This window comes from Nicotiana tabacum, chromosome 9, assembly GCF_000715075.1.
Source record: "Nicotiana tabacum cultivar K326 chromosome 9, ASM71507v2, whole genome shotgun sequence".
Classification (NCBI taxonomy): domain Eukaryota; kingdom Viridiplantae; phylum Streptophyta; class Magnoliopsida; order Solanales; family Solanaceae; genus Nicotiana; species Nicotiana tabacum.
Genome location: NC_134088.1, coordinates 123,972,251 through 124,044,339, shown reverse-complemented (window position 1 = coordinate 124,044,339; position 72,089 = coordinate 123,972,251). Strand labels below are relative to the sequence as shown.

General features: G+C 37.8%; 1 non-coding gene and 2 pseudogenes across 1 annotated transcript; 1 reads left to right on the top strand and 2 right to left on the bottom strand.

Annotated features, from left to right (window-relative positions):
• The first annotated feature begins 29,921 nt into the window (after window positions 1-29,921).
• On the top strand, window positions 29,922-31,597 carry LOC107768684 (G-type lectin S-receptor-like serine/threonine-protein kinase LECRK2; annotated as a pseudogene).
• Window positions 31,598-32,001: 404 nt separating this feature from the next.
• On the bottom strand, window positions 32,002-41,461 carry LOC107768685 (linoleate 13S-lipoxygenase 2-1, chloroplastic-like; annotated as a pseudogene).
• A 15,399-nt stretch (window positions 41,462-56,860) lies between these two features.
• LOC142164549 (U6 spliceosomal RNA) lies at window positions 56,861-56,961 on the bottom strand. The gene has a single exon (XR_012695306.1). It is a non-coding gene; the product is annotated as a U6 spliceosomal RNA (small nuclear RNA).
• Window positions 56,962-72,089: the final 15,128 nt, after the last annotated feature.

Here is a 72,089-nt window from a genome sequence, read left to right as displayed (position 1 = left end):
AACCTTTTGGCCAGTGGATGGTGGCCTAGTGACCTCTCTCGTGATCAAAGAAAGAAGCTTCAAGGTAAGGTAAAAAGTTATTTTTGGAATGACCCTTTCTTGTTTAAACTGTGTGCGGATGGTGTGATTCGAAGGTGTGTGCCTGAAGGAGAGATGGCAAACATTCTGTCTCATTGCCATGATGGAGCAGCTGGAGGACACTATGATAGAAATCGCACTGAGCAAAGGTCATAGAAGCCGGTTTCTATTGGCCTACTTTGTACAAAGACGCACGGGCGTATGTAGCTGCATGTAACAAGTGTCAAAGGGAAAGTAATATTAGAAAGAGAGATGAGATGTCACTAAGCTCCATTCTAGTATGTAAAATGTTTGACGTTTGGGGCATTGACTTCATGGGTCTGTTCCCATCGTCTTATTTATATGAGTATATCTTAGTAGCCGTTGATTAAGTCTCTAAATGGGTCGAAGCAATCCCTACTAGGACCAATGATGCTTGGGTGGTGTGTGAGTTCCTATGGAAGAACATCTTTACCCGGTTTGGGACACCTCAAGTGATTATCAGTGACAATGGGTCACACTTTGTGAACAAGCAGTTTGCTGCACTACTGTCCAAGTATGGGGTCACACACAAAACAGGAACCACGTACCATGGCCAAACTGGCGGGCAAGTTGAAGTGGCTAAGCGTGAGCTTAAACGAATTCTTGAAAAGACGGTTAGTGCTTCTCATAAGGATTAGTCTGCAAAGTTGGATGAAGCTCTATGGGCGTATAAAATTGCGTTCAAAATAACCATAGGGACTTCACCATTCAAATTAGTGTATGGAAAATCGTGTCATTTACCTGTTGAGATAGAACATAAAGCTTGTTGGGTAATTAAGATGCTTAATCTTGATCTTAGTCTTGCAGGTAAACACAGGTTGGCGCAGATAAACGAATTGGAGGAGTTTAGACTGGACGCATATGAAAATGCGCAAATCTTTAAGGAAAAGACAAAGAGGTGGCATGATCGTTTGATTAAATGAAAGGAATTTCGTAAAAGGGACAAAGTCTTACTATACAATAGTAGACTTAGGTTGTTCCCTGGAAAATTTAAATCAAGATGGACATGTCCGTATGTGGTGAAACGCGTCTCACCGTATGGCGCCATTGAAATACAGGATGAAGAAGGGAATGAAAGTTTTAAGGTGAATGGGCAGGTTGAAACAATACCTTATTGGAGGATTTGACAAGCAATCCTCCAGCATCGTGATCAAATGAGCCTAAGTGACAGAGTCAAGCTGACGACTATAACTCAGAACTACTTATAACCCTCTTTATTGCTTTTGTAGACTAGTTAGATAATGACAGTTTAGGATTATTAGAGTTTAGGAGTTTTGATAATTATTTGAACAAGTATAAGCATGAATCGAACACAAAAAAAGTACAAAATAGAGTCGGGGTGCGACCCGTAGGCTAAAAAGTGAAAACAATCGGGATTCTAAGAAAAGTGGCCCACCGCACCGCATGAGGCGCCGCGTGGGTGCCATGCTAGGACAAACAGGCAAAAACCTGTCAGATATGACTCTCTGGAAATCCCCACTACCGCACCGCATGGGGCTCCGCACCCAGCGACACGGTTGTGTAAACATCTCGACCTTTAATTTGGAAAATAAAATATTTTTAAAAATAGATTTTGAAAAAACCTGGACAGACTATTGTCACGACCTAAAACTAACCCCTATCGTGATGGTGCCTATCGTGGAACTAGGCAAGCCGACTCATTTCCAAAACAAACCGATATTTTTATTTTTAAAGATAATTTCAAGATTATTTAACATAAAACCTCCATTTAAAGAGTTCCAATTAAAGAAAAACAGAAGTGCAGAAAAGATAAGAGGGAGAAGAGCAGGGGATGCGATCGCCAAACAACTACCTTGCTACCTCCAAAAAAATCTGCAACCAGAACACTCAATAACCGCTACCGTGTCCAGCTACACCTAAATCTGCACACAAGGTGCAGGGAATAACATGAGTACGCCAACTCAGTAAGTAACAACAATAAATAAAGACTGAGCAGTAGTGACGAGCAATAAAGCATATAACGCTCATATAAGGAAATCTCAGTAAAATACCATATGCTTTTAAAAATTAGGATTTGAATCAAACATTTCGTTTAAACCCAGTTCCAGTAAAAATCATTTAAAGACATTTTTCTAACAATTTTTCATACAAAGGCTCAATGCAAAGGTGAGCAAAAATAATGAAATCATAAACAACCCCTCGGGCAAAACATCACTCATATACATCCCCTCAGGCAAACCTCACAGTCACTCGTGCCACTCGGGCATACCTCACAATCACTCTTGCCACTCGGGCATACCTCACAATCGCTCATGCCTCCCAATCACTCAGTACTCGGCACTCGCACTCAGTAGGTACTTGCGCTCACTAGGGGTGTGTACAGATTCCGGAGGGCTCCTTCAGCCCAAGCGCTATAATCTGCACGGACAACTCACGTGCCAAAATAATAAAGTATGCTGCAGGCGGGCAGCCCCGATCCACACTCATCCTTATAATTCAAGCCCTCGGTCTCACTCAATCATAAATATGCTGCAGGCGGGCAGCCCCGATCCACACACATCCTCACAAATCAGGCCCTCGGCCTCACTGAGTCATAAACCTCTCAAGCCTCTTGACCATTTCAATAAAACAAGGCATTCGGCCCAAAACATTTTTGTATGCATCAAAATAGAGTCATAAAACTGAGTTATGCGGTAAACAAGTATAAACATGACTGAGTATAGATTTTCAATCGAAAACAATGAGAGGATGGTAAGAAACAACCCCTAAGGGTCCAAACAGCTTTGGCGCAAGGCCCAAACATGGCATTCAGCCCAATTTACAGAAATTCTTTCTAAAACATATAAGTATCATATGGTTTCAACAAAGTATGCAACTTTACAGTTGCTACGGGACGGACCAAATCCCAAATCCCCAATAGTGGACGCCCACACGCCCGTCACCTAGCATATGCATCACTTCAAAATAGTAGAATGATACGAAATCCGGGGTTTCATACCCTCAGAACTAGATTTACAATCGTTACTTACCTCAAAATATGAAACTTTTTACTCTGCTATGCCTTTGCCTCGCAATTCGGCCTCCGAATGCCTCGAATCTAGTCACAAATAATTCGTTTCAGTCAATAAAATTTGTTGGAATTAATTCCATAAGAAAATATTATTTTTTCATAAAAATCCGAAATTTAGCTCAAAACTCGCCTGTGGGGCCCACGTCTCGGAACACGACAAAAGTTACAAAATCCGAAAGCCCATTCAACCACGAGTCTACCCATACCAATTTTACCAAAATCCGACCTCAACTCGACCCTCAAATCTATAAATCTTATTTCCAAATTTCTAAGTTCCAATCTCCGATTTACACCTCAAAATCATGTATCTAGTCGGATTATTCGATGATAATTCAATATTATGGAGTAGAAATGATCACAAGGGACTTACCTCAAGTTTTTCTTGAAAATATATCAAAAATCGCCTCTCCTCAAGCTCCAATTTGTCAAAAATAGCAAATGGGACGAAGTCCCTATTTTTATAATTCTGCCCAGACAACCTCGGTTCTACCTCGATCTTGGCCTTCAATATTGGCCTTCGATCGAGGTCCTCGATCCTGGTCCTCGATCCTGGTTCTCGATCCTAGGCCTTTGATCATGTCTTCGACCCGGCCTTTGACCGTGGCCCTCGACTCTAGGCTCGATCATGGCTCTAATCGTGGCCCTCGACTCTGGGCTCGATCATGGCTTCGATCGTGGCCCTCAACTCTGGGCTCGATCATGGCTTCGATCGTGGCCCTCGACTCTAGGCTCAATCATTGATTCGATCGTGGCCCTAGACTCTGGGCTCGATCATGACTTCGATCGTGGCCCTCGACCCTGGGCTCGATCTGGGCTCGATTTCTGGGCTCGAATCTGGCAGAAGAATTTCCAACAGAAGGAAATTGCAGCAGCTATTGTAGTTCAATTTTTGATCCGTTAACCATCCGAAACTCACCCGAGGCCCTCGGGACCTCCATCAAATATACCAACAAGTCCTAAAATATCATACGAACTTAGTCGAATCCTCAAATCACCTCAAACAATGCTAAAACCATGAATTACGCCCCAATTCAAGCCTAATGAACTTTGAAATTTCTAATTTCTACAAACAACTTCGGAACCTATCAAATCACGTCTGATTGACCTCAAATTTTGCACACAACTCCTAAATGAAATAACATAGGTATTCCAATTTTTAGAATCGGATTCCGACCCCGATATCAAAAAGTCAACCCCCGGGTCAAACTTCTCAAAAATAAACTTTCGACATTTCAAGCCTAATTCCTCTACGGACTTCCGAATAATATTCCGGACACGCTCCTAAGCCCAAAATCACCATACGGAGCTATTGGAATCATTAAAATTCAAATCCGAAGTCGTTTACATATAGGTCCATATCCGGTCCACTTTTCTAACTTAAAATTTTTAATTATGAGACTAAGTGTCTCATTTCACTCCGAGTTCCTTCCGGACTCTAACCAACTAACCCGATATAACATAATATAGCTGAATAACACAAAAAGAAGTAGGAATAGGCAAAACGGGGTTATAACTCTTGAAACGACTGGCCGGGTCGTTACATCCTCCCCCTCTTAAACATTCATTCGTCCTCGAACGGGTCTAGAAACATACCTGGAGTCTCGAATAGGCGTGGATATCTGCTCCGCATCTCCCGCTCGGTCTCCCAGGTGGCCTCCTCTACAGGCTGACCTCTCTATTGCACCTTCACTGAAGCTATATCCTTCGACCTCAACCTTCGAACCTGCCGATCCAAAATAGCCACCGGTTCCACATCATAAGTCATATCACCCTCCAACTGAACCGTACTGAAATCCAAAACATGGGACAGATCTCCAATATACTTCCGGAGCATGGAAACATGAAACACTGGATGCACACTCGACAAGCTGGGTAGCAAGGCAAGCTTATAAGCCACCTCTCCTATCCTCTGAAGCACCTCAAAAGGCCCAATGAACTAGGGGCTCAACTTGCCCCTCTTCCCAAACCTCATAACACCCTTCACGGGTGATACCTTCAGCAAAACCTTCTCCCCAACCATAAAAGACACAACACAGACCTTCCTATCCATGTAGCTCTTCTGCCTGGACTGCGCCGTGCGAAGCCACTCCTGAATCAATTTCAGCTTATCTAATGCGTCCTGGACCAAGTCTACCTAAGAGCCTAGCCTCACCCGGCTCAAACCATCCAACCAGAGATCTACACCTCCTCCCATACAAAGCCTCGTACGGAGCCATCTGAATACTTGACTGATAACTGTTGTTATATGCAAACTCCGCGAGTGGTAGAAACTGGTCCCAAGAACCCCCAAAGTCAATGACCCAAGACGCAACATGTCCTCCAATATCTGAATAGTGCGCTCGGACTGCCCTTCTGTCTGAGGGTGAAAAGTTGTGCTTAACTAAACCTGAGTACCCAACTCTCGCTGCACGGCCCTCCAAAACTGCGATGTGAACTGAGTACCCCTATCTGAAATGATGGAAACTGGGACACCATGCAGGCGAACAATCTCTCGGATGTAAATTTCAGCCAACTGCTCTGAAGAGTAAGTAGTACCAACTGGAATGAAGTGCGCGAACTTGGTCAGCCGATCCACAATATCCCAATTAGCGTCAAACTTCCTCGAAGTCCGTGGGAGCCCAGCTACAAAGTCCATAGTGATCTTCTCCCACTTCCACTCTGGGATATCTAATCTCTGAAGCAAGCCATCCGGTCTTTGATGCTCATACTTAACCTGCTGATAGTTTAGACACCGAGCCACAAACCTAACTATATTCTTCTTCATCCGCCTCCACCAATAGTGCTGCCTCAAATCCTGGTACATCTTTGCGGCACCCGGATGGATGGAATACCGCAAGTTGTGGGCCTCCTCAAGAATCAACTCTCGAAGCCCTTCTACATTAGGCACACATATCCGGCCCTGCATTCTCAGCACCCCATCATCACCAATAGTCACATCCCTAGCATCACCTCTCCGAACCCTGTCCTGAAGAACGAGCAAGTGAGGGTCATCATACTGACGCTCCCTGATACAGTCATAAAGAGAAGACCTGGAGACCACACAAGCCAATACCCAATTAGGCTCCGAAATATCCAATCTGACAAGCTGGCCTGCTAAGGTCTGAACATCTAATGCCAAAGGTCTCTTTGCTGCTGGAAGATATGCTAAACTCCCCAAACTCTCTGTCCGGCGACTCAAAGCATCGGCCACCACATTGTCCTTCCTCGGATGGTACAAAATAGTGATATCATAGTCCTTAAGAAGCTCCAACCATTTCCGCTGACGCAAATTAAGATCCTTCTGCTTTAACAGATACTGCAAACTCCAGTGATCAGTATAAATCTCACAATGAACCCCATACAAATAATGACGCCAAATCTTCAAGGCGTGAACAATGGCTGCTAACTCAAGATCATGGACAGGATAGTTCTTCTCATGGGTCTTCAACTGGCGCGAGGCATAGGCAATCACCCTACCCTCTTGCATCAAAACACAACCAATGCTTATCCTCGAGGCATCACAATACACGGTGTAAGAACCTGAAGCTGATGGCAGAACTAACACTGGAGCTGTGGTCAAAGCAGTCTTGAGCTTTTAAAAGCTCTCCTCACATTCATCCGACCACCTGAATGGAGCACCCTTTTGGGTAAATTTGGTCAAGGGAGATGCAATAGATGAAAATCCCTCCACAAAGTGACGGTAGTAACCCGCCAAACCAAGAAAACTCCTAATCTCTGTGGCTGAGGACGGTCTGGGCCAACTCTGCACCGCCTCTATCTTCTTCGGGTCCACCTGAATACCCTCACTGACACCACGTGCCCCAAGAATGCTACTGAACTGAGCCAAAACTCACATTTGGAGAACTTCGCATAAAGCTTCTCCTCCCTCAATCTCTGTAATACAATCTTCAAATGCTGAGCGTGCTCCTCCTGGCTACGAGAGTACACCAGGATGTCATCAATGAATACAACGATGAATGAGTCCAAATAGGGCTGGAATACACTGTTCATCAAATGCATGAACGCTGCTGGGGCATTGGTCAGCCCAAAAGACATCACCAAGAACTCATAATGGCCATATCGGGTCCTGAAAGCTGTTTTAAGAATATCTGAATCCCGAATCTTCAGCTGGTGATAATCGAACCTCAAATCGATCTTGGAGAACACCCTCGCTCCCTGAAGTTGGTCGAATAAATCATCAATACGAGGAAAAGGATACTTGTTCTTTACTGCGACCTTGTTCAACTGCCTGTAATCAATACACATTCTCATGGAACCATCCTTCTTTTTCACAAATAGAACCGGTGCATCCCAAGGTGACATGCTAGGCCGAATAAACCCCTTATCAAGGAGTTCCTGAAGCTGTTCTTTCAATTCCTTCAACTCCGCCAGTTCCATACGATACGGTGGAATAGAAATGGGCTGAGTGCCCGGCACCAAATCAATACCAAAGTCAATATCCCTGTCAGGCGGCAAGCCCGGTAGGTCTGCAGGAAACACATCCGGAAAATCACGTACCACCGGAACAGAATAAATGACAGGAGTCTCTGCACTAACATCCCTCACAAAAGCCAAATAAGATAGGCAACCCTTCTCAACCATGCGCTGAGCCTTCAAATATGAAATCACCCTACTTGGTACATAATCTATAGAACCGCTCCACTCAACCCTCGGAATTCCCTGCAGAGCCAACGTCACCGTCTTCGCGTGACAATCTAGAACAGCATGACATGGAAATAACCAATCCATACCCAATATCACATCAAAGTCAACCATATTGAGCAATAATAGATCTACTCGGGTATCCAGACCCCTAATAGTAACCACACATGACTGATATACGCGGTACACAATAATAGTATCGCCCACAGGAGTAGATACATGTACAGATGAAACTAAGGACTCACGGGGCATAAACAGAAAATGGGTGAAATACGAGGAAACATATGAATACGTGGAACCAGGGTCAAATAATACTGAGGCATCTCTGTGGCAAACTGAGACAATACATGTAATCACAGTATCTGAAGCAATAGCATCTGGTCTGGCAGGGAGAGCATAGAAACGGGCCTGACCACCCCCTGATCTGCCTCCCCCTCTAGGGCGACCCCTAGCTGACTGACCTCCACCCCGAGCTGACTGGGCAGGTGGTGAGGTAGCTGGTGCTGTAGTCGGAGGCTGACTCCTCTGCTGAGATAGACCTCCATGACGACGAGGACACTGCCTCCACATATGCCCAAGCTCCCCACACTCAAAACAACTCCCTGGTGCTGGCGGCGGAAACTGAAGGGAACCCCTAGCACCGGGATGACTGGTAGAAGAACCTGGCATAGAAGAGCCCTGAACAGGTGGAGCACGGGACGAACTCTGAACTGGAAGGGCACTAAGTGATGAGTGGCCCTGATGAGAACTGTGAGAACCATGGCCAGATGATGCACCCCGATGAAATAGCCGAGCTGACTGAGCCTGTCTGAAATGACGACCTCTACCGTGCTGGAACTGACCCCCAAAAGGAGCACCGCTGAATCCACCCTGACCACAAGGCCTCTTGGCCTCCCGCTCAACCCTCTCCTGACCGCGAACCATCTCAATCTTCCGAGCAATGTCGACAACCTCATCAAAGGTAGCACCCGAAACCCGCTCCCTGGTCATGAGCTACTGTAGCTGATAAGTGAGGCCATCGATAAACCTCATGATCCTCTCTCTGTTCGTGGGAACCAACCAGATAGCATGACGGGCCAACTCGAAGAACCGCATCTCATACCGCATCACAGACATATCACCCTGGCGGAGCCGCTCAAACTGTCTACGCATCTCCTCTCTGCAGGATCGAGGCACGAACTTCTCCAAAAAGACCACGGAGAACTGCTGCCAAGTAAGGGGTGCTGCGCCAACAGGCCTACGCCTCTCGTAAGTCTCCCACCATCTGAGTGCAGCCCCAAAAAACTGAAAGGTAGTGAATGAGACCCCATAAGTCTCCAAAATACCAGCAGTATGGAGTATCCTCTGACACCTGTCCAAAAAGTCCTGAGCATCCCTATCTCTGTACCACTGAAAGGTGGTGGCTGAAATCTCCCAAACCTATCCAACCTACGCTGATCATCCTCAGGCATAGCATGAACCACATAATCTTGAGCAACAGCAACCGGCTGGGTTGGTGGTGCCTCCGGTGTCTGAAGTCCCTGAATAACCTGCTTGGGTGTGCAAGCGATGGGAGTTTGAGTGCCTCCCCTGGCCTGAGAAGTGGCTACGGCCGTCGAAATAGAGACCGCCTGAGCAAGGCCAGTACACACTGTTAGAATCTGAACTAGGGCCTCCTGAAGGCATGGAATCACGATAGGCACAAGTGGTGCCTGAGCTGGTGCATCAATAACTAGAACTTGGTACTGATCTGGGACAACCGGTGGATCTGTAGGTACTGCCCCAACTGTTGTACGGGCTGCACCTCTGCCCCTACCACGGCCTTTACCGCGGCCTCGGCCTCTCGCGGCCCTGGCTGGTGGTACTGGTAGCTGGCCCTCCTAAACGGTAGCACGAGTCCTCACCATCTGTGAGAGAATGAAACAACAGATGTTTAGTTACTAGAATCAACAGATTCGAACGACAATAATTCAAGAATGTGGAGTTTCCTAAAGGTTCTGCAGCCTCCTGAAGATAAGTACAGACGACTCTATACCGATCCGCAAGACTCTACTAAACCCGCTCATGACTCGTGAGACCTATGTAACCTAGGCTCTGATACCAATCTGTCATGACCCAAAACTAACCCCTGTCGTGATGGCGCCTATCGTGAAACTAGGCAAGCCGACTCATTTCCAAAACATACCGATATTTTCATTTTTAAAGATAATTTCAAGGTTATTTAACATAAAACCTCCATTTAAAGAGTTCCAATTAAAGAAAAACAGAAGTGCGGAAAAGAAAAGCCCGACATTGGGGTGTCACTAGTCATGAGCATATACTACAATCTGTCTAACAATATCAAGGCTAACTCAGCCCGAAAAATAGCTAAATACAACTAGAGGAAGATAAGAGGGAGAAGAGCAGGGGCTGCGATCGCCAAACAGCTACCTTGCTATCTCCAAGCAAATCTGCAACCAGAACACTCAATAACCGCTACCGTGTCCAGCTACACCTGGATCTGCACACAAGGTGCAGGGAGTAATGTGAGTACGCCAACTCAGTAAGTAACAACAATAAATAAAGACTGAGCAGTAGTGACGAGCAATAAAGCATATAATGCTCATATCAGGAAATCTCAGTAAAATACCACATGCTTTTAAAAATCAGGATTTGAATCAAACATCTTGTTTAAACCCAGTTCCTAGTAAAAATCATTTAAAGACATTTTTCCAATAATTTTTCAAACAAAGGCTCAATGCAAAGGTGAGCAAAAAAGATGAAATCATAAACAACCCCTCGGGCAAAACATCACTCATATACAACCCCATAGGCAAAACTCACAGTCACTCGTGCCACTCGGGCATACTTCACAATCACTCTTGCCACTCGGACATACCTCACAATCGCTCATGCCTCCCAATTACTCAGCACTCGGCACTCGCACTTAGTAGGTACCTGCGCTCACTGGGGGTGTGTACAGACTCCGGAGGGGCTCCTTCAGCCCAAGTGCTATAATCTGCACGGACAACTCACGTGCCAAAATAATAAAGTATGCTGTAGGCGGGCAGCCCCGATCCACACTCAGCCTCACAATTCAGGCCCTCGGTCTCACTCAATCATAAATATGCTGCAGGCGGGCAGCCCCGATCCACACTCATTCTCACAAATCAGGCCCTCGGCCTCACTCAGTCATAAACCTCTCAAGCCTCTCGGGCATTTCAATAAAACAGGGCATTCGGCCCAAAACATTTATATGCATCAAAATAGAGTCATAAAAACTGAGTTATGCGGTAAACAAGTATAAACATGACTGAGTATAGATTTTCAATCAAAAACAATGAGAGGATGGTAAGAAACAGCCCCTAAGGGTCCAAACAGCTTTGGCACAAGGCCCAAACATGGCATTCAACCCAATTTACAGAAATTCTTTCTAAAACATATAAGTATCATATGGTTTCAATAAAGTATGCAACTTTACAGTTGCTACGGGACGGACCAAGTCACAAATCCCCAACAGTGCATGCCCACACGCCCGTCGCCTAGCATGTGCGTCACTTCAAAATAGTAGAATGATACGAAATCCGGGGTTTCATACCCTCAGAACTAGATTTACAATCGTTACTTACCTCAAAATGTGAAACTTTTTACTCTGCTATGCCTTTGCCTCATAATTCGGCCTCCGAATGCCTCGAATCTAGTCACAAATAATTCATTTCAGTCAATAAAATTTATTGGAATTAATTCCATAAGAAAATACTAATTTTTTATAAAAATCCGAAATTTAGCTCGAAAATCGCCTGTGGGGCCCATGTCTCGGAACCCGACAAAAGTTACAAAATCCGAAAGCCCATTCAACCACGAGTCTACCCATACCAATTTTACCAAAATCCGACCTCTTCCAAATTTCTAAGTTCCAATCTTCGATTTACACCTCAAAATCATGTAATCTACTCCGATTATTCGATGATAATTCATTATTATGGAGTAGAAATGATCATAAGGGACTTACCTCAAGTTTTTCTTGAAAATATATCAAAAATCGCCTTTCCTGAAGCTCCAATTTGTCAAAAATAGTAAATGGGACGAAGTCCCTGTTTTTATAATTCTGCCTAGACAACCTCGGTTCTGCCTCGATCTTGGCCTTCGATCGAGGTCCTCGATCCTGGCCCTCGATCCTAGGACTTCGATCATGTCTTTGACCCGACCTTCGACCGTGGCCCTCGACTCTGGGCTCGATCATGGCTTCGATCGTGGCCCTCGACTCTGGGCTCGATCATGGCTTCGATGGTGGCCCTCGACTCTGGGCTCGATCATGGATTCGATCGTGGCCCTCGACTCTGGGTTCGATCATGACTTCGATCGTGGCCCTCGACCCTGGGCTCGATTTCTGGGCTCGAATCTGGCAGAAGAATTTCCAACATAAGGAAATTGCAGCAGCTGTTGTAGTTCAATTTTTGATCTGTTAACCATCCTAAACTCTCCTGAGGCCCTCGGGACCTCCACCAAATATACCAAAAAGTCCTAAAATATCATACAAACTTAGTCGAATCCTCAAATCACCTCAAACAACGCTAAAACCATGAATTACACCCCAATTCAAGCCTAATGAACTTTGAAATTTCTAATTTCTACAAACAACTCCGGAACCTATCAAATCACGTCCGATTGACCTAAAATTTTGCACACAAGTCCTAAATGACATAACAGAGGTATTCCAATTTTCAGAATCGGATTTCGACCCAGATATCAAAAAGTCAACCCCCCGGTCAAACTTCTCAAAAATAAAACTTTTGGCATTTCAAGCCTAATTCCTCTACGGACTTCCAAATAATATTCCGGACACATTAGTAAGCCCAAAATTACCATACGGAGCTATTGGAATCATCAAAATTTAAATCCAAGGTCATTTACATATAGGTCCATATCCGGTCTATTTTTCTAACATAAATTTTTAATTATGAGACTAAGTGTATCATTTCACTTCGAGTTCCTTCCGGACTCGAACCAACTAACCCGATATAACATAATATAGCTGAATAACACAAAAAGAAGTAGTAATGGAGAAAACGGGGTTATAACTCTCGAAACGACCGGCCGGGTCGTTACAACTACTAACCCCCCACCCATTTTTTTCCCCCATTTTCCGCTGTAGCCCTCATTCTCTCTCAAACCTCTTCTCTATAACTCACCCCCAAATCCCCCACTCTTCTTCTTCTTCTCCTTCAAAGTTCTTCACCTCAAATTCTCCTACTTCTATTACTCATCAAGGTAAGTTTATTTTCTCATCTCTTCTCTTTTAGTAGTAATTTACGGTAGCTTAGTTCATATCTCTAACCCTAGGTAGTTTTTCAATTTCTTTTTGGTTAATATTCATCTTTTGGCCGAAATTCTTGCATACACTTGTAGGATTTTCATTGTTCTTATGATTGTGGGTGAGTTTTGATATGTTTTGATGATTTTGGAATTAATTTGTGTTGAAGCTTGGTGGGGGTGCCCATGTGGCCGAAAATTGGTGAAGTTTTGTGTAAAATTTGTGCACTTTGTGCTATTATGAAAATGTAGTGATGTTGTGGTTGTAGTGAATGGTGTTTTGGATGTGGTTGTATGTTGATTCTAACCCCCTTTGAATTGAAATAAGAAGGTGAAAGGTATGCCTACAATGTGTTTGTTGAAATGCCTTAGTGACATAAAATTATGCAGTGTCGTATGTTGTGAAACTTTAACTGGTTAGCCCCGAGTGCTAATTGATTGACGACCCCATGCTAATGTGTTGCTAGGTGCTAAATGGGGTGTCCAATTTATGTTATGTGCTTGTGTAGTGTTGTATTGTATCTTAATTCTGTTAGTAGTGAATTAGACTAATTTCTTTTTCTTCTTTTCTTAATTACTAGTTTAGCTTCTTAATTTTGTCTTTTACACTAGTGTAGTCCGTGGTTATGTTGTTGTAATGTTATGTTGGTGTTTGGGTGGGTTGTTGATTACTCGTGGCGTGTTTTCAATGGGGTAGTCTGAGTCCCCAATATATATTGTACTTGTGAACATACCAATAACATAAGTGTGGGGTGGTTACCCCGTTTGGTCTTGTTTTTGTTTTAAGTGTTGTGGCTAATGTTGTTCGTCTTGTACAGGTATAATGTCTCGCCGTCCTAGTAGATGTTCTAACACAGGTACCTTAGAGGTTTCCTCTAGTAGCCGTCGAGGAGGTCGACGGGCACCTCCCTCTACCCCAGTGGAGGAGGAAGAGGAGCGCATTGATCCTGATGCGAATGAAGTATGGCATTCGGGTTGTGCCAGCTCATGCTAGGATGTGGTACCGGACCTTTGTTCCAGCGGTGAGTCCCGACCCGAAAGTTGGCATTAATGATGGTAAACTAGCCAGGAAATAGTCGGGGATTTACAACAATATCAGATACATGAGTTTTGAAAGCTTGTTCCGTTCCGGTGAGTCAGTGAACGTGAACATGGTTAAGGAATTCTATGCTAACTAGCAACCTGAGGCTAGTTAAGATGCAGTGTATGAAGTAGAAGTGCGAGGCAAAATTATTCCATTTTCTTCCCGGGTAATAAATCAGATCATGGGATTCATGGAGCATTCACATAAGTTGTTATTGAGGTTGCTGCGTCGGCCCCCTATCCTGATATTAGACGCCAACTATGTGGCGCGAGGTCTCTTGCCACATGGACGCGAGATGCTAATGTGTTCCACAAGGACATGAAGAAGTGCCATCTCCAGCGTCCCGCTAGAGTCGTTCTCCATTTGATTAATGCAAAGATCATGCCTACCCAGAACTATACTGATGTCTCCCGGTTAAAGGTGTGTCTCATTTATGCTATTTTGACTCGGATGAAGTTTGATCTGGGTAAGATTATGCTTGAGCACATGTATCGAGTACGACCACTTGGGGCCCACCGCCTATATTTCCCAAGTATGATCACGTGACTTTTGAGGACCCACTATGTGGAGGAGGAGTTCCATTATGATCTGGAGATTTCGGTTTTGCGGCCTCTTAAGCCTTTTGATGTCATAATTGTGACAGACCCCCCATTGTTATTGTTCCTGTAAATCAGAGATTTGTCCGTGTTGAGGAGACACTGCAGCTGTTATTTGCTGATATGCGCCTTCGCGCTCGCCTTCTCTGTAGCACATGAAATTTATTTATGAGAGTGAGTGGATTTTGTCTATCTTAAGTTCCTATTTGTTCTTGAATTTTATTGTATGTGGAACTACTCTCTATTATTTGTGTGATTGTACATGACTTATAAAGGTCGGGTAAAGTCTTTGACCTTTGCGTTAGAGTAAGTGAACAAGTTGTGAAAAACACGTGGTGCTTTTGAGTCGAGTCTTGAGGTGAGGATGTAATGGTATTGTACTTAATCTGTTTTAAATATTCTTGGCATGATGTGTTAGGGATGTTGTTTAATGAAAAGGTCGTCCCTGGGTGAAATGCAGTTTGATTGCTCGAGGACGAGAAATAATCTAAGTGTGGGGTGTTGATGGTAGGCTAGAAACCCGTATTTTAGCCGTAGTATTACACTTTAATTACTGCATTTTATGTGTGTTTGAGCTTAAATGATAGTGAATTATACTTATTACGTATTTTATGCCTTGTAGAAAATGATTCTGAGCTATTTAGGTAATTTGGAGCGAAATCGAACAAGTTGGAGCTTTGAAATTTGAGTAGAAACCCAAGAAATTAATCCGGGATCACGTTCGGGGGTTGAGGACCAAGTCCATCAAAAAGTGAACAAACGAATTTACTTTGAGAAAACGCCATTGGCGCGCCGCGAGGCGCGGTGCGGCAGTGCAAAAGTGGACTGACAAGCAAAGTGCAAGCTCTCTGGATTTCCTCAGTAGCGCGCCGCATGGGGCGGCGCGACTGTGGAAAATTGTCAGAGTGATTTTCAAGTTCGGCTAGGAAAGGGTAGTTTCGTCCGGAATTATTTCTACACGGTATAAATACACCAAATATATAATTTTGAAGGGAGTTTTGACCTATGAAAGATTGGAGAACCAACCAAGGCAAGAAGACTCTAGAATTCATCAATATTACAACCTGCAATCGGTGCAATACGGGAGTTTGTATCGAAATCATTAGAATTGTTATTTTCTTTGTTCTTAAACTTATTTGAGATGTATTACTCCATTGTTATGCAGTAATTTCCATTAGGGTATTGACAGATATGGTGTTTCGATAACTTGATTAAGGATTCGATTCTTGATAATTGTTAGAATTAATTGATGGAGCTTTAATTGTCATTGTGAGTTATTTATTGTTTTGCTTAATCGAAAGAGGAGATTGATATTGTATTTCTTCACATCTTATGCTCTAGTTTAAATTCGTGATTCAAATAGGTATCGAAAGAACCTCTTGAATTGTTAATCGGACTAGAGAATAGGAAACTATTCGTGAGAAGTTACCCTTTAGATCATAACCATCATTTGATTGTTGCAATTATTTATCGTGCTTCAATTGGATTAATTACTAGATTAACGTTTAATCGAAAAAGGAACATTAACTTCAAGTGCAATCTGATTATCGATTGAATTCGTGAGAATCAATTGTATTATAGAGTGAATTAACTCGAGAATTGGATCCCGTGCTAGTTATCTTTCACCTATCTAGTCAAATACCCTTATTCCTCTCATTGATATTTCTTTGTTGCTCATCTGCTGTATTTTGTGATCAATTGTTATTTGCTTAATTTTTAATAGTTCACCGTAGTAACAGTTATTAAATCAAGTGTTAATTTTTCTGGATAGTAATCAGTTAGAGATTATTCGAACACTGTTTAAATCCGATCCCTGTAGAGATGATAATAAATCTATACTATCTTTGACTAGCGAGCAATAATTTTGTGTTGTATTTTGCGCTCGTCAACAACAATAACAAAAAAAAATACCGTGTAATCTCATAAGTGAGGTCTGAAGAGGGTAGTGTGTACGCAGACCTTATCCCTACCCTATAAAGGTAGAGATGTTGTTTCTGATAGATCCCCGGCTACATGTGCATATACTAGCACAATTATACTACTTATAGGAGTGCTTAGCAATTGATAAATCTGTAGATCTGATATTTTTAGACTTTGAAACATTCTTCAATTAGGCAATATGCTGCAATGATAATGACAATCATTAGTATATGGCTGATAATGCCACCAACATGTCCTGCATAGTACACATCTGAGCAATCTGTATCAGAACTTCATTCTCTGTCACAAGTCCACTTAAAAAGGTCATTTGGAAGTAATTCCATTTTTATCATTGATATAGATAGTGGCAAGCCGAAATTGTTTATTTTGTGTTGTGAGGCCTCTTTTTTGTCTCATTATTTTGTGGTCCCGGAATTTTGTGAACCCAAATATCTAAGATATGAGTCCACAAATATGTGAGATAAAAGTGGCATCACACAACTACTGTTAGTTGTGTGAGGCATACCATAAAATCACTAGTGGCAAGCCAGTTCCCATTGCCATCACTTTCATCTCTGAGGTTCGAGTCAAATCAACTGCATAATATTTCCATTATAACCAAACATCAAGTTAATAATCATATATACATGTCTATGTAATAATCCTTTTTAATAGTAACAATAACAAACTCAGTGTAATTTAACAAGTGGGGTCTGGGAAGTAGTGGCAGAGGCAGGATTTTTACTAAGGGGGTTCAAGATTGTGCCCAGTGGGAATTGAACCAGCAACCTTACAAAGGTTTTGAACTCCCTTGACCACTAAGCTATGCTTTTGTGCTGTGTCAAGGGGATCCATAATATAAAATATAGAGATACAAACCGAATTTTGTCTTATATTTACAGTGTTTTCCAATTGTGTCCGCCCCGGGCATCTGCAACGTCCTCATTTGATATTCTAATATGGGAGAACTAAAAGACTGATTTATTCGGTGATTTTCGCGTCCGTCCTCACTAAACTAACTTAAATCCGAACTACAATTCAGATCAAGTCTTACTGAAATATGATTTCCTTTTCATGTAATATGCGGCAAAGGGGATTCGGGTGAACCCCCTTCCCCTCCCCCCTAAATCCGCCCTTGTTGGGGAGGATAGTGTGTATGCAAGCCTTACCCCTACCATATGAAGGTAGAGAGGCTCTTTCCCGATAGACTCTCGACTCAAGAAAATTTGAAAAAAGAAAGAGTGATAGCAAACATTAACAATAGCAAGATACTAAGATAACGGAAACAAAAGAAATAACATATTTTTTCTAATAAGCAAAAAAATAAGATAGGAAAAAGGAAGAGAAGAGTAAGTCATTACCAACAGTTGCTGTAAGGAGAATGGAGAAGAAGATATCAAACTCAAGTAAGGACTCATTTGTTATTTTTAAGATTAAGACGTCTGAATCTGAATACACATCTGAATATCAAGATGTGCATTAAGATTAAGACATCGAATCTGAATACACATCTGAATATTAAGATGTGTATCAAGATCTGAATACTAAATGATTAAGACTGTTTGTTTTTTTAACATCTGTATAAAATTTATCTTTATTTGAAAATTAACAAACACAAAATTCAAATAAAATACTAATTAATCTAATATCCTATCAATAATATCTATATAACGACATAGCAGCTGCAATAAGGAAGGAAAAACAGGAAGTAACAGCGAAACACCAGAATAAGACACAGAAGAATGAACGAAAACACAACCCAAATCCAGAAATCACAATACAGTAAAGGCAAGTAGTAACTCAGCAGCTGCAATAGTTTTCACATCAGGTCTCAGCTAACAACCCCAATAAATTAGTCAAATCCTTCAAGTGTAAACTTTCACCCGTAAATTTTTAAATTGAGGTCTTTAGAATATAATCCTTTCCAATAAGAAATTATTTTTGAAATATAATATAATCCTTTCCAATAAGAAATTATTTTTGAAATATACTTCCTTCAAATAAATATCTTTCAAACATAGTTCTTTCAAGATAAAATCTTTCAAATATAAACTTTTCAAATAATTAGCCTTCAAACATAGTTCTTTCAAGATAAATACTTTTCAAGTATAACCCTTTCAAATAAATATCTTCAAACATAGTTCTTTCAAGATAAATACTTTTCAAATATAAACTCTTCAAGTAATATCCTTCGAGTATAAGTCACCCTGTGACACCTAAGCATGGAAGATTAGCAGCTCCGAATACAGATATAACCACAGGAAAAATCTACCGGGATACTGTCCCGTAGTCCCGAATTAATTATACAAGACAGGGGGATCTCCCGAAATACGTCCGTAGTCTCAATATATATATATATATTATTATTATTATTATTATTATTATTTAAAAATATGGTAGTTAGTGGTGGTGATGGCTAAAGTTGGTGCTTGTGAATAGCGACTAGAGGTGGTGATTTTGGTTGATGGTGGTGGTTATGGGTAGTAGCTAGTGGTGATTGGTAGTGATAGCGATTATGGTTGAGGATAGTGGTGGTGGGTGATAATAATTAATAATGGTGGGTGGTGATGGTTGTTGTGGTTGTGATTGAGGAAGGTGGTGATAGTCTATAATGGTGTGCAGTACCGGCTATGATTAAGGATGGTGGTGGTGGGTGGTAATAATTAATAATAGTGGGTGGTGATGGTTGTTGTAGTTGTGATTGACGAAGGCGGTGGTAGTCTATAATGGTGAGCAGTGCCGGCTATGGTTGTTGATGGTGATGTGGTGGTTAGTTGTGGTAGTTGAGGTGGATGAGTTTATTGTTGTGGTTGAGAATAATGGTGGGGGTGTGTGGGGATGGTGGGTGGTGGTTGTCGATAATGGTTGCGACTATAATTGAGTATGGTGGTAGTGGTGGTGGGTGGTATGGTGATAGTTGATAATGGTAGGCGGTGGTGATAATTAATAATGAATGTGAATGATAGCATCTTAATGAAATTAAGTCTTTGTTATAGATCTTAATCATACAGACCTATTCAGACCTGTTAAGTGATTGTGAAGTAAAAAAACAAACACACTTAATGATTAAGATCTGAATAATTAAGATTCAGACTTTAAAAACAAATAGACTTAATGTCTGAGATTTGAATGATCAAAATTCAGACCTCCTGCAAACAAATGAGGGCTTAAAGAACTTTTTAAAGCCATGTCGATAATGCTATTACCTTGAAGATATAGAGTAGAAGAGTATAATTCCTTACTAGCTAATAAAATCATATTTATAAGCAAAATATGAATATTACACGCTAGTTATACTGATATTGACCTTTCACTTTAATATACAACAGTGCTTTATACTTGATATTATAAATAAATTAAAGAGTTACCAAATATTTTTAAAAGGAATAAATATATGCTCTATCGATTACTTTCTTTATTATTATTTTTCTTAAGTTGATGCAGAGAAATTCGACTGATCGTATATAGGATTACTGTATGTATGAGGTGACGAGCATATATTTAATAACTAGAGTATACCCATCTTTTCGCTATATTGCATGATATGTTACTTCGTGATTGATTTAATGAATGAGTTTGTAGTTTGTCGAACACTGATCCTTGGAATTTTGTATCGTGACACACGCGGGTTTCAAACCTTATCTAATATAGTTAAATTATACTAATATCCCTTTACCTCATTTTTAAAAGAACTAGATACCCCTTATTTAAAGCAGTCTTGTCCTTGGTCCAAAGAATAGTTAAAAAAGAGATTCTTTAATGATAAAGCATCTTTCTGAATATTACTTCATCAATGAAACAAGGAAATAACCTCATTGCAAATGCAAATCAGAGCTGAGCTTTTTGTTGTGAAGTTTTCCTTCGCTGTTAACCAGAGATTACTGATTGGAATATTTACCATTGGAAATTTGAGAATGAAGAACTTCTCAGCGGAAAGTGTTTTAACCTCATTAATGGTCGTACATGACTTAATTGATAGTAAATATCGAATATTAAATATCTAAAGAAAAATATGTCATTTAAATAAGACATTGCGCGTTGCGAGTTAATAATCCTTGTTACTTCGTGTACCTACATTTTATGCATGCCAAAATCAATTAAGAAGTTGAAGTAGTTGGAGAGAAGGGTGCATGATTTATAGCTTCTTAGCCTAAACTTTTGAGAAGGTAAATACACTTTTTTCTTTCTTTCAGAAAAGCAAATCTTTGAGATTTGAGATGTTTGATAAAACACAAAGATCACATGGCTCAGTCAATTACATGTACGTCGTAAAAGATAATACAAAAGCATTGAGAGAATAACCTCATAAATTTATTATAGAACAAAAGTCCACTTATACAATATGTTTTTCCTCTGTAATACTTAGACAAATAAGGAAAAGTTTATTCACATATATATTTAAGTCTTCCAATATTACACATATGACATAACATTGGACTGGTAAACAAAGGTAGTTCTTTATATTATACATAGATAGCTCCTAACTCTTGCATATACGATCATTTGAAGTATATTTAACACTCTTATTCTAATAGCACATGCAAAATGAGTATTTGAAGTAGTACATAATTATGTTAGCACTCTTAGTTCATGCATATACAAGGATCTAATTAAAGTAGTACTTATCGAATACTGTAATAATAATATCAGCAAACGAACGTTTCCTCGCGATGTTCTTTAGTTTGGTAACATGCTACAATGATAATCATATCGATCATAGTTCAACTGATAATGCCACCAACACCACTTGCATATCCAACCATCAGAGCATTCTGCGTGAGAACTGCATTGTCTCCCACAAGTCTCCTCTTCATTAGGGTTTAATTTCAATTTCATCATTGATATTGATAGCGGCAAGCCTCCCATCGTCATCATTGAGTTTCGAGACAAATCAACTGCACGCCTGCATACAAATTTCGATTATAACCAACATCAAGATAATAATCATATATGTGTGTGTAATTGTTTCTTATGTATAAGGCTAAAAGAACCACACATGCAAACAAAAGGGAAAAGTAAGTCATTACCAGCAGTTGCTGTAAGGAGAATGGTGAATAAGATAACAAACTTAAGTAAAGAATGTGTCACAACCATGTTGTCGATTTTGTTGTAGATAGTAGAAGAGTATATATGGTAATTCCTAACTATGGTAGAGTCATATTTATAAGCAAAATGAGCTCCCTGTTATAAAATAAAGACTGTAAAGTAAAGACAAGTATACAGAGAAACTGATATATTATTTAAATTTCAATCTTCTGTAAATAATGAACTGAATTCTCCTCTATTTATAGAAGAAAGGAAGCTGCTGTGTAAGCTGCTACTGCAAGCTGCTTGTAAGCTGCTGTGTAAGCTACTTGTAAGCTGCTCTGCAAGCTGCTTGTAAGCTGCTGTGTAAGCTGCTTGTAAGCTGCTGCTCTAAACTGTTGTGCCAGATATAGATAATCTTCTATCATGGGTAATATTTATCCATAACGGAGTACCGAAAGGATAAGCTTCTTCAGGAGGCTTATTTCCAATAGAGTACTAAATAGATAAATATATTTATGGCGGAGTCTTATATGGATAAACTTCTTCAGGAAGCTTATTTACAACAGAGTACTAAATGAACATCCATAATATAATATATTCATAACACTCCCCCTTGGATGTTCATTAAAAGATAATGTGCCTCGTTAAAACCTTACTAGGAAAAATTCCGTAGAAAAAAATCCTAGTGAAGGAAAAAGAGTACACATATTTAGTAATACGCATTGCTAGCTGCCTTATTAAAAATCTTATAAGGAAAACCCTGTGGGAAAAAATCTTAATAAGGAAAAAAGAGTACATCGCGTATTTTACTCCCCCTGATGAAAACCTTGTTTCAAATATTTAAGTCTCCGCATTCCAATCTTGTATACCATCTTCTCAAAAGTTGAAGTTGGTAAAGATTTGGTGAATAAATCTGCCGGATTGTCACTTGAACGGATTTGTTGCACATCAATGTCACCATTTTTCTGAAGATCGTGTGTGTAGAATAATTTTGGTGAAATGTGCTTCGTTCTATCTCCTTTTATAAATCCTCCCTTCAATTGGGCTATGCATGCAGCATTGTCTTCGTATAAAATTGTGGGTCTTTTCTCACATTCCAAATCACATTTTTCTCGAATAAAATGAATTATTGATCTCAACCATACGCATTCCCTACTTGCTTCATAAATAGCTATTATCTCAGCGTGATTTGAAGAAGTAGCAACAATAGATTGTTTTGTGGAGCGCCATGATATGATAGTACCTCCACATGTAAACACGTACCCGGTTTGAGATCTAGCTTTATGGGGATCAGATAAATAACCTGCATCTGCATAACCAACAAGATCTGCACTATCTTTGTTAGCATAAAACAAACCCATATCAAGAGTTCCCTTTAAATATCGCAATATATGCTTAATCCCGTTCCAATGTCTCCGTGTAGGAGAAGAGCTATATCTTGCTAGTAAATTAACAGAAAATGCTATGTCAGGCCTTGTAGCATTAGCAAGATACATAAGTGCACCAATTGCACTGAGATAGGGTGTTTCAGGACCCAGGAGTTCCTCATCCTCTTCTGGAGGTCGGAACGGGTCCTTATTCACTTCAAGTGATCGAACAACCACTAGTGTACTCAATGGGTGCGCTTTGTCCATGTAAAAGCGTTTTAAGACCCTTTCTGTATAGGCAGATTGATGGATAAAGATCCCGTCTGCTAAATGTTCAATTTGCAGACCAAGACAAAGTTTTGTCTTCCCAAGATCTTTCATCTCAAATTCTTTCTTAAGATATTCAATTGCCTTTTGGAGCTCTTCTGAAGTTCCAACAAGATTTATATCATCAACATAAACAGCAAGTATAACAAATTCTGAAGCCATTTTTTTTATAAAAATACATGGACAAATAACATCATTTATGTAACCCTCTTTCAGCAAATATTCACTGAGGCGATTATATCACATGCGCCCAGATTGCTTTAAACCGTACAAAGATCTTTGTAATCTGATTGAGTACATTTCCCGAGATTTTGAATATGCTTCAGGCATTTTAAATCCTTCAGGGATTTTCATGTAAATTTCATTATCAAGTGACCCGTACAGATAAGCTGTAACCACATCCATTAGATGTATTTCAAGCCTTTCACGTAAGGCTAAACTGATGAGATATCGAAATGTTATGGCATCCATAACGGGTGAATATGTTTCTTCATAATCGACTCCAGGTCGTTGTGAGAATCTTTGTGCGACAAGGCGAGCCTTGTATCTTTCAACTTCATTTTGCTCATTCCTTTTTCGCACAAAAACCCATTTATGACTAACTGGTTTTATACCAGCAGGTGTTTGGACTACTGGTCCAAAGACCTCTTTTTTAGCAAGTGCGTTCAATTCTAATTGAATTGCCCCTTGCCATTTTGGCCAATCAGATCTTTGTTGACATTCTTCAACAGATCGGGGTTCAAAATCCTCATTATCTTGTATAATGTTAAGTGCAACATTATATGCAAAAATATTATCCACCACTATTTCAGATCGATTTAAATTAATCCCATCACCAGTAGAACTTATTAAAAGTTCTTCGCTCACTCGAGTCTCGGATTTATTGATTTCTTCAGGAATCTCATAACTAATCAGATCTTGGGTCTCTTCAGGAGATCCCTTCATAATATCATTTTGATCATTTATCGATTTTTGTTTTCTAGGATTTCGATCCTTAGAACCCATAGGCCTACCATGCTTTAGGCGTGCTTTAGGTTCACTAGCTCTCATGCTAATAGATGGTCCTGCTGGGACATCAATTCGGATAGGCATATTCTCTACAGGTATATGTGACTTAGTTATCCTTTTCAAATCAGTAAATGCGTCTGGCATTTGATTTGCTATATTCTGTAAATGGATGATCTTCTGGACCTCCTGATTACATATAGGGGTACGTGGATCAAAGTGAGATAATGATGAAACTTTCCACATAATTTCTCTTTTGATTTCCTTTTTCTCTCCCCCTAATTGTGGGAAATTTGTTTCATCAAATCGACAATCTGCAAATCGAGCAGTAAATAAATCTCCCGTCAATGGTTCAAGATAGCGAATAATAGAGGGTTATTCAAACCCAATATATATTCCTAACCTTCTTTGGGGCCCATCTTACTGCGCTGTGGTGGTGCTACTGGCACATATACAGCACATCCAAAAATTCGTAGATGGGCAATATTTAGTTCATGACCAAAAACTAATTGTGACGGAGAATATTTATTATAATGCATTGGTCTGAGACGGATAAGTGATGTTGCTTGCAAGATAACATGGCCCCAAACAATAGTGGGCAATTTTATTTTCATAAGTAGTGGTCTTGCTATCAATTGCAGTCGTTTAATGAATGACTCTGCAAGGCCATTTTGAGTATGAACATAAGCTACAGGATGTTCAACTTTTATCCCAATTGATAGACAGTAATCATCAAAAGCTTGAGATGAGAATTCTCCAGCATTATCAAGGCGAATAACCTTTATAGGATAATCTGGGAATTGTGCCCTTAATCGAATTATTTGTGCTAATAACTTTGCAAACGCCAGGTTGCGAGATGATAATAGGCACACATGAGACCATCTTGAAGATGCATCTATTAGGACCATAAAATATCTAAACAACCCACTTGGTGGGTGAATCGGTCCACATATATCCCCATGTATACGTTCTAAGAAGGTAGGGGACTCAATGCCAACCTTCATTGGTGATGGTCTAGTGATCATTTTGCCTTGATAACAAGCATCACAAGAAAATTCATTATTTGTAAGAATCTTCAGGTACTTTAATGGATGCCCACTCGAATTTTCAGTAATTCGTCTCATCATCTCATCATTATTGATCCAGGATGGCCCAAACGGCCATGCCAAAGCACAAAAGTATTTGAATCAGTAAACTTCTGGTTTACGATAGAGTGTGCTTCAACTGTACTAATCTTTGAATAATATAAGCCAGAAGATAAAGTTGGTAACTTTTCTACAATGCATTTCTGGCCAGAAATATTCTTTGTAATACAAAGATATTCCACATTCATTTCATCTATTGTCTCAACATGATACCCATTTCGGCGGATATCTATAAAACTCAACAAGTTTTTTCGGGACTTGGAGGAGTACAATGCATTGTCGATAATAAATTTTGTTCCCTTAGACAGAAATACAATAGCTCTTCCAAAGCCTTCAATCAAACTTATATTACCAGAAATTGTAGAAACATTTGCTTTTTCCTTATGCAAATAAGAAAAGTATTTCTGATCTTTGAATATGACATGAGTTGTTCCACTATCAACTACACAAATATCTTCATGATTGGTCTTTGATCCAAACATAATTTGAGGATTATCCATATTCTTCAAAATGACATAAACAAAATAAATATGATAGTAAACATTATAACTTTTATTTATGTACAATAATTACATAACTATACTATCTACTACAAATAACAGAAATTAAAATATTTACATCTCTACAGATTCACTACCGATCACATGACTTGTTTCTCCTTCTGGGAGTGCAAAGTAATCAGCTACATCCAAATGCATGAAGTCTAAATTATCTTCAGAAATAAAATTTGCTTCAGCATTTTTCTCTGTCTTCTTTAGGGAAGCTTGATATAGCTCAACCAGGTGCTTTGGCGTACGGCATGTACGTGACCAGTGCCCTTTTCCTCCACATCTATAGCATGCATTTTCTGGCTTTGCTGCTTGCACCGCTTCATGCTTTTGTTCCTTCCTTTTCCACTGCTGGTGGTGAAAAGGGTTCTTTGGTGCATTATTATTACCACGATTAGAGTTTCCTCCCCGACCACGGCCATGACCACGACTGGGGCCACGTCCTCTTCCACGTTTAGCTTGGTGGAAGTTCGTCTCATTCACTTCAGGGAATGGACAAGAACCAGTAGGTCGGCTTTCATGGTTTTTCATTAATAGCCCATTATGTTGCTCGGCTACAAGAAGATGTGAGATAAGTTCAGAATACTTTTTGAATCCCATCTCTCGATATTGCTGCTGCAGGAGCATATTCGAGGCATGAAAAGTGGTGAAAGTTTTCTCCAACATATCATGATCAGTAATATTATCACCATATAGTTTCAATTGGGAAATAATTCTGAACATAGCAGAATTATACTCACTGATAGATTTAAAATCTTGTAGCCTTAGATGAGTCCAATCATAACGTGCCTGTGGAAGAACGACCATCTTCAGGTGGTCATATCTATCTTTCAAATTACTCCACAGTATGACTGGATCTTTAACAGTAAGATATTTCATTTTCAGGCCCTCATCAAGGTGATGGCGTAGTAAAATCATTGCTTTGGCACGGTCTTGGTTTGATGCCTGATTTTTATCTTTGATGGTGTCTGCCAGACCGATCGCATCAAGATGAATTTTGGCATCAAGCACCCAAGACATGTAGCTTTTACCCGATATATCCAGGGCTACAAACTCAAGTTTAGAAAGATTTGACATTATTTAGAAAAAGAAAGTTCGTACCTCTAATACTTTCAAAGTATTTTCTCGAGATAGCAGAGTCTCGTGCTGATAACGTGTTATAAAATAAAGACTGTAAAGTAAAGACAAGTATAGAGAGAAACTGATATATTATTCAAACTTCAATCTTCTGTACATAATGAACTGAATTCTCCTCTATTTATAGAAGAAAAGAAGCTGCTGTGTAAGCTGCTATTGCAAGCTGCTGTGTAAGCTGCTCGGCAAGCTGCTGTGTAAGCTGCTTGTAAGTTGCTGTGTAAGCTGCTTGTAAGCTGCTGCTCTAAACTGTTGTGCCAGATATAGATAATCTTCTATCATGGATAATATTTATCCATAACGGAGTACCGAAAGGATAAGCTTCTTCAGGAGGCTTATTTCCAATAGAGTACTAAATAGATAAATATATTTATGGCGGAGTCTTATATGGATAAACTTCTTCAGGAAGCTTATTTACAACAGAGTACTAAATGAACATCTATAATATAATATATTCATAACACTCCCCCTCTTTTCCATCTTTTTCTACTTGAAAAGTCGTGCAAGCCGAATACTTTGACAGGTGTCGGTACTTATGGCCCTCAACCCAAGATGAGATAGAGCCTTAACCCGACACCACCTTCATCAATTATCTTGATGTCGAAAGGGAAGGTCTGTTGCCCCCCTCCCCTCCCCCTCCCCCACAAAAAAAAAGGGCCACCATTTAATATTCTTTTAGATGGGCTGTTATAAAAATATGCCTTGCCTAAATTAACTTGGGCGAGTCATATTTTAATTGGCTAATTTTGCCACTCATATTATCAGCTTATTTTAGTGGAAAAAGAACTGGATTCCCCTAATTAAAATTAATTCTTGGTCCTTGGAACAAAGAATAGTTAAAAAAGGAGATTCTTAAATGATCGCTTCTGTATATAACTTCAACAATGGCATAAGGGAAATGACCCCATTGAAAATGCAAATCAGAACCAAACGAGTTTTTTGTTGAGAAGTTTTTCATTCATTAAGTGGAGCTAAAGAGTTCGGGCCACGAAATAGGAGTTGAATCTGAAATTAAGGAACATTTCTATGTTATAAATTTGTCATAAATAAATGGTTTTACGAAGAGTTAATGCACAGTGCTCCATACAACAAAGATTACGTGCTATAAACGATGCAGAAATTGATAAAGCATGCTCTCAACTATGGTAAATTTGACGATAAATAGAAATATACCATAGGAGACACAAAGATTATGTTGCTCGATCCATAAAACTGAGTAACCCACCATTTTAGATATAAAATGAAAGAAAGTATAAAAATATCGAAAGAATAACTTCATAAAATTTACTTGCAAAAAGGTTATACAAGTAGTAGTCTAACACTTGTGTCTCGCAAATTCTCTTCCTAAAGTCTCTAACCCTGAAAAACTGGTGTAAAAAGGGTAGCCCGGTGCACTAAAAAAATATTGAAAGATGTCAATATTTTTGAAACGGACTAATAAAGATATAGTGTATCTTTTTGAAACAGAAGAAGCATATCTTATTGGCAATCTAAATCTTCCTCTTTCGCAGTTATTTGTCAAAATTTTACTTGAGGTTTATAAACTTCCGTTATAGTCTTCATATTGTGATATTAGGAAATTAGAAATAGAATTGCAATATATAGTATGCAACATTTCATATAAATATTAGCCATAATTGGCATAGGATGGGAGTTGGAAGCACGATGTGCAAAGGAATGAAAGATCCACCAAATTCAACTAAAAGATGTAAGATTTGGAACACCAACCCGCACCTGCCTGTTTTTTTAAAAAAAATTAATTTAACCCGCCCCGCATATACTCTAGCCCGCTCCACTCCGCAAATACTGTAACCCGCACCGTCCTATTGCCATTCCTAACTCAAACTATGAAAAGGACAAAGTGCTAAAGTTATAGATTTCATATTTTTATAACACTGTTTTTGAAAATTATATTTTCCTTCGTGATGTTATTAGTCATCTTCCTTGAGGCAGGCTAAGGGAAAACAGTATTATTCAACTGGTCAATTAGTGCACTCCAACTAAGAAAAGGACACAAACATTAACAACAACAGAAAATTAGAAGTTGACTCTAAAGTCTTCATAGTAAAAAATAATAATAAAATCCTATCTACATTTATTTTATATAGATAAAATAAAAAACCCATCAACCTTGTTCTGTCTGTAATGTTCTTCATTTGTTTAGCACATCATATTTCCTCTTGCAATGGTTTCTTCCTTTCTTTATGTTCTATTGTTTCCGTTTTTCTTTCCACTACACAATTTAGCTCAAAGTAATTTCTCAAAGATTAGAAGCTAATTTCTCACAAGCTAGTGTTGAATTGGAAATGCAGTTTCAATTATTTAATTATATTATGTCTTAACACGTTCTATAAGAGATTTATACATCAATAGAAAATATATATAGAGAACTTCTCTAGTATTACTATTTTGTATAATCTTGGCCTGAGATGAGTTTAAATGGAGTGACGTGTGACATATATAACTGACCCCAACTTGTTTTAGTTGTTTCATTGTATATTACACCTCGCACACCCCTCATGTGTAGGTATGATTCTTTTTTCACATGCCAAACACGTTATATTGATCTTTACTTTTTGCCTTTTTGGATAACAACGCAGTATGAAACCCGTGACTTCTTGTTGTTCTGATACTATGATAAATTGTGTGTTAACTCATTTAAAAGTTTAAGCATTAAGTAAGGAAGACTACATTTCTAATTATTTAATTATATTGTTATGTCTCGACAGGTAGGTTTAATCTTCACATGTTTGATAATAGGAATTTGGTGCTTGCTACACAAAGTGTGCCTTCCAATTTAGATTATGATGATGAGTACTATAAAAGTCTAACTTCTGATGAGGCGAATGTAACCAATTCTGGTGATAAATTAGTTTTTGATGAGAATGGAATGATGTATGTGTTGAAGAGAAACAATCAAAGGCAATATCTTACTCCGCGATCCATTCCTACAGCTTCGGGAAATTATCATCGCGTGACACTTAACTTCAATGGAGTTCTCACTCATTATTATCATTCAAGGAGTTCTAATAGCAGTGGCTGGAATATTATGTGGTCTCAACCTGATAATATATGTGTCAGCATTTACAGAGACAAAGGAACTGGGGCTTGTGGGTACAATAATGTATGCAGTCTTGATACAAACAACATGTCAGTTTGTAATTGTCCACAAGGATATTCACTGCTTTATCCAAATGATGTTTATGGAGATTGCAAGCAAGATTTTATTCAAAGTTGTGATGAAATTGGGAGGGGTTCACCTGAAGATGTTTACAATACTGTCACGGTTCGTGATATTGCTTGGCCAACCTCTGACTTTCAGAAGATTAGCCCTTCTACTGAACAAGACTGCCAAAGGGCTTGTCTGAATGATTGCTTTTGTGCTGTTGCCATTTATAAAGGCATTAGCTGCTAGAAAAAGAAGCTGCCAATGTCGAATGGAAGAATAGACGTCAGTTTGAAATCAAAAGGTTTTATCAAAGTCAGAAAAGATGGTGTTCCTCCTCTAAGCCATGGCCTTCCAAATCCAGATTCTCGTCAAAGCAAGAATTGGCGAAATTGGGCAGTTGTGTAGTTCACGCTCTTAGGTAGCTCTGTGTTGGTGAATGTTCTCTTCATTGGTGTATTTTGTTGGGGATTCTTCCACATTTACAAAAAGAAAGCAAAGGCATTACACCCTACTAGTCATGTGGGAGACTCGATTTGTCATAGTTTTACCTACAAAAACTTGTAGAAGCCACAAAAGACTTCAAGGAAGAGCTAGGCAGGGGTGCCTTCGGGATTGTCTATAAAGGAGTAGTGCCTATCGGTTCAAGAAACGTAGTCGCTATAAAGAAGCTGGATAGAGTTGCACATGAAGAAGAAAAGGAAAAGGAATTCATAGCTGAAGTAAATGTGATTAGTCAGACTCATCACAAAAGTTTTGTCCGTCTACTTGGATATTGTGACGAGGGATCTCATCGTTTGTTGGTCTATGAGTATATGAGTAATGGCACTCTTGCAAGTTTCATTTTTGGTGATCCAAAACCTACTTGGAGCCAAAGGACAAATGTTGCAATGGGGATCGCAAGAGGACTTGCATACCTCCACGAAGAGTGCAGTACGCAGATTATCCATTGTGACATAAAGCCTCAAAACATTCTTCTAGATGATTATTATGTTGCTCGAATATCAGATTTTGGATTGTCTAAACTTCTGATGATTAACCAGAGCCGAACGCTTACTAACATTAGAGGAACAAGAGGTTATGTTGCTTTAGAATGGTTCAGGAATAGTCACTTCCCCCCTCAATGCCTTCTGGGTTGAGCCTGTCGCACAAGGCTTGCCTAGTGCGATTTACATCCCCTGTGTGATTTGCAGGCTATTACACAGGGGAAAGTTTACCCAGTGTGCACAGAGTGCTCACCACAGGGTGTTCACCCGAAGGGCAGAAGCTGTGACAGATGTTGTAGCGGCTGCGGGTTCCCCTCTTACCAAAAAAAAAAATAACCAAAGTAAAAGAAACAACAACAGTAATAAAACTGATGAATAAGATAATACTATAATAATGATAATAATAAGGAGAAAGAGGTAGAAGCTAAGGTGCTCTACCTTTTATAGTTGCAGTGTTAAAGAAAATAGTTGAAGTGTATAACATTTTGCAACAATTCAAAATATGAAGTGCATAATATAAATTGTGACATCAAATCGTTACTATCTAAAAAGACTATGATTTATGATCCATTGGTGCAGTTGCCTATGGTTTTATGTAAGATACATGTTACTTTGTGCTCGTCAATAAATTTTTTGAAAGTTCGTGCCAAAACTTCAATCAAAGCAAGGATACAATCTTGCAAAGCCTGTTAGGCTCTGCAAATTCATATGATTCAATGAACATTTACAAAAGAAACTAAAAACAGCATATTTGGCTTGCATTATTTTTCTTTCACTTGCATCTTATTACAAAGTTCATGTCTTAAAAATCAAATGGAAATGCTATAAGGTACACCTTTTCCAGTAACACCAGGTCCAGAAAATGGTTTCAACAGTTCATATGGTACAACTCCGGCTCCATTTCTGTTCATTAAAGTGCTATCAGCATTTCTACCATCAATAATCCCTTCAAGTTCCTTTAATCTACCAGAAAATTTCTCGAACGTCGCGTTAATCACATGATCCTCTGCCCAATAAGGTTCTATTTTCTCTCCAAGATATTCTTCATCTGGAGAATGATTAGATAAAACATCCAAAATTGCCATGACTTTTGTTGCCTGTATTTGTGAAGGGAAGCATTTTAATAGTACATCCTCAGGTTTTTCCAAGAAATTCTCCCATTCTTCATGAGTTGGATCATCAGTTGGTATTTTTGCTCTAGCAGTTGTTGGCCTATTTGGAAAGTAGCCTACACATGCAATAGCAAAGTCCATATTCTATTAAGTGAGGACATCATAAATATAATAAGTAGAAAATGAAACTTTCAATTTTAACAATTTTTGAGAAAGTGGGATTATGAAAGTACATTTTATTTCCTATTTTTACATAAATACTGTAAACAAAATTACGATATCAATGTAGTTTAATATGTGAAAATATGTTGGTTAGGAGAACCATTTTTACCAAGTTATTTGTTAATGCTCACCAAAAGGATATACTCGAATGACGTGAATCCGTAACTATTTTTCTAGTGCATAAAACTTAAACTTTTTTAAATTGAGTTTAATTTCCATACACTAACGCTAAAAAAGAATATAAGGAATTGTTCATTGTAACTATAAAACAACTACAAAGGCAATTGTTCATAATAAGTGAAATTACTAATATAAAAAACTAATGCAAAAGGCTTAGGTGAGTACCTGCATAGCTGTATTGGCCAAAGTTTACTGCTGCATGGTGTCCAGAAGTTACCCAAATTATTGTTGTGCTAATTCCAATTAAGTCATCTGGGGTTTTTAACTCAGGCCACCATGGCTCGTCTTTCTTGTCACCATGTCCAACATTTTTGATCTCTGACCATCAAGCTTGGAGTTCTGTATCGGATTCTATGAGTTCGGTTTCTGTATAGTAATGGTTGACATAATTTGTCACCCATTGTTTAAGGTTATCCCATAGCACTAAACCATCATTTGCAAAAGAGTAATCTTCTATTGTTAGTTTCAAGCCATATTGTGCATTTGGATCTTTCACAGCCATTCCCCTATTAAAGTTTGCCCAAATAACATGTTATGTGGAAGGATAAAATGGAACACTCAGTATTCTTAGTGTAATTAATTTTTATACTAGCAGATCATTGAAAAGATAACGGCATGTAATTCTCCATAATAAGTGGGATTGGTAACATGAAAAATCATACAGGTAATAACTTGCTACGACAAATTAAAATACACTGATAGTGAATTACCTGCTAATGAGGTCTTCCGGGACTGCCTGTCGATCAAATCGCCTGTATCTGAAGTGAGGATGCAGTAATCTGTATATTGGGTGCATTGCACTAAGTTGCCTATTTGTTGCTATGATGTATGGCTCTGTAGCATAATGAGTTCTTAGCCTGCAAAATTTTGAAAAAAAAAATTCAAGTATTAATATTTAGATGAAAGTAGATAATTTTTACTTATCTATTTCGGCAACGGAACTTAGATTAAGTTTCTCAATCTCATAAATTGGAATAACATGAGCCATAAATTACTCAAAACTACTAAGAGCCCGTTTGGTTCGACTGATTCAAAGTAGCTAATAAGTACCAAGTGCTGAAAGAACTATAAGTAGTAAAATTAATTTTAGAAATAGCAATTATGTGTTTAAATAACAAGTAATGTTGATATGTTAGGTAAAAAAGTGTTGAAAACTTATTTCATGTTATAATGACTAAAATGAAGTGACCAACTTATAGATTTTAGCTTATGAGAACTTTTGACATTTACCAAATACATAGATAAGCCAAAAAATAAATATAAGCTAGTTTAATCTAAGGGTAGTTCGGAGCACTGGTTCTCGCAATGTGTGGGATCCGGGGAAGAGCCGGACCACAAGGGTCTATTGTACAACCTTACCCTACATTTCTACAAGTGGCTGTTTGCACGGCTCGAACCCGTAACCTCCTGGTCACATGGCAATAACTTTACCATAAGCTGGTTCAATCTGTTTATAATATAAGCTTATCTAAGCAACCTCTAAATGATGATTGATATATGAAGTTGGACTTTTCGGACCATCTTTTCCGGCCAGATAGCGAGCGATACTCAACAATGAACACTAACTGAAAGCGGCCGGGAATATAATGCATGTGACCTGATCACTTACCAATGACTAACCAGCTGGTGATAGCCAGAGTCTTGAGCAAGAACATGAGCTTTAGCTAACTTCCAAAGTCAAGAACCAGTGGTATGCCAAGTAGGGCAATATACTTGTTTCCATTTAGGTTTATCATAGAGTTCTTGATCCATATACCACACTTCCTTTGAGTTCATTCACTTTGTTCACATATGGTAACAGCAAATCATGATAATCTAGGATAAACAACTTCTTTTGTTTAACTGCCTGCAATTTATGTATCTTTCAAGATTTAGTTAAGGCAGAAGGAAGACTATGTACAGATCATATATGTATAATTAAGCATGTAAAGGGCACCGACTTTATAGTGGATTATTTGCACTATATGGCCTTTTTTGAGGTCACTATTGTGATGACCCAAAATATCATCTTCAAATTTAATAAGTAATTCTGTGTTCTAAGACCTCGAAAAGCACCATTTATCATTCCTCGACTTGCGTGCGCAGTCCGTAAAATTTTCCGGAGAGTTTTCAGGTAAAAATGAATTAAAATGTGAAATAGAGCTTTAAAACTCAAGTGAGTTGACTTTGATCAACATTTTTAGCAAATAAATCTGGATCAGTATTTTGATAATTTCGGTAGCTCCGTATCGTGATTTCGGATTTGGGCGTATGTCCGGAATTTAATTTGGAGGTCCCTAGCTCAAGTTATGACCATTTAACGGAACTAGCAATTTAAAGGCTAAAAATTTCCAAGTTTGACCACGGGGTTGACTTTTTGATATCGGAGCCGGAATCCTATTCTGGAAATTTGAACATCTTCGTTATATCATTTATGACTTATGTGCCAATTTGAAGTCATTCCGGATTCATTTAATATGTTTTGGCACCAGGTTTGCAAATTGAAAGTTTAAAACTCAAAGTTTGAATCGGGGTGTGAATTGTAATTTCAGCTTTGTTTGACGTGATACGAGACCCCGAGTGAGTCTGTATTCTGTTATTGGACTTGTTGGTATATTCGTACGGGGTCTCGAGTACCCCAAAAGTGATACGGATTGAAATCGGATCAAGAACTGGACTTAAGCAAAATCTGTATTTTTCCTTCTGCTGTAATCGCACCTGCGGATTTTTCTCGCAGGTGCGAGCTCGCAGAAGCGAGCCTTCGATCGTAGATGCACCCGGGCATGGCTGGATAAAAGTCCGCAGGTGCGAAAACCTACACGCACCCGCGCGTCCGCAGAAGCGGACCAAAATGATCGCAGAAGCGAAGGCAGCGCAGGTGCGCATTTTTCTTCCGTATGTGCGAGGCCTCGCCTGGCAGCCCCATTTCGCAGATGCGAGCTCGCATGTGCGAGCCCAGGAACCGCAGGTGCGGAAATGCCTGGGCAGTGTATATATCAAAGAGTCCAATATTTTTACTCATTTTGGTCATTTTGAGCTCGGTTAAGACGAATTTTTGGGCGATTTTCACGGGAAACATTGGGGTAAGTGTTTCTTATCCTATATTGATTATATTTCATGATTCCATACTCGTTTATATCATGAATCCGTGAATTTATGAAAGAAAAATCAGATTTTGCAAAAATCTTCCAAAAACGAGAAATTTAGATTTGAAGGTCCATTTGATATCGAAATTGGACAATTTTTGTATGGTTGAACTCCTATCGGAACGGGTGTTCGGATTTCGCGAGTTTTTTCGGGATTTGAGACGTGGGTCCCACTGTCGAATATTTAAATAAATTTCGAATTTTTATCCGAAAAATTTGTAAATTCATATGGAATTAATTCCTATGATTAGTATTGAATATATCGAATTGTTTGTGAATAGATTTGAAGCTTTCGGAGACAAATTTAAAAGGAAAAGTTGTGGTTAAATAATTGATTGGAATTTACAAAGCGAGGTAAGTGTCGTAGTTAACCTTGACTTGAGGGAATATAACCCTTAAATTATTTATTATGTGAATTGCATGTGAACGACGTATAGGCGAGGTGACGCATGTCTATACGTCGTCAAATTAATTGTTTGTCTGCTTACTTAAAAAATCATTAAAAAAATTTAAATCATAAATTAATTATTATAATAATTATTTCTCTCCTATTCTTTGTCAAATATTAATTTTAAATTCCTGCATTAATTGTTACATGCTATTTGAATTATGTATTTTAATTGTTATTTAACATTTAGCATATTAAATACTAAACAACCTAATTTCTCTATGATTTTTATAATAAATTATTATTTGTCATTGTTTGGTTCATAAATAAATTATAATTATTGTATGCCTTGATGCTTAATAATTTCTCATTGGACGTGGTATCTATTGGAGTAAGTTTTATTACATTTATGAGTTGTTTAAAATTATATTGGGGGAACGGGTTGCACGCCGCAATGGGAATAAAAGTATATGAAAGTATATATATATATATATATATATTGGGGGATCGGATTGTACGCCGCAATAGACTTATTTAAAAGTCTATATATACTTAATTGAAATAAATATATGACAGACTTGATTAAAAGGAATATATTGGGAGAGCGGGTTGCACGCTGCAACAGAATTGAATGTGAATATATTGTGAGAGCGGGTTGCACGCTGCAACAGAATTGGTTGAAATAATAATGGATTATGACTGCTGAGTTGGCTTCAATTATTATAAATGAGTTACCTGATTTATTTCTATTATTTGTTGTTGTTATTAATATTGCGTACAGGTTAATGTAAGTGAACCGCCTTAGCCTCGTCACTACTTCGTCGAGGTTAGGCTCAGCACTTACCAGTACATGGGGTCGGTTGTACTGATACTACACTCTGCACTTCTTGTGCAGATTTTGGAGTTGGTCCCAGCGGCATGCCATAGACTTGCTCCGATTTCAGCTACTCGGAGGAGACTTGAGGTATAACTACATGGCGTCCGCAGTTCTGAAGTCCCCGTCTATTTTACGTTAGCTGTGTGTTTATTTCCAGACAGCTTTATTTTATTCAGACCTTTATTTGTATTATTCTAGAAGCTCGTGCATGTGTGACACCACTTCTACTATGGTATTTAGACACCGTTATTTTTATGGATTATTCACTATATTTCAAACTTTGCTTCCGCATTTGTTTCTTTGTTATTAATAAATTTAAAATTATTTTTAAAATAGATAATATTATTCTAACATTGGCTTGCCTAGCAAGTGAAATGTTAGGCGCCATCACGGTTTGAAGGTGAGAATTTTGGGTCGTGATAACTGTTTAAATTATACCCCCTGTAAGTCCAATGGACTAAATTTCGCCTTTAAAAGTAGTTCGATGAATCCTTTTTTTTTTAGAAAATTATCCTTTACAACCTTTCAAAATTTTAATAGCCCATATATTTTTTCACTGATACGAAATGGCCCTTCGGCCCAAACTTATTGCATCTGATAGCCCGAAATATCTATTTTATATATTTTTGTATAGTGACAGTCTATTTTGTATACTTGTTGTATATTGATAGTCTATTTTGTATAGTGACAGTCTATTTTGTATATTTTTTATATAGTAACAGTCTATTTAGTATATATTTTGTATAGTGACAGTCTATTTTATATATATTTTATATAGTGACAGTCTATTGTATATAAATTGTATAGTGGCAGTCTATTTAGTATATTTTTGTATAGTGACAGTCTATTTTGTATAAATTTTGTATAGTGACATTCTATTTAGTATATTTTTTTGTATAATGACTGTTTATTTTTGTATATGTTTTGTATAGTGACAGTCTATTGTATATAAATTGCATAGTGACAGTCTATTTTATATAATTTTTGTATAGTGACAATCTATTTTGTATATATTTTGTAATATACCAATATTCAAATCTATTTTCACCGAAAGAAATACATAAATATCCATATAAATATATGCTAATGGTGAGCCTGAAATTATGATTCCCATCAAAATCAACTAATGACATACATGTGGAAATGGAAATTTATTTAGTGAAAACCAAAGGATTTCCCTACCAAACAAAGTTAGCCTAGAAAAAAAAAAAAAGAGGCAATAACAGAGAACTTGGGATTTTTATTCAAAGGGTGGTTGCCCCTCTCTCTTTAGCCAATGATTTTCCTTTTCCACTTTTAAAACAAAATCAACAGCCCTTGAATTTCTGGAAATACGTGTTTCTTTCCGTTTGAGGCTTTGGAGATGTTAACACCCTTCTTAGAAGGTTGTTAAATTCTCTACGGTGCTCTTTAGTTGTAAATATTTGGTTGTCTAAATATTTGGTTGTGTATGATAATACTTTACAGTTTTAACCAAAAAAAAAAAGTGAGCTTAAGACATACATTTTTATGCAGCCACCTAAACATCCATTTACAGTTGGCATATCCTTTCTTTGTAAATTTGCAAGGTCATTTAATCAAATTACCCCAAAAATAAGTGTTTTAGTACCATATTAAAATTTTAAAATATATTATTAAATTATTTTTTATAATGTAAAAGTAACAAATTTACCTAAGAATCACATTGAAATGCACTAAATATTTTTTTGCAATAAAAAAATAACTAAACAAATTTTTGTCATGAAAAATAATTTCGTGACTTTGAAGCATTAAGACAAAGTTGAGCAAAGATGCTTTAGACATTATCTTATTTAATTTTATTGTAGAAAATTACAAGAAGGTCTAATTCATTCTTTGTCGGATAAATTTATATAATTGAACCGCCTGGCGAAGGTAGGTCTAATTCCGAGAAATGGCGGAGGAGGAGGAAGATAGAGCAGTACTGGAAAGGGAGCTGGAGCTTCAATTGGAAGAGCAGAAAGCAGTACTTTTGGGCTAGTCACTAGAATTAATTTTGGGCTATAAAATGTGTATTGTAATTTTGGGCTACTGGATGTTATAGGTTTGGCCCGAGTGGCTATAAATGATACTTGCTCAATAAATATAAACATTCAAAGTGAAGCAACAAAGCACCTGCCAAGTTGTATCCATGGAGAAATCGCAATCAATATAAATGGCACCAATGAGTGATTCAACTATATCAGCCAGCACCTTTGGGGGATCAATGAGGCCTGTTGAATGCCAATATGTCCTGAATTTCAATTTTTCAGTTTAATTTTTCGTGACACAAATGTCCTGAGTTGTCCTAAAAATAAGATTTTTACTTCGAATTTTCATGATAAAATAAATGCTGGCTAATTCCTAAATAGAAGCCCTAAGAATGGCTGTTTGTGCACTTCCCCCAACCGTTGGCTAGAAGAAAATATAAACAATGTGTTTTTTCTCATAATTATTTTTAAAAAAACAATAATTTGTTTATACCTCTTCAATAGTCATGAATCCTCCAATTTCTAGCTCAATTAGCTCTTTTGTGATTGCTGATTGAGGAGGTCCATAGATCTCAGGGTCTAGCTTGCTCTTCAATGGCCATTCCTGGAATTTTCATGAACTATTTTTAGTTCTGTGTTTTCTATCAATAATTTGATCTTTTAACCATAATCTATGCCCTGATTTATAAAAGACCTATTTAACGAGCAATAATCTTTTTATAACAAGAAAAAAGAAAGATTGAGCAGCACTAAAACAATAATTAAATTATATGATAAAATGAAATAAAATAGGAGTAACTAATTAAGGGGAATCATACCGCAACCAAGCGTATACTATAGGGGTTCAAACCAGCTAACGTTTGACGAGCAAATTCCACATCTTTTAACCAAGAAAACTTGTCCCCTGCAATAACGTTGAAAATATACACTAACTTAGATTTTTACAAGAACTTTACCAAAGGTGCAATAATATTACAACAACAACAATAACAACAAATCCAGTGAAATTTCACAAGTGGAGTCTGGGAAGGATAAAGTGTACGCGGACCTTACTCCTGCCTTATGACGGTAGAAAGGTTGTTTCCAAAAGACCACCGGCTCAAAAAAAGTAAAAATGAAGCAATAAACAGACAGTAGGAACAACAAGGTAATAAGACACGAAAGCAAATGGTGCAATAATATTATTTCTGTTTATTTTCTTTCAACATATCGTGCACTTATTTTGACAGTTCCACTAAAATGATGCAAATTAAGCTATATCTATCCAAAACATATTGTCCTATATTCGTGTCGAATTATCCAAATTTATTATGCATTTTGGAAGATTCTGATGGATGTTATAACATTTTGGAGGATCCAAGCAACATAAGTTTCCGATATAATATTTTGATTTATGAATTTTTGATGAATCCGAGCAACACAGGGGACTTACTTTGAAGCAATTCAGGGGTTTCAAAAAGCAAGACATCTTTTTGGGTATCAGAAATGGCCTTAATGAGCCTTGGTATGATATTCAACAGGGTAATTTTATCTTTAAGGGGTGGAAGTTTGACTCCGACATTGAACAGTGAGTCAATGACCGAAAAATGTGGAAATCCGACATCCGGATCACCGACGGCGACGGACTCCAACGCCGGCACCACCACGTGCAGAGCGGAGTAAAGTGTGTTGCCTGAGAATGTTAAGCTCTTCACTTCTGAGAATGCTTCATCTCTTGGTACATATACAAAGGCACTCCTTGATTCAGATAATGGATCTGCAATGCAACCACAAAAATGACTAGTATAAAATTCAATTCGAGTTAAACATCGAAAACTATAGAATTTTTATATTATCATATCAAGGGAAAAAGGTTACAAATAGAATTATGTATTGATGGTGTAAAATATATGTACATAATATGGTCAATTATATGATAATTACATATATTTATATATAAGCATTACGTAATAGCCTCGTAAAAAAATATGTCATATAAATCGAAATGGAAGTACCTTTCTCGATTCGTGGGCCACCAGTTCTGTATCTTCTAGGATAAGGGAATTCTTTACCACCAAGTACTGGTCTTTTAGCATCATCACTGGCATCAGGATCTTCAATATCATTGTATACATCATAATCATATACTCTCTCGAATTGTTTACGTTCTCCAAATCCATCACCTCTCATTATTACAAGTTCTCTTTCTCTTAATCTCTTAATTGCACTTGGTGTTTGAGATGGTAGATATGACTGTCAATACGGCAAAAACAATATATTAATAAGCCTGGATTGATTCTCATTATGCAGACCAGGGTGTTCAAACCTAACCGGAAAATCGCACCAAACCGAAAAATCAAACCAAATCGCTTAAAAAACTCGACTAGGTTTGGTATTGAGTAAAAAAACTCGAACCAAACCGACATATAAATATATAATTTTTATATATATTTTTAAGACTTTATATTGAATTGTCTTTAAAAGATGTCGAAATATTTGGGATCCTCTCATGTGTTAACCTTGAAAGCGTACATTAAGAAAAATTATTGTTAGACGTCTAAGAAAATAACTATCATGTGTTACTAAAATAATTCTCCCATTATAATATTTTAATAGATCATATGTTTGTCAATTTTTTCAATATTTACTAAATATATATTCAGTTATCAAAACTTTATCTATAACTTTAACAAAGTAAGATTGAAATAATATTCATATTACAAAAAAAATCCGAAAACTCAAAAAACCCGACCAAACCGAACCAATCCAAACCGATATAATTGACTTGATTTGATTTTGATAAAAATCGAACCAACTCGATCCATGTACACCATAAATGAAGACAATTGAAAGAGGGAATAAAAAAAGATTTTGCAATAAAGAGTACATTGAAAAGATCCAATTATGTTAGTAAAGTTTGAAGAAATTATTGAAATCAAATCGTAATACGCTGAATTTGTAATCTCTTGATTATAAAATCGTCCGTAATTTTTTTTTAGGCTTGACGTAGTTGGTAAAGTTATTGCCATGTGATCAGGAGGTCACGGGTTCAAGCCGTGCAAACAGCCTCTTGTAGAAATATAGGATAAGACTGCATTTTGGTCCGCCCCCTCCCCGGAATTCCGCGCATAACAGGAGCTTAGTGCATCGGGCTGCCCAACCCGGTAGCGTGTTCAAGATTACTAGTATGTCTAGTCTTTTTCTTTTTTCTCGTATGGGTCCTAGGGGTTAATTACCTAAGTGTCAGTAGACTATTTTTAACGTTAGATAATTAACTGCATGCATGTTGTTGTTTACCCATTAGCCAGAAGGCATTTTGCTACAAGAAATGTACACAAGAAGAGCAGCCTGTGTTTGTAATAATTATAAATGTGTTATAAGAAATATCAAATTATAATGGATGTCTACTCTTCCTCTATGATCTTCATCTCAAATGTTTAATAACATAATTAATGACATATTTTCTATGTTTAATGACATATTTTCTTCACTTTTCATACCTATATAAAGGTCTTGTAATAGATAGGAAAATACACGCAATTGAAGAAGAAATAAAAATCTCTTCTCTCTTTCTTCATATATCTCTTAGTTTGTTTTTCCTTGTTCCATATTGTTACTTTGGGTTATATTTTATAACACGTTACCAGTACGATACTCTACCATCTCAAGAAGCTCTTTGAGAAGACTAAGGTATAATTTTTCTCCTCTTTTAATTATGACTGATATTATGAAAAGAAAGTTTGTTGCCCTTAAAATTTCGGGCAAGAACTATATGACATGGGTGTTGGATGCTGAAATCTATTTAGATACAATGGATCTTGGAGACGCCATTAAAGACAAAAATAAAGCATCTACCCAAGATTGTGCTAAGGCCTTGATTTTCTTGCGCCATCACCTTGATGAAGGGTTGAAGATAGAATATCTCACAGTCAAAGATCCACTTATTTTGTGGAATGACTTAAAGGAAAGATATGACAACTTAAAGTTGGATACTCTTCCACAAGCACGATATGATTGGACTCATCTGGGGGTACAAGACTTTAAGTCTGTTTCTGAATATAGTTCTGCGATGTTCAGAATTACTTCTAAATTGAAACTCTGTGGAGATACTATCACTGATTATGATATGCTTGAAAAAATGTTCACAACGTTTCATGCCTCCAATATGGTCTTGCAACAACAGTACCGAGAGAAAGGTTTCAAGAAGTATTCTGAGTTGATTTCTCTTCTCCTTGTGGCTGAACGAAACAATGACTTGCTCATGAGAAATCACAAAAATCGACCCACTGGGTCTACACCATTGCCTGAAGTGAATGAGGTGTATTTCCATTATTCTAAGCGTGAAAAAGGTCGTGGCCCTGTTCGTGGTCGTGGTTGTGATCGTGGCCAAGGAAGAAATTTTTCTGGTGTTAATCACCCCCCAAAGAAAAATAACCACCAAAAGTGGAAAGGGCCAAGGGCAAATGGTTCAGAAACTGAATGTTATCGTTGCAGTGGAAAAGGGCATTGGGCAAATATTTGTCGCATACCAAAATATTTAGTTGAGTTTTATCAAGCATCTCTAAAGGATAAAGCTCCTAAAGCTAATTTTGTCTATGAAAATGTATTTGATATCACCCACTTGGATGTGACAGATGTTTTTGAGCATCCTGATGGAAAAATAAACTACTCGATCGGTGATGAATCTATAGTTAAAGATGATTGAGCATTTTGATTTTTATGTTTTTGTATTCGTAGTATCTAATGAATAAACATCTTGTAATATTTATTGCGCTTAATAATACTTCTTATGTAGTTTTTAAAAATATATGTATTTCCTAAATTTCATAAATAATGAGTAATATCTAAGTAATTAGTGTCCTAGCCTTACTGATCTTTTAATTCCTTTTGATTTTCCTTTACGTTACTTTAATTCTTTTTAAGAAGAGGTTTACAAGCACCCTGGAACAACTTTTGTTACTTCACCCTTAATTTTTTTTTTCATGTACTTATAATTGTATTATTTTTGTTGCGTAATTATTTGTATAATAATTAGAATTTGCTAGAAAATGTATTAAAGGGTCACTATTGAATTATTGGTTTAACTTTATTTCTTTTCCCTTTTCTCTAAAAATACTAATATTTATTCATATACTTCTTTTGTATGTCAAACCATGGGAAGCAAATATGGATATCTTTTACAGCAAACTTGGATCAAAGTTCAATTGTAAAAATATTTGCTTAATTGATTCATGTACAACACATACAATATTCAAAGAGAAGAAATATTTCTCTCATTTAAGTATGTGTACGTCAGATGTTACTACAATTTCTGGTAGTAGTAATCTAATTGAAGGCTCTGGAAGAGCTAATATAACTCTGCCTAAGGGAATAATACTTATCATAGAGAATGCAATGTTCTCCTCCAAGTTCAAGAGGAACTTGTTGAGTTTTAAAGATATCCGTCGAAATGGATTTCATATTGAGACAATAGATGAGAATAATCTCGAATATCTCATCGTTACCAAGAATGTCTCTGGCCAGAAAAGGGTTATTGAGAAGTTTCCATCTTTATCTTGTAGCTTGTATTGGACAAGAATTAGTGCAATTGAGGCACATTCTATCGTAAGCCAAAAGGTTTCTTATTCCAATACTTTGTACTTTGACATGATCGATTGGGACAGCCTGGATCAATTATGATGAGACAAATTATAGAGAACTCAAATGGGCATTCATTAAAGAATTTAAAGATTCTTTTAAATAATGAGTTTTCTTGCACTTCTTGTTATCAAGGCAAGTTGATTATTAGACCATCACCAACAAAGGTTGGGATTGAGTCCCCCACATTTTTTGAACGTATACAAGGGGATATTTGTGAACCTATTCACCCACCTAATGGACCGTTTAGATATTTTATGGTCTTAATAGATGCATCTTCTAGATGGTCTCATGTGTGCCTATTGTCATCTCGCAACCTCGCGTTTGCAAAATTAATGGCACAAATAATTCGATTACGGGCACAATTTCTCGATAATCCAATTAAGTCTATTCAACTTGATAATGCTGCTGAGTTTTCATCCCAAGCATTTAATGATTATTTCTTATCAATTGGGATAAAAAAGGAACATCCTGTAGCTCATGTTCACACTCAAAATGGCCTTGCAGAGTCTTTGATTAAACGTCTGCAATTGATAGCAAGACCGTTACTCATGAAAACGAAATTACCCACTTCTGTTTGGGGTCATGTTATTTTTCATGCAGCAATGCTAATTCGTCTCAGATTGACACATTATCATAAATATTCCCCGTTGTAATTAGTTTTGGGTCATGAACCTAATATATCCCATCTAAGAATTTTTGGATGCGTTGTATAGGTGCCTGTAGCACCGCCATATCGCACCAAGATGGGTCCCCAAATAAGGTTAGGAATATATGTTGGGTTTGAATCACCCTCCATTATTCACTACCTTGAAACACTAACGGGAGATTTATTCACTGCTCGATTTGCAGATTGTCGATTCGATTAGGCATTTTTCCCAAAATTAGGGGGAGAAATTGGTGAAATCAAACGGAAAATTTCGAGAAAAAATCCATCATTATCTCATCTTGATCCACATGCCTCTATTTGTGAAAAAGAGGTGCAAAAGATTATCCATTTGCAGAAAATAGCAAATCAAATGCCAGATGCATTTATGGATCTGAAAAGGATAACGAAATCACATATCCTTACAGAGAATATTTCAATCCGTATTGATGTCCCTGTTGGAAAATCTTCTAGTGTCATAACTAATGAGTCAAAAGCACACCTAAAGCGTGACAGACCATTGAGTTCTAAGGATCGAAATCCTAGAAAAAAATAAATAAATGATCAAGATGACACTACGAAAGAGCCTCATAAAGAAACCCATGATTTAACCAATCCTGAAATTCATGAGGATATCGATGAGCCTGAGACTCAAGAAAATAAGTAACTATCAATAAATCCAATCGATATTGAGACAAATTTGAATCGATTGAATATAGTGGTGGATTATGTCTTTGCATACAATGTTGCATCTAGCATTATGCAAGATAATGAGGATCTTGAACATAAATCTGTTGGAGACTGTCGACAAAGACGTGATTGGCCAAAATGGCAAGAAGCAATCCAATCTGAGTTGGATTCACTTGCGAAACGTAAAGTTTTTAGATCTATAGTCCAAACACCTAATGGTGTTAAACTTGTTGGCTATAAATGGGTCTTTGTACGTAAAAGAAGTGAGAAAAATGAGGTACAAAGATATAAGGCACGCCTTACTGCACAAGGATTTTCACAAAGAGCTGGTGTCGATTATGAAGAGACGTATTCTCCTGTTATGGATGCTATAATATTCCGTTATCTCATTAGTCTTGCTGTCCATGAAAAGCTTGACATGCATTTAATGGATGTGGTTACATCCTACCTATATGGCTCATTTGATAATGAGATATACATAAAAATTCTCGAGGGATTTAAAATGCCCGACGTACATAATTCAAAGTCCAAAAAAAAATTTTTAATCAAATTGCAAAGATCTTTGTATGGTGTAAAGCATTCAGGAAGAATGTGGTATAACCGCCTTAGTGAATATTTATTAAAGGAAGGTTATATAAATGATTCTATTTGTCCGTGTGTTTTTATAAAGAAAACAACATCGGAGTGTGTTGTACTTGCCGTATATGTTGATGACATAAATCTTATTGGAACTCCTACAGAACTCCAAAAGACAATTGATTATTTAAAGAAAGAATTCGAGATAAAAGATCTCGGAAAGACAAAATTATGTCTCGGTTTGCAAATTGAATATTTGAAAAATGAAATTTTTGTTCATCAATCTGCCTACATAGAAATGGTATTGAAATGATTTTACATGGATGGAGCACATCCATTAAGTACTCCGATGGTTGTTCGATCACTTGATATGAATAAGGACCCGTTCCGACCTCAAGAAAATAATGAAGAGCTTCTTGGTCCTGAAGTACCATATCTTAGTGCAATTGATGCACTAATGTATCTTTCCAACACTACAAGGCCTGACATAACTTTTTCAGTTAATGTCTTAGCAAGATATAGTTCTGCTCCTATAAGGAGACATTGGAATGGAATCAAACACATATTGCGGTATCTAAAAGGGACTACCGATATGGGCTTATTTTATGGCAATGATTGCAGTCCCGATCTTATTGGTTATGCCGATGCTGGGTATTTATCTGACCCACACAAGGCTCGATCTCAAACTGGCTATGTGTTTATATGTGGAGGCACTGCAATATCTTGGCGATCGACTAAGCAATCAATCGTGGCTACTTCATCTAATCATCCTGAGATAATTGCTATTCATGAAGCAAGTCAAGAATGTGTATGGTTGAGATCTGTAATACACCTAATTCGAGACAAATGTGATTTGAAGTGTGACAAACTACCCACAATTTTGTATGAAGACAATGCAGCATGCATAGCTCAATTGAAGGGAGGATTCATAAAAGGAGATAGAACAAAACACATTTCACCAAAGTTATTCTTCACACATGATCTTCAAAAGAATGGTGATATCAGTGTGCAACAGATCTGTTCAAGTGATAATATGGCTGATTTATTCACCAAATCTCTACCGATGTCAACCTTCAAGAAACTAGTGTACAAGATTGGGATGCGAAGGCTCAAGGATGTGAATTGATGCTCTCATTAGGGGGGAGTTAATATGCGGTGTACTCTTTTCCCTTACAAAGTTTTGTCCCACTGGGTTTTCCTTGTAACGTTTTTAATGAGGCAACCAAAAAGCGTATTCCTAAACTTGTGTACTCTTTTTCCTTCACTAGGATTTTTTTTTCTAATAAGGTTTTAACGAGACACATTATCTATGGACATCCAAGGGGGAGTGTTATAAGAAATATCAAATTATGGTGGATGTCTACTCTTCCTCCATGATCTTCATCTCAAATGCTTAATGGCATATTCAATGATATATTTTCTTCACTTTTCATGCCTATATAAAGGTCAGGGTAATAGATAGGAAAATATACACAATTAAAGAAGAAATAAGAATTTCTTTTCTTTTTCTCCATATATCTCTTAGCTTATTTTTTTCTTGTTCCATATTGTTAATTTGAGTTATATTTTATAACAAAATACAATTAATAGGACCACAAGGTCCACAGTAAACCTTTTTTGTACATTTGTCTAGTTTATAAGTGAGATGAAACAAAAACAAAGTACATGGAATGGACCACTACAATGTTCTAGCTAGATTAGTATATGTGGTCTTGTACTCAAGGGAGCTTGACGCAACGAAAAGATTATTTTTGTGATGAGGAAATTATGGGGTTTTAAGTCGCAAAAACAATCTCTCTTAGAAATGCAACGTAAAACTCTGTAAATAAGAGCCAATGTGTTGTAGCTCTTTCCCTGATCTAACTCTTTATTCTAAGATAAGATAGTTTTATTGAGTTTTATTAAGGTTATACAATTAAGTCGCTAATTATAAATAATTACAAGTATGTTTCTATACTAAGCATTGAACATTAACCTGGCAAATATAACTTGAATTCATTCTTCTATAGTTAGATCATATTCCCGTCCACTATAAAAATCAACCAGCTATTTCTTATTCTTGACGAAGAAATCATGTCTAAGTTATGAAAAATATGTCAAAAATAATTAACGTTTTTATATCACCTATTATGGTTCGTGAATCCTTATAGTTAGGCTACTCAGAGGCGGAGTTGGAATTTAAAATTTATGGGTTCTAAATTCTAGAATAGCGACATAAAGTGTAAGTGTTAGTAAATAGTTTCTGAATTTTATTTTTGAACATATTTTATGTGAATTTCTTAATTAATACATATAGAGTTTGAACAAAAGTTACTGTGCCGAACCCGTACTTCGACTTCTAGCTCCGTCCATGGGAAAAATCATTATTATTTTTCCAAAAATATAATATGATACATGTAGACCTCTCTATATATAACAACATCGTTATATAATAATCATTCACTATAAAAACCAAGTTTTTATGGAACCAATTTTTATGCTATTTATAATATATGTTCTCTATAACAGTACTTCGTTATAATAGCCAAAAAAATATGAAACAAATGAGGCTGTTATAGAAAGCTTTAACTGTAGTAATTATTTTGGGTAAAATAAATAAAGCATAAATGAAGAGGGAATTTTTGGCAAACCTTGTTGGTGAAGAAAATCCTTTTCTCGGGATTATGAAATTTGGAGTGAACCCAAGAATTGCAAGTAATATGAACTATGCCATGGGAAAAGCCATCAATTACTATATTCTTGACATACATTTCCTTGTGATGCTCATTTTAAATTGCTCCAACCTCCCCAAAGTTTTCAGGAATTACAAAATCGGCCTCATAATTTGTGTCACCATCCACATCTCGTCCACGATGTGCAAACGTCTTAATGCTTGGTTTCTTTATTCCAGTCTCTTTAAAAGATAATAGAGAACAAAATAATTAATAATATTCAAAGAAAAACAATTAACAAAAAGAATAACAATTAAATACAAGTTGCAAGACAAGAGAGGAAATTCTATTAGGAATTTACGCACTAAAAAAAATGGAATTAACGTTGGGCGAATGTTGCTAAACAACATATTTCCATTGCTAAACCAATTCAATGACGGATTACCAAAAAATCTTATCAGCTACGGTTTATTTAGCAACAGATTAACGACGAATTTCGTAGCTAATTTTTGCAGTGAGAAAATAAAGAAGAACTTGAACAATTATGAAGCAAGAAATCAGCATAAAAGAAATATTGAATGACTTTTGCATGATTATGCTTCTTTTTTTTCTTTTATAAGATAAGGTGGTAAACAAACTTTTATGTATAAGCTCGTCAAATATTCAAAAAAAGAAAAAGACTAAAAAGGAGCAATAATAAATTAATAATCTTCAGCCGACTTGTAAACCCTATAACGTGCTATGTACGGGAGGATATTAAAGATATATAATGCCTCAAATTGGTTGTGTAAAAGTTTTCACTAGTAGTTTAAAATACTTATTTTTCAAAGTTATTGAGTTAATTATTTAAGTTATTTTCAATTTTGAAAAAATGATCACATTACAGTTTGCTTCAGTTTTGCACGTTACATTCGTACTTTGGAACTGAGTGAATGCGATAGAAGGAGCAAACGAAATAGCATCCACAAATGGCTTATCTAAGTATAACTATTTACTATAAAAAAAAGTACTAAAATTAATTGCCTTAGCTGGAAAAAAGGTTAGACAACAGATGCTGGTTTGAAATTTGATGTATGCAGAAGGACATTTCTTTTACCACTCTATTCCATGTTATGTTGTCTCCTTTTTATTTTTAGTCTGTTTAAGAAAAAGAAAAATGATATTTTTTTTAATATTTGGAAATAACTTAAATTTAAACTTCTGATTTTATCCTTAATAATACTAATTTTTTAGTCATATTGTCACGACCCAAAATCTAACTATGGTCGTGATGGCGTCTATCGTGTTATAAGGCAAGCCTATTTCCCAAAATATTGCTACTAAATCGATTATAAGAATATAATAAAATATTTCCAACATTTGAATTTTTTCATAAACTAAATCAACTCTAAATATAATTATAGAAAATACGGAAACGAGCCCCAAACATCGGGGTGTCAATAAGTCATGAGCATCTAGATAACCAAACTAATACAACCAGTGTCTAAGTATCAATACAAGACAGAAAGAAATATATAGAAGGAGAGACAAGGCCCTGCGGACGCTGGCAGCTACCTCGTAGTCTCCGGTACTCGATTCTCCCGGACTCAACGACCTCCGTAATCAAATACACCTGGATCTGTACATGAAGTGCAGAGTATAACATGAGTACAACCGACTCAGTAGTAATAGAAATAACTAAGGAACTGAGTAGTAGTGACGAGCTAAGAAAAACAGTCCAATTATTTATTTTCACAATTTACAATAAACATGAATAAATAGGTAAATTCCATAAAAACCAACAAATGCCACAAAGAAATTAACAGGTGAATGCAGCAACAGCAAAAGTAAAAGCAACCTCACAGCAATTTCACTCCATCACTCAGCACTCGGCACTCAGCACCCAATACACTCAACACTCAATAGGTAGCTGCGCTCACTGGGGGTGTGTACAGACTCCGGAGGGGCTCCCAAAGGCCAAGCGCTAAGCACGGACAACTCACGTGCCATAATATCAATCCCTGGATCCGCACAGTCAACTCACGTGCTACGCGGACAACTCACCAGCTATGGTATCAATACCTAGATCCGCACGGACAACTCACGTGCCTCAATCAAATACCTCACAATAAGCCCTCGTCCTCACTCAGTCATGTACCTCTCTAGCCTCACCATTATCAACAAATAAGGGAAACACAGCCCATGTCAAGTATCACAGCATATCAGCAAAATAATAGTGACAAAGGTAAACATGTACAATAATATCTATGACTGAGTGCAAATTACGTTAGCATGAATAAAGCCTAAGCATGATCACTAACATGAAGGCAAACAAGTTCAACAATAAATAAACACATAACCACAGATAATAGCCATTAGGCCTTACAGCCTCACGGGACGAACCAAGTCTCAATCCCTCGCGGTGCACACCCACACGCCTGTCACCTAGCGTAGGTATCACTTCCAAACAATCATGTGATGTCAAATCTCCGGGTTTATACCCTCAAAGCCAGAGTTAAAACTGTTACTTACCTTAACAGCGTAAAATCCTACTCCGGAATGCCCTCGTCTCTGGACTCGGTCTCCAAAAGCTCCGAATCTAACCAAAATCAGAATACTACTATCAACATAGGCTAAAGAATCGAATTCCACAATAAAAACTACATAAATAGGCCAAAAATCCGAAATCGGCCAAAACCCGGCCCCCGAGCCTACGTCTCGAAACCAGTCAAAAATAGCAGAATAACAAACCTCGTACTCACCCGAGTCTAACCATATAAAATTCGTCAAAATCGGACTCTGTTTGATCCCTCAAATCCTCACTTAAAACTCTCCAAAACTCAAACCCTAACTCCCTCAGTTTCATCCTAGACTCCTACTAATTTCATGGCTAATCAGTGAAAAAATATCATAAACGTGTGTAAATAAACCCAAGCGACTTACCTCACTGATGTCTCGTGATTCTCCCTTGAAAAATACTACCCCAAAGCTCAAAACCGTTCAACAATGGTAGAAAAAAGGCAAAAAATCGCGAAGGGTTACTTTTATAGGTTCTGCCCCTAGGGGTTTCGCACCTGCGACCCTCTTCTTCGCACCTGCGCGACTGGCATCTGCGGTCCTAAGTGCGCATCTGCGGAAATCACTTAACCGACCAGGCTTCACACCTCCGGCTGCCCCTTCGCACCTGCGGGCTCGCAGGTGCGACCTCACTTCCGCATCTGCGACCAAGCCCAATCGTCCAAAATCTGTATCTGCGACATGCCCTGCTCACCTGCGATCATCGCAGATGCGGAGACCAAGCCGCACCTACGGTTCCTCTGCGCACCTGTGCATCAAGCCCGCACCTGCGAAGCTCGCACCTGCGGTTCCCAATCCGTAGGTGCGGACACATTTGAATAGCAGCTCCAGCTGCATTTTCCAACTTCCAAACTTCTCGTTAACTATCCGAAATCCTTCCGAGCCCCTCGGGACCTCAATCAATAATTTCCAAAAGTCATATATCACTACCCAAACTTAGTCGAACCTCTGGAACACCCAAAACAATCCCAAAATACCAAATCAACCCCGGATTCAAGCCTAAGAATTTCTAAACTTTCAAAATTCGCCAACGATGCCGAAACCTATCAAACCACGTCCGAATGACTTCAAATTTTGCACACACGTCACAAATGACACTATGAACCTACTCCAACTTCCGGAATTCTATTCCGACCCTAATGCCTAATTTTTTCACTGCCGACCAAAATCGCCAAATTTCTAACTTTCGCCAATTCAAGCCTAATTCTACCACGGACCTCCAATTTATATTCCGGACACACTCCTAAGTCTAAAATCATCCAACGAAGCTAACTGAATCATAAAAATTCACATCCGAATTCGTTTACTCATAAGTCAACTTCCGGTTGACTTTTCTAACTTAACTTTCTAACTAAGAGACTAAGTGGTCATTTCACTCCAAAACTACCCCGGACCCAAACCTACCAACTCGATGCAACTCAACGCAACTGAACAACACATAAAGAAACAGAATTGGAAACAACACAAAATATCGGCACGTAGCCCAATCATGATCTTTAATATGAGTCTCAGCTCAATTTTCCTAACACGTGAAAAATATTCGGATAATAACATGATTCTTTAATTTTACAATTTCACATAACTTATTCAAGCCACAATTTCTATGGTGTACGTCCACACGCTCGTCAACTATCATGTGCGTTATCGCCAAACAATTTATATAATACCAAATTCAGGGATTCATACCCTCAGAACCAAGTTTAGAAGTGTTACTTACCTCAAACCGCGTAATTTCTTACTCCGCTATGCCCTTGCCTCGCGAATTGGTCTCCGAAAGCCTCGTATCTAGCCATAATTAATTCGATTCAGTCAATACAAATTATTGAAATTAATTCCATAAGAAAATATTAATTTTCCAATAAAATCCTAAATTTAACTCAAACATCGCCTGTGGGGCCCACGTCTTGGAACCCGACAAAAGTTATAAAATATGAACGCCCATTCAACCACGAGTCCAACCATACTAAATTTACCAAAATCCGATATCAACTCGACCTTCAAATCTTAAATTCTTATTTTGAAATCCCTAGGTCTAAATCCTCTAATTTCACCTCAAAAATATGTAATCTAGTCAAAATACTCAATGATAATCCAATATTATTGACTAACAATGATCACAAGTGACTTACCTCATGTTTCCCATGAATTCTCTCTGAAAATCGCCCCAAAAACCGTGCTTGAAAGTCCAAAAATTGCCAAACTCGGAACCCCTTCAAAATGTATATTGTCGAGGGGTTCCGCACTTGTGACTCACTTAACCACTTTTGAGGTCTTGCAGGTACGAGAAACCAACCGCTTCTGCGGTTTGCCAAGGCCTCCACTGCCTCCGCTTCTGCGAGCTAGAAGCCGCTTCTGCGGGCTTGCATTTGCGAGGCACGCTCCGCTTCTGCGGAGTTTGCGCTTTTGCGTCCATCCGTCCGCATCTGCGATCACGCAGGTGCGGAAATTCCCTCGCACCTGCAACCACTGCCCTTCCTAGTCCAGGCCGCATCTGCGATCATTTTGTCGCTTTTGCGGTCACGCACCTGCGACCATTTTCATCGCAGGTGCGATTGCACCAGAACTGAAAAAATTCCAGAATTGACCCAAGTCAAAATTTAGTCCGTTTAACCATCCGAAACTTACCCGAGGCCCCCGGGACCTCAACCAAATATACCAACAAGTCCTAAAACATCATACGAACTTAGTCGATGCCTCAAATCACATCAAACAATGTTAAAACCACGAATCATACCCCAATTCAAGCCTAATGAACTTTGAAACTTCCAATTTCTACGAACACGCCGGAAACTATCAAATCACGTCCGATTGACCTCAAATTTTGCACACAAGTCATAAATGACATAACAGACCTATTCAAATTTTTAGAATCGGATTCCGACCCCGATATCAAAAAGTCAACCCCGGTCAAACTTTTCAAAAATTCAACTTTCGCCATTTCAAGCCTAATTCCACTACAGACCTCCAAATAATTTTTCGGACATGCTCCTAAGACCAAAATTACCATACAGAGCTATTGGAATCATCAAAACTTTATTCCGGGGTCGTTTACATATAGGTCGACATCCAGCCAACATTTTCAACTTAAGTTTTCATTTTGGAGACTAAGTGTCTCAATTCATTTCATAACCTCACCGGATCCGAACCAATTACCCCGGCAAGTCATATAACAACTGTAAAACAGAAATTAAACAGCAAATGGGGGAACATGATTGTAATACTCAAAACTATCGGTCGGGTCGTTACACTATTATTCACATATTTTAAGTTTTTAACCTTAAAATCTTAAAAATGAAAAAAACTAAAAAAATAATCTTTTAAAGTATGACCAAGAAAGTCTTTTTGTGCGGAAATAAGCTTAGAAATGTTTTAGAGTTTTGGAATATACTCGAATTTCCCTACTTAAGTTCTTTCTCCACATGCTACGTACGGCCTATGATAGCACGGATATATGAACACAAATATCAGCAAGCTGGTACGAATTCGACACGACATATATAGGAAAATTTTGAATAAGGCAGGGACTCGAGACAGGGTAAAAACTTAAGTTAAAACATACCAATTTACCGTGGTTAAATAATTAATAAAGTTATAGGTCATATATACAGTAATATATATATATATATATATATATATATATATATATATATATATATATATATATATATATATATATATATATATACACATGATAAAAAGCGAGACGTTTACGAGCAAACATGTATATTAAACCATGATATGATTCTTTTAAATTTAAGTCTCCGTCCGTTTTATTTATTTAATACACTTTATTTATTAGTCTATTACAAAAAAAATAATATATTTTTATATTTGAAATTTTTTTCCTTTTTACCTTTTCTTAAATTTTATACTGAGTCAAACTGAATCATACAAATTGAAGGAGTATATGGCTTCGTTAACATGACTCATACAAACCATAAAGTCATTAATGACCAAAAAAACAACTCGAATAACTCAGACCGCTGTATATATGATATACATAGTGCTACAAATGCGATATGAGTTTCTTTTTCAGACAGGCAGGTGCTTAATTAAAGTTTACCTTTTTGGTTTACTGAAGTCTATTTCGATTTTGATGAAATTAAAGGTATTATCTTTATCTAATCGATGTTAATATTAAAACATGTAACATTGAAATTTAAACGCTTGAAAGTTATGTGGTAGATGTGGCTACTGATGGAGGTGGTGGTTGTCTATGGTTGATGTGCCGTAAGGGTCGGCGGTGGAGGTGGCCGGTTGATAATCAGAGGCAGATCCAGGATTTGAATGTATGAGTTTAATTTTTGGAAAACTTATCGTTGAACTTATTGTATATTTAAAATTATGGGTTCAAATCTAATATTTGTTAAGATTTTAGTACGTTTTTGTATATAAATTCATATTTCGTGTCGAAAGTTATAGGCTCGATTAAACTCGCGACCGAAAGGCTATATCCGCGGTTGGCAATGGTGGTTATACGTTGAAGACTGATGAGGGCAGTTGTGTAATTATAATGAATATAGAGTAATAGTAAAAAATCACTTTTACATGAATATTTCAATGGACAATATCTTAACAACTTTAAACACTACAAAATTTGGATGACAAATAAATTAAGAGCAAATAAAGAGTTGCTAAAAAAAGAAAAAAAATCATAATTTAATGGACTCAAATCTAAATGATTCACATTCAAAACAACTTGAAGTGGAAATAGAGAGGACTAACAATTATTTATGTAAACATTCAAACACCATTAATGTAATTGTACTTGTTCGAAAAGCAATTATTATCCTAAATTGTCTTTTCAAATTCAATAAATGCATGTGAAAGACCATGATTTTTTTTAAAGGCCATAACTCTGAAAAAGACTTATACTCGTTTTTTTTTTAAATTGGACCATTTTTCGATTTGTGTGTGTCATCGTTGCGCGAGCCCATACTATTCTTCTCTGTATCGTTCCAATTTTATCGAATGTCCCGAAGGGACAGACTTATACTCGTTTGGTGTATACGCAAGTGATGGAAAAAAATATTTGGTAGTCTTAGTTGCCTGAAACAGATAGTGAATTTTGTTTGTTTATTTTCAGAAATGTGATATGAACTTTTACAGGTACATTCAATTATGTCTGTCATTCCTAATTTTGGGCAAGTACAAGGGTCTTTTTAAAGTTAAGATAAATTTTTTTTTATCTGTCGTTCAATATCCGTATAAGAATTATACCAAATTCAGATTCATGCTGTGAAATTTTACCTTGGGGTATATAGTTTTCTAACGAAGATAATTTCATACTTTAAGCTCAAAACTGAAAGCATCAATTAAGGATGAAAGTGTACTTACAGACACCAAACTTTTTATTGGTGAATGATATTCAATGTACTAGAGCTAAAGTCGTAGTTTGCACAATTAATGACCAGCACGTTTTCTGCTCTTGAGTACAAGTTATTAAATGGACTTTATTTGCAAGTTCAATTATAACATCATAATTTTTTATATGATGTATTATTGTGATGTCATTATTTAGTTGATATAAAAATACCACATAAACCTAACACTCACCTACACGTAAGTAGCACCTTCTTTTCCTTTTTTTTTCCCCGTTTTTGGCAGGCTTAATGTTTTGAAAAGCCCTTTAAAAAAAAGCCCCTAAAAGATAGTAGCTTGATGTAATAAATTGAGATAAAGAAATTTAAAGTGGGTCACTAGGCTGAGTTGAGAAATAAGGTGAAAATAGCACGGGCTAGTCAGTTTTCGGACTGATAATAAAAAAATAGTCAGTGTTTGCAATGTCATTGAAAAATAGCCATTGTTTTACTGAAACACGAAAAATTCCCGCATAATATGCGAGATTATTGAACTCTTCCAGCATATTATGTTGGAACTCCAGCACACGGAAAGTTACGTTCCAGCATAATATGCTGGATTAGGAGCTCATGCATATAAACTTCCCACATATTATGCTGGAACTCCGGCACATTATGAAATTCTAGCACATTATTCTGGAAGATCATATGTAAAAAAATTGAATTCCAGCATATTATGCCGGAATATTTCTGGATGTTTAAGGGTTTTTTGTGTTAGATTTTATCTTTACATAAAAAATGGACAAATTTCGATTACTTTTGAAACTGTGGTTATTTTTCAATTATCGATTATAAATCTGGCTATTTTTTTTCCCTTACCAAGTCAATAATAATAAAAAATTGTAGGCATATATAACTTGGCTAGATATAGAGAGAAAATAGTAAAAATTTCACGGGGTACCTTTTTAAAATTTCTAACTAGTTGCTGTGGAAACAAAGATGATAGTGGATTTGCATGATGTTTGTGAGCAAGTTCTAAGGTGGTTTATGGAGTTTGTAAAAATAATATGTCCAAATTAAGGTTCGAACTTCTATAAGACAAATTACATGCTTAACCGATATATGTACATATTCTGAGTAAAATATTTCGAAGAAACGGTGTCGAATGACGTGTTTAAACGCTGATCTTGCATATTGATTCATGAAATCCTATCAAGATCAAATTGAACCAACAATATTTAGAATTAAAAAATCGAATCCAAAGATTAAACGGTAAAATTTCCTTAAAATAATAAATAAATAAAAAAGATACTTAAAAGGGTCTTGCACAATATTTTCGCCCTTAAATATAGAAATAAAGGTCTTGCACAATATTTTCGACGTTAATCTCGGTCATGGGACAAAATAAGGCTATAGAAAGGTCAAGATATTTTTCATTATCTTTTGAAATCCTTCGATATCTCAAACTCAACACGTGGAACATCTTTATATCGCCTAACAAACATAAATCCGATAAGAGTAGATAATTATAGAGTCTCGACCTGCAATCAATCAAGTAACAGATTGGTTACACCAAAGGTTGTGAAAATTAATGTATTCCTTATTCTTTAACCAAATATCGTCGAGTCTTAGTTTTGGGTATGAAATTATTTTTGATAGGAAATATTTTACTCTAAGTAAGATTTTCGATGCGAATCCGGATTAACCGAACCCAAAAAAGGTAAATCGTGCACGAAATATTCCGTGTTTATGCTGAGTTTGGGGAAGGGCCGCACTGAAAAGTAGCATGATATAAGCAATTTACCTGATTTTCAATAGTTGATTCAAAGCGAATATCAAAAAACGAATGAGTAAAAAAAAGAAGAAGAGCGGTGTTAGTTTAGCATCACATGTTGGATATAGATAGAATGGCAAACAGATCAAAGAGAAGAAATACATCTTGGGAAATGAAAATGTGTCATTTGGAATTACGTAATTTAATGAAAATGAAGTTTTTGGCTATGTTCTTAAAAGTCACAGAATAAGTAATGGACCTTATGTTTGATTGTTACTCGTTGGTTTGGGACCAATTAAGAAAATAATATATGGTGGTGCGTGTCCTCTACAGCTGTAATTAATCCTGCCAAATCTTATCTTTGACAGTGCAATTCCTTTTGAGATTCTATTTTGCTTGGACATTATAAAGAATGTAAAAATTATTTATTATATAACATGTTTTTTTTGGGTAAACTAGCTAATTTACTCGCAGCCGCTATCCTTCAGGTCGCTATGGGTAAATCCCCCTCTAGTGCAATAGCTCGTAAATTATATTGGAGAAATAAATCGCACCAGACAAATTCTGTGCGACGAGCTCGACCGAAAAAGCATACAGGGGTACAAACATGCGTCAAACTCGGCCAAAATATATTGAGGGTACAAATACTCAAACGTTCTCGGTGTATATAAAGTTAAATCTATACACTACTAGAAATCCGAAAAAATCGACCAAGTGATACCGACCAACGTTGGTCAGTCAACAAAAGCGACCAAAAAACCGTCCAACACGGACGGAAACTACCAAAAAAATATTTTATATTTTTTTTAAATTACATACCGACCGAAATTGGTCGGTATATTGGTCAAACATTTGACCGCAGTGGTCATACTTGATTAGTCAAAGCACCTTTTTGATTACCGACCAACATTGGTCGGTAATGTGGATCCAATTTTTAAAATTTTAATAATTATATTATTATTTAAAATATTTTATAAAATTTATAGTTAAATTTACCGACCAAAGTTGATCGGTTATTGCAGGGAAAGATTTTACCGACCAATGTTGGTCGGTAAATGTAATTTCTGAAAAATAACCGACCAACTTCAATCGGTTCATAGGTCAAACATGGTCAAACTTTTGAATCACATTAATATTTACTATCTAAATAATATAAATGTAATCCGTTAACACTTTATTTTAAAATACAAATAATGAATACACTAATACATACTATAACAAGCTATATATAATTAAAGTAGTATAACGAAGTGTGTGTGTGTGTGTGTGTGTGTGTGTGTGTATATATATATATATATATATATATATATATATATATATATATATATATATAATATAGGTATAGCCGCATCTAAGAACACGAAGCGCTAGGGCCACAGGGTCAGGTTCTTTTGGGGATAGACTTGTGAAGAAGCAATAATCTAATTAGTATATATAATTGATCATCATCAAATATATCTATTTGTAAATTGATTCATCGACTTATAACTTACTTAGATGCATCGATGAATATTAAAAACAAAACGTCTCGACCTATATCGATGAATATTAAAAATAAAACGTCTCGACCTATATCGATTAATCTATGTCATGCATTATTAGTGATGAATGAATGAAATGTAGAAGAATTAATACTAAACAACTTTGACATGTATATATGGATCACAAATTAAAGAAACGAAAAAAGTTATTAGCATTAAGTAAACGAGTTAATATAACAATCGGCTAATCATATTTAAAATAGAATAATATTGGTTTATCAATTCATCAATTGATAAATTTTTCGTACGTAGTAATGTATGTGATTGATCATTAATTATAATATAGTGTATGTGTGTGCATGTGTGTTTGTATGTGTGGAATTACTCATATACTTAATTATAACTTAAAAAATTAAGTTAGATAGATGAATACAAAAGGTAAAACGTCTTGACCGATATTTATTAATCTATGTGATTTGTAATTAGTTATAAAACGAATAAATATATAAGACGAAATGTGAAAATCGAATAAAATAAACGTTTCATATATATACCTTTATTTTTTTTATTATGATTGATTAATTATATATATGTGTGAATAAAATATATCCTTATAATTTATTAAAAGTAATTAGTTAATATAATTATTTATAAAGAGTATGCTTATAGTTTATAATTATGAATAGTAAATATATATGTGAATAAAATAAATGCTTATAGTTTATATTAATTTTTTATAGTTTATAATATTTTAAGAAATAAAAACACAAAAAAAATAATTTAGTTTTTTTTAAAAAAACATAACCGACCAACTTTGGTCGGTTAATGGTCAAACACAATCAGCGCCCGGTCATTTAGTGTACAGACCAATATTACCGACCAACGTTGGTCGGTAATTCTAAATCCAGATCCCAAATACGGGATGTGATGACCCAAAATATTATTTTTAAATTTAATAATTAATTATGTGTTCTAAGACCTCGAAAAGTACTATTTATTATTCCTCGACTTGCGTGCGCAATCCGTACAAAAAACAAATTCTGGAAAGTTTTTATATGAAAAATGGATTAAAATGTGAATTAGAGCTTTAAAACTCAATTGAGTTGACTTTGGTCAACATTTTGAGTAAACGGACTCGGATAAGTGTTTTGACAGTTCCAGTAGGTTCGTATCGTGATTTGGGACTCGGGCGTATGCCCGAAATAAAATTCCGAGGTCCCTAGTCCGAGATATGGAATTTTGATGAAAAATTAAAAGTTTAAGTTCAAATAGTGATCGGATGTCTAATTATATACAAACGACCCCGAAATAGAATTTTGATGATTCCAACAGCTCCGTATGTTGATTTTGGACTTAGGAGCGTGATCGAAATTTTATTTGGAAGTCCGTAGTAAAATTGGGCTTGAAATGGCTAAAATAAGAATTTAAAGTTTGGAAGTTTGACCGGGTAGTTGACTTTTTGATATCGGGGTCGGAATCCAATTTTTGAAAATTTTTATAGTTCCGCTATGTCATTTATGACTTGTGTGTAAAATTTGAGATCAATCGGAGTTGATTTGATAGGTTTCGACATCAAGTGTAGAAGTTAGAAATTTTAAGTTTCATGAATCTTGAATGGGAGCATAATTCGTGGTTTTAGCATCGTTTTATGTAATTCGAGTTTTCAAATAAGTTGTTATGATGTTTTAGGACTTGTTGGTATATTTGGTTGAGGTCCCGAGGGCCTCAGGTGAATTTCGGATGGTTAACGGATCAAACGTTGGATTTAAAACAGCTGCTGCAATTTTTCCTTTCTGTTGGAAATTCTGGCCCAAAATCGAGGCCCAAAAATCGATCTCCCAAAAAAATCGAGGCCGGGGATCAAGGTTGAGGATCGAGGCCGAGGATCGAGGCTGATGATTGAGGCCGAGAATCGAGGCTGAGGATCGAAGCCGAGGATCGAGGCCGAGAATCGAGGCTGAGGATCGAGGGCTGCCTGGGCAGAATTATTAAATAGGGCATTCGTCCCATTCGCCAATTTTAACAAATTAGAGCTTGAGCAGAGGCTATTTTTGATAGATTTTCAAAGAAACGACATTGGGGTAAGTGATTCTAACTTGGATTTGGTCTATAAACATAAATATATCATTGTTCTCATCATTTAATTAGTGTTTTGAGATTGAAATTTGAGAAATTATTAGAAATCTTATAGAAACGAATTTTTGAGATTTCGGTATCGATTCGGAGTCGGATTTGAGTGAAACTGGTATGGTTGAACTCGTAATTTAATGGGTTATCGGATTTCGTAACTTTCGCCGGATTCCGAGACGTGGCCCCCACGGACAAATTTTTAATTAATTTCGGGTTTGTTTATTAAAAATATAGTATTTTCTTATAGAATTGATTTCTATAATTTTTAGTGATTGTATCGAATTATTTTGGCTAGATTCGAGCGAGACAGAGTTAGATAATCGTGGAAAAGGCCTTCTAGTGGATTAAATTAGAGCAAGACGAGGTAAGTCTCTTGTCTAATCTTGTGAGGGGAAAATTACCTCATAGGTGATTAAAAATTAAATAATTGTTGCTAATTGTGGGGACTACGTACGCACGAGGTGATGAGAGTCCGTGCGTAGTTACTATTAAATGCTAAAGTCCGGGTAGTTTACGACTCAAAGCATGAATTACTTATATAAATTATATTCTTTGTTTAATTAATATTATTTGATATATATACATATATATTGTGAATTGTTAAATAAAAATATTAGAGGATGGAAATCACATATACTTGATTGTTTTTTGTTCTGTTTAAATTTATTTAATTGTTAAGAGAAATTGTTCTTCCTCCTGAATTTATTTTATAACAAATATACTCTCATTTCGGAGGTACATAAGAAAATGTCCTCCTTTCTTGTGGAGCGGGCCGAACGCCTCGGCAGGATAGATGCATCTATGGATCGTGCCGCACGTCTCTCGGCAGTGTACACGAAACTCTGAATCGGGCCGTACGACCTCGGCAGAAATCGTGCTTAATAATAATAATAATTACACGATACTTTGACGGTTTATTGCAGCTTGTAAAGCTATTTGATAAATTGGAAATTCATTAAAATTGAATTGTAGCTTGTAAAGCTATTTGATAAATTGGAAATTCATTGAAATTGAATTGCAGCTTGTAAAGCTATTTGATATATTGGAATTTTATTGAAATTGAAGGATTTAATATATATATACGGAGAATTATTGCATTTTACGGAGAATTGTTGCATTTTGAAGGAATTTAATTATTTCTGTTGGTTAAATAAATTATTCTTATATTTTGGGAATCATGTTGATTTAAATATTCTAGTCTTATTTCAATTATTATTATTGACCCATAGTGAGTGTCAAAGTTGGATATCTCGTCTCTACCACTTCGAGATTAGGCTTGATACTTACTGGGTACACGTTGTTTACGTACTCATACTACACCTGCTACACTTTTTGTGCAGGATCTGAGATAGGTACTAGTGGAGGACCTATCATCACATATCCACGTCATCCCGAGGCATAGTGGCGAGCTGCCTTTCTGAGCCGTTCTGCAGCTACCAGTATCTCTTATTATATTTACATTCTGTCTATTTCATTTCAGATAGTAGTCGGAGTTTTGTATAATTTATTAGATGCTGATGCACTTGTGACACCGGGTCTTGGCACACACATTGGTAGAATTTGGTATTTTATTATTTTCTTGGATTAAAAGTTTAACCAATATACGTTTGATTTATCAGTTGGCTTGCCTAGCTGTAGTGTTGGACGCCATCACGACCTATAGGTAAAAATGGTTCGTGACAACATGGTATCAGAGTACTTGGTTCACGTAGGTCTCACAAGTTATGAGCAGACCTAATAGAGTCTTGCGGATCGGTACGGAGACGTCTGTACTTATCTTCGAGAGGCTATATGGTGTTAGGAAACTACTTTTCTTCATATTCCATCGTGCAATTGATGTAGTACTAAATATCCTTCTCTTATTCTCTCACAGATGGTGAGAACACGCTCTAATGAGATTCCATACCAGGGAAGAGCTACTCCCCCAGTTGCTAGAGGCCGAGGCAGAGGCCGAGGGAGGGCTCCAGGCCATGGTAGAGGGCGAGGACGTCCCGGGACTGTTCCAGTTATGCCGCCAGTGGGTCCAGCAGAGAATCCCATTATTGAGGAGCAGGGTGAGGTGCCTGTGGCAGAGCCAGCTCCGATGGATTTCACATCTGCACCAGGATTTCAGGACGTTATGGGTTGTATGCTGCGGTTCATGGACAATATGACTCAGGTCAGTTTATTTCCGGCAGACCCAGCCACATCTCAGGCGGGCGGGTGAGCACAGACCCCAACCGCACAGGCTCATGGACAGGCAGCTACTGTATATCAGACCCAGGGTGCACTACCCGTGGGTGGAGCCCAGCCAGTGGAAGCAGCTACACCCGAGCCGAGGCCAGCTGTAGCCTCCGATCCTCAGAAATTATTGGACCGATGGACTAGACTACATCCTCCTGTCTTTGGGGTGAGCGACATGAGGATCCACAGGACTTCATTGATTATTGCAAGGACAGACTGCACAATATGAGGGTATTGGAGTCTCATGGGGTAGACTTTGCTACTTTTCAGCTAGAGGGCAGAGCCCGTAGATGGTGGAAGTCTTATGTTCTTGGCAGACCAGCAGATTCTCCTCCCATAACTTGGGACAGGTTCACCCGTATCTTCCTGGACAGGTATATTCCACCCTCCCAGAGGAAAGAGTTGAGGTTTCAGTTTGAGCAGCTCCAGCAGGGTCAGATGTCAGTGACCGATTATGTTGCGAGGTTTTCTGAGTTATCTCGCCATGCACTTATGATACTCCAAACTGAGGCGGAGAGAGTGCAGAGGTTTATTGCGGGTTTACATACTGACATTCAGGCCACTATGGCTCGAGAGGTTGAGATGGGTACTTCTTATGAGCTAGTCGTGGAGATAGCTTGGAGGATTAAGAGTGTACGTCAGCGTAGTCGAGAGCAGGTTACTAGAGATAAGCGGTTTAGGTATTCTGGAGAGTTCAGATGTGCTCCGTCTGGGGGCAGAGATCAGTTCGTGAGAGGGCAGTCCAGCAGGCCCCCATATCCAGCACCCCCGCCTCCTCGGAGTGCTCCAGTACGACCTTATTTCAGTGCTATACCAGAGAGTTCTTATTGCCCACCAACTATTCAGGGTTCTTCCCGTGGGTATTCAGGTCCCCAGGGCCAAACACTTAGTCAGCAGCCCATCGCATCGAATAGTTGTTATGAGTGCGGGGATCCTAGTCACATGCGGAGGTTTTGCCCCAGGCTTTGGGGTAGACCAGTACAGCAGGGTCAGCAGCCTATGCTTACCGGACCAGTTGCTCCACCACTAGTCCGACCACCGAGAGGCGGAGGACAGGTGGGTAGGGGCCGTCCTAGAGGTGGAGGTCAGCCAGGCGGAGGCCAGCCAGTTGCACTCCAGCTCGGTTCTATGCTTTTCCGGCTAGACCAGATGCAAAGGCCTCAGATGCCGTGATTACAGGTATTATTTCTGTTTGTGGCAAAGATGCCCCAGTATTATTTGATCCAGGATCTACATATTCATATGCGTCATCTCTTTTTGCTCCATTCCTGGGTGTTTCTCGCTAGTCCTTGAGTACTCCTGTTTATGTGTCCACTCCTGTGGGCGATTCTGTTGTTGTGAACCGGATCTACAGGTCCTGTATTATTATATTCTGTGGTTATGAAACTAGAGCAGATCTCTTATTGCTTGAGATGACCGACTTTGAAATTATTCTGGGCATGGACTGGTTATCTCCATATCATGCTATTCTAGATTGTCATGCCAAGACTGTTACCTTGGCTATTCCAGCATTGCCTAAGCTAGAGTGGAAGGGTTCTCCTGTTAGTTCATTTAATCGAGTTATTTCTTTTATAAAGGCTCAACACATGGTTGAGAAGGGTTGTTTGGCTTATCTAGCCTATGTTCGGGATACTACTGCAGAGACTCCGACTATTGATTTAGTACCTGTAGTTCGGGAGTTCTCCGATGTATTTTCGTCAGATCTTCCAGGTATGCCACCTGATCGTGATATTGATTTTTGTATTGACTTGGCTTCAGATACCCAGCCTATATCTATCCCACCGTATCGCATGGCTCCGAAAGAATTGAAAGAATTGAAAGAACATCTTGAAAAGTTACTAGCCAAAGGGTTCGTCAGACCGAGTGTATCGCCTTGGGGTGCACTAGTATTATTTGTGAAAAAGAAGGATGGAACAATGCGGATGTGTATTGATTATCGCTAATTGAACAAAGTTACTATTAAGAACAAGTACCCGTTGCCGCGTATTGATGATCTAGTTGACCAGTTGCAGGGCGCTAGGGTATTCTCTAAGATCAACTTGAGGTCGGGGTACCATCAATTGAAGATTCGGGATTCGGATGTTCTGAAGACTGCTTTTTGGACTAGATATGGTCATTATAAGTTTCTGGTGATGTCCTTCGGTTTAACTAATGCCCCGGCAACGTTTATGGATCTGATGAACAGGGTATTCATGCCATATATTGATTCGTTTGTCATTGTCTTCATTGATGACATATTAATCTATTCGCGCAGTAAGGAGGAACATGAGTAGCATATGAGAGTAGTGCTTCAGACATTACGGGAACAAAAGCTATATGCTAAATTCTCTAAATGCGATTTTTGGCTAGAGTCTGTAGCATTTTTGGGACATATTGTATAGGGCGAAGGTATTAAAGTTGATCCCAAAAAGATTGAGGCAGTTCAGAATTGGCATCGTCCCACTTCGGCGACTGAGATCAAGAGTTTTCTGGGTTTAGCAGGTTATTATCATCGATTCGTGGAAGGTTTTTCATCTATTGCAGCACCTTTGACCAAATTAACCCACAAGGGTGTTTAGTTTCGATGGTCCGATGATTGTGAGTCAAGCTTTCAGAAGCTCAAGACAGCACTGACTACAACACCCATGTTAGTGTTACCATCTGGTTCGGGAATATATACAGTGTATTGCGACACATCACGCGTTGGCTTGGGTTGTGTATTGATGCAGGAAAGGCGAGTTATTGCATATGCTGCGTGTTAGCTGAAGCCCCACAAATTACTTGATTTGGAGTTAGCTGCGATTATCTAGTACATGATTTGGAGTTAGCTGCGATTGTTCACGCTCTAAAAATTTGGAGGCATTATCTTTATGGGGTGTCTTGTGAAGTTTACACTGATTATCGCAGTTTGCAACATTTGTTCAAGCAGAGGGATCTAAATTTGAGGCAGCGCAGATGGCTGGAGTTACTAAAAGATTATGATATTACTATCTTGTATCATCTGGGCAAAGGGTTTGGAGAGGCTGGAGGTTTGGAGACAAGCACTTGAGTCTAAGGGTTTCAAGTTGAGTAGGATGAAGACGGAGTATCTGGAGTGTAAGTTGAGCACTGAGCCAGAGGAAGTGGGCGTGGATGTGAGGCTTGATTCGCAGGTCATCCCGAGTAGAGGCAGCTTCAAGTACCTTGGTTCGGTTATCCAGGGGGGAGGGGAGATCGACGAGGATGTCACACACCGTATTGGGGTAGGATGGATGAAGTGGAGGTTAGCATCTGGAGTCTTGTGTGACAAGAGAGTGCCACCGATAATCAAAGGTAAGTTTTATAAAGCGGTAGTTAGACCGGCCATGATATATGGGGTTGAGTGTTGGCCCGTTAAGAACTCACATATCTAGAAGATGAAAGTAGCAGAAATGAGGATGTTGCGTTGGATGTGCGGGCACACTAAGATAGATAAGATTAGGAATGATGATATTCGGGAGAAGGTGCATGTGGCTCCCATTGATGACAAGATGCGGGAAGCGAGGCTTAGATGGTTCGGACATATTCAGAGGAGAAGCCCAGATGCTCCGGTACGGAGGTGTGAGCAGCTGGTTGTGGAGGGCACGAGAAGAGGTAGAGGGCGGCCTAAGAAGTATTAGGGAGAGGTGATCAGGTAGGATATGGCGAAGCTCCAGATTTCTGAGGACATGACACTTGATAGGAAGATGTGGAGGTCGAGTATTAGGGTTGTAGGTTAGGAGGTAGTTGAGTCGTGCCTTACTTCGTACCATTGTGGGACTAGCCATTTAGGGGTTTTGTCTAAGATAGCTAGTGGCAATGTTGTGGCTTACTATTTCGCTTTTTAGTGTATGTCCTATGTACTAGCTATCGCTTTTGCTTTGCATCTTTCCTCTAGATTTCACGGTGTTCCTATTTTTCTTATGATTGTTGTGGCGATACTAATATTTACTAATATTGTCTCCCTTTGCTTTGCATCTTTCTTCTGGATTTCATGGTGTTGCTATTTATCCTATGAGTGTTGCTGTGATACTAATATTGTCTCCCTTTTTGTCCTTTTGTCTTTGTTATTTTTTTTTGAGCCGAGGGTCTTTCGGAAACAGCCTCTCTACTCCTTCGGGGTAGGGGTAAGGTCTGCGTACACACTACCCTCCCCAGACCCCATTAATGGGATTCTACTGGGTTGTTGTTGTTGTTGTTGTTGTATCATCTGGGCAAAGCAAATGTGGTTGCAGATGCCTTGAGCAGGAAGGCAGAGAGTATGGGTAGTTTGGCTTTCATTTCAGCAGAGGAAAGACCATTAGCCTCGGATATTCAGTCCTTGGCTAACAAACTTGTGAGTCTGGATATTTCAGAGCCCAACCGAGTTCTTGCATGTGTGGTGGCCCAATCTTCACTATTTGAGCAGATCAAGGCTAGCCAGTATGATGAACTACACTTGATAGTTCTTCGTGAAATGGTACTACGAGGTGGTGCCAAGGAAGTTACTATTGGAGCGGATGGTGTTCTGCGACTCCAAGATCGTCTATGTGTTCCTAATGTGGATGGACTGAGGAAAAAGATCCCGGAGGAGGCACACAGTTCTCGGTATTCTATTCATCCAGGTGCTACTAAGATGTATCGTGACTTGAGGCAACATTATTGGTGGCGACGAATGAAAAAGGACATAGTTGAGTATGTATCTAGGTGTCTAAATTGCCAGCAAGTTAAGTATGAGAACCAGAGGCCAGGTGGCCTACTTCAGCAGATGACTATACTAGAGTGGAAATAGGAACGAATTACTATGGACTTTGTAGTTGGGTTGTCCCGGACCTTGAGGAAGTTTGATGCAGTTTGGGTGATTGTTGACAGGTTGACCAAGTCGGCACATTTTATTCCTGTTGTGACTACGTATACTTCAGAGAGGTTGGCCCAGATTTATATTCAGGAGATAGTTTGGTTGCACGGTGTGCCAATTTCTATCATATCAGATAGAGGCCCTCAGTTTACTTCACATTTCTGGAGAGCAGTACAGAGTGAGTTGGGAACCCGTGTAGAGCTCAGCACAACCTTTCATCCGCAGACCGACGGGCAGTCAGAGCGGACAATTCAGATTTTGGAGGATATGCTCAGGGCATGTGTGATCAACTTTGGAGGTCAGTGGGATCGTTTCCTTCCTTTGGCCGAGTTTGCTTATAATAACAGTTACCAATCCAGCATCGAGATGGCTCCATTTGAAGCTTTATATGGTCGGCGATGTCGTTCACCTATCGGATGGTTTGAGCCAGGTGAGGCTAAGTTATATGGTACTAATTTGGTAAGGGATGCCTTGGAAAAGGTAAAGTTGATTCAGGAGCGACTTCGTACAACACAGTCCAGACAGAAGAGTTACGTAGATCAGAAAGTGCGTGATATATAATTTATGGTAGGTGAAAAAGTTCTCTTAAAGGTTTCGCCGATGAAGGGAATTATGAGATTCGGGAAGAAGGGCAAGTTGAGCCCAAGGTTTATAGGCCCATTTGAGGTGTTGAAACGAGTTAGGGAGGTTGCTTATGAGCTTGCATTGCCTCCCAGCCAATCAGGAGTTCATCTGGTTTTCCATGTATCTATGCTCCGGAAGTATCATGCCGACCTATCACATGTGTTAGACTTCAGCACAGTTCAGCTAGATAATAGCTTAGGTTGTGAAGAGGAGCCAATTGCCATTGTTGATAAACAGGTTCGCCAGTTGAGGTCCAAGAGGATTTCTGCAGTAAAAGTTCAGTGGAGGGGCCAACCAGTCGAGGAAGCGACTTGGGAGGCCGAGGAAAACATGCGGAACAGATATCCACACTTATTCAGCACTTCAGGTATAATTCTAAACCCGTTCGAGGACGAATGTTTGTTTAAGAGGTGGAGAATGTGATGACCCAAAATGTCATCTTTAAATGTAATAATTAATTATGTGTTAAAAGACCTCGAAAAGTACTATTTATCATTCCTCGACTTGCGTGCGTAATCCGTAAAAAATAATAATTAGTTTTTATGTGAAAAATGGATTAAAATGTGAATTAGAGCTTTAAAACTCAATTGAGTTGACTTTGGTCAATATTTTGAGCAAACAGACTCGGATAAGTGTTTTGACAGTTTCGGTAGGTCCGTATCGTAATTTGGGACTCGGGCGTATGCCCGGTATCAAATTCCGAGGTCCCTAGCCCGAGATATAGAATTTTGATAAAAACTTAAAAGTTTAAGTTCAAATAGTGACCGGATGTCTAATTATGTGCAAACGACCCCAAAATAGAATTTGATGATTCCAACAGCTCCGTATGTTGATGTTGGACTTAGGAGCGTGATCGAAATTTTATTTGGAAGTCCGTAGTGAAATTAGGCTTGAAATGGCTAAAATATTAATTTAAAGTTTGGAAGTTTGAACGGGGAGTTGACATTTTGATATCGGGGTCGGAATCCAGTTCTGAAGATTTTCATAGTTCCGTTATGTCATTTATGACTTGTGTGTAAAATTTGAGGTCAATCGGAGTTGATTTGATAGGTTTCAACATCAAGTGTAGAAGTTAGAAATTTTAAGTTTCATGAAGCTTGAATGGGAGCATAATTCGTGGTTTTAGCGTCGTTTTATGTGATTCGAGTTTTCAAATAAGTTCGTATGATGTTTTAGGACTTGTTGGTATATTTGGTTGAGGTCCCGAGGGCCTCAGGTGAGTTTCAGATGGTTAACAGATCAAAAGTTGGACTTAAAACAGCTGCTGCAATTTTTCCTTTCTGTTGGAAATTCTGGCCCAAAATCGAGGCCGGGGATCGAGGCCGAGGATCGATGCTGAGGATCGAAGTCAAGGATCGATGCTGAGGATCGAAGTCGAGAATCGATGCTGAGGATCGAAGTCGAGAATCGATGCTGAGGATCGAGGCTGATGATCGAAGCTGAGAATCGAAGCCGAGGATCGAGGCCGAGGATCGAGGCTGCCTGGGCAGAATTATAAAAGAGGGCATTTGTCCCATTCACCATTTTTAATAAATTGGAGCTTGAGCAGATGCAATTTTTGATAGATTTTCAAAGAAAGACATTGGGGTAAGTGATTCTAACCTGGATTTGGTCTATAAACATAAATATATCATTGTTCTCGTCATTTAATTAGTGTTTTGAGATTGAAATTAGGGAAATTATTAGAAATCTTATATACTCTTATTCCGATGGTACATAAGAAAATATCTTCCTTTCTTGTGGAGCGTGCCGAACACCTCGGCAGGATA